The 72,089-nt window shown below is 43.6% G+C and overlaps 2 protein-coding genes across 3 annotated transcripts; one reads left to right on the top strand and one right to left on the bottom strand.

The window, feature by feature from the left end:
• Window positions 1-7,604: 7,604 nt before the first annotated feature.
• Window positions 7,605-9,846, top strand: LOC100383228 (uncharacterized). The gene has a single exon (NM_001175890.1). It carries the CDS (start codon window positions 7,644-7,646, stop codon window positions 9,432-9,434), a length of 1,791 nt encoding a protein of 596 aa, NP_001169361.1. The 5' UTR covers window positions 7,605-7,643; the 3' UTR covers window positions 9,435-9,846.
• Window positions 9,847-34,804: 24,958 nt separating this feature from the next.
• On the bottom strand, window positions 34,805-38,294 carry LOC100285333 (uncharacterized). Of its 2 annotated transcripts, none has more exons than NR_182204.1 (3): window positions 37,928-38,294; window positions 36,002-36,169; window positions 34,805-35,370 (listed from the first exon to the last, which is right to left on the bottom strand). NR_182204.1 is itself a non-coding variant. In NM_001158225.2 (3 exons), the coding sequence occupies exons 1-3, from the start codon at window positions 37,996-37,998 to the stop codon at window positions 35,315-35,317; spliced, it is 357 nt and encodes a 118-aa protein (NP_001151697.2). In that variant the 5' UTR covers window positions 37,999-38,294; the 3' UTR covers window positions 34,805-35,314. The 2 variants fall into 2 exon arrangements, 1 of the variants encoding a protein (NP_001151697.2); NM_001158225.2 differs by having other exon boundaries at window positions 37,866-38,294.
• Between the last annotated feature and the right edge of the window lie 33,795 nt (window positions 38,295-72,089).

Genomic DNA, 72,089 nt, shown 5'->3' on the forward strand with positions numbered 1-72,089 from the left:
TCCTTGTCACCTTACAAGTTTTGTCTTAATCCCACCCTTCGCTGTGTTTTTATTCACTATCACCATCACCTTGTCATCCATCGATCTTTCTTGGACACTCATCTTTATTCCTACTTCTTAAAAATCCCCTCTCTTCCACCTCAATTTGAGAGTGACAGTTTACCTATCTGGCCTTTGGACACACCCTCTTCTTTTCCATTTGTAGGTCCTGTCTTAACTCCATCTTTTATGGTACTTATAACTTTTGTCTTATGCCTATTTACCTCCTCTCCTACATCCTTTTCCGTTATTACCTTTAGAACCCTCGTGATATCTATGCCCTTGCCCTCATGCTTATCTTGAACCTACCCTTTAAAGCCTCCTATTTTTCATCGCTGTTTGAGGATAATGCCTCACCTACTTCACCATTGATTGCTTCCCCTTCTTTGATGCCTCACAAGTTTTGTCTAAAATACATCCTTGGTTGTGTTTGTCTGTTATCACCTTAACCCTTGTCATCCCTTGATCTTTACCATGACGCTTATCTCGCACCTGCATTTTAAAGCCTCCTCTCCCATTTCATTTCAAGAGTGATGTCTTACCTATCCCGCTCTTGTTCGTTCCCTTTTTCCTCTGTCGCGTTGCAAGTCTTGTCCTAACTCTATCTTTTGGTGTGTTTTTGCCTTTCACCTCCCTTACCCTTGTAATCTCTAGACCTTTCCATGATGTTATCTTATGCCTACCTTTTGAAATATCATCTTTTCTATCTCGATTTGAGAATGGTGTTTTACCTATCTTGACCTTGGTTGCATTCTCTCCCTTGTCGGTTACAATCATTGCTTTAGCTCCATCCTTTATTATGCTCATGCCCCTACCCTCCATGTCTTATTATTCCCCTTGCCTTTTGTTGGCCTTAGAGTAGTTTCCACTTTGTAATGAAATACCACCATCTAGTTAACATTAACGTGTAGCAACGAGATGTTTGTTGTTGTATGCTTGTGTTGTTTGTCCTTGTGTTGTGACTTAGTTGCTTCTTTGGAATGAGTGTTGATGTGTTGTGACCCTTGGTCCACAATGGCATATGTTTACTAGGTGAGTGCCATAGAGTTAAGTAGTTGGGTTCTCCCCCTGCTCTCTCTAATCCGTCTATACTTACCTTTTCTCGCTATTCTTTCCTTTTGCACCTGTCCATTTGGCAACCTCCAACTCCACCAAATCAGTCAAGATCAGAGTCGGTAGCATCTTCACCAAGTGCATATCAACGCTCCTGTTAAGGGGGTTAGCCGCTAACCCCAATGAAGACAATGCGATCAACATCAACCAACAAGATCAGAGTGGCACAACGAAAGCGTGTTTGGGTCCTAACCCACATGTCCAAGAGATCCTCAAGAATTGCATTGATCAGTCTCAAGCATCTGAAGGTCAAAGCAACCAGGCCACAAGTTAAAGTTGCCAGAGTCAAAGTTGAGTCAGGAAAAGCTATGAAAAACCAATAAACCAATCTCATTTTCTTGCTAGCCTCCCCATGAATCTCAAGGGCAAGATTCTATTAAGGGGGTTAGATTTGTAACACCCTGAATTTGGGATATAAATTTTTTTTCTAATATCCACCAAATTCAGGTGTTACCCTCTCCTTACTTTGTTTTAATTCTTTTTTCGTGAAATATTGAGGGGTTATTTTGTATTATATAAATATCAATCATAGGAAAGTAAAACCCTATGAGAATAATGATTGTTGTATCATGCTGGAATACATTTATATTTGTTCGATGGTTTGCTTGGGTGTGCATCCATTTAAATCCGTGACTCTTTCTTGTGAATAAATTAAATTAAAAAGAAAAGAAAAATAATAAATAAAAAAAAGAAGATAGAAAAAAGGGAGAAAGAAGCCCAACACCCCCGCGCGGCCCAGCCGCCGTTTGCCCCTCCCCACGGCCCACCTGGCGCGTGCAGCCCATTTTCCCCAAACCCTAGTGCGCGCTCTCAGCGTGTAGCGCTCGCCCAGCCGCCGCCACTGCCCGCGGGGCCCACGTGCCAGGCGGCGTCGTCTTCAACCGCCCGTCCGCTCCCTTCGGCGCCCACTCGCGCGCCCGCAGAGCCGCCTCCCCTCTCCATCCTCTCCCCACGACGCCCAGTTCATCTGCTCCCCCCGGCCCCCGGCGTGGCGGTTGTCGTTGCCTGCTCGCGGCGCGCGCGGAGGCCAGCCCCGGCGGCCAGTCGGCACGGCGACGCGACAGCCAGCCCGCGTAGCCTGCGCGGCGGCCAGCCCAGCCGAACCTCCCTGGCCAGGCACGCGTGGGCACAGGCCCGGCGCGGGTGTGGCCCCCAACAGCGGTGTAGATGCGGCCTCGACGAGCGAGGGCATGGCGCGAGGCGCAGCCAGCCAGCGCGGCGGCTCGTCGCGGCCAGCCAGCAGCGGCTCGGCGTGGCCTGCCTGCGCGCCCCCGGCCCAACGGCGTGCGGATGCGCCCCCCGGCGCGCGGGCAGCCCCGACGCGTAGGCTTGTGGCCCCCAGCGACTCGGCGTGGCCAGCCCACGCGGCCTCTGGCCTACGCGGTGGCCCAGTCGCGTCCTCCCCGGCCGGTTCGCCCCTGGTGCTCAGCATGGCCGAGCTCCCCTCGTGCGCCGCGTGACCTGCGTGCCCACGGCTCGCCCAGGAGCGACCCCGACATGGCTCACGTCGCCCTCGCGCAGCTAGCGTGGCTCGAGCAGCCCTGACACAGCCACTCGTGCCCTTGCACGTCGCGCAAGACTGGTTCGTGGGTGAGATGGATTGTGGCCACGTGAGATCCCATCGTATCGAATCGTGAACGAGTATGTATTCAATGTGTATGTATAGCAGATACATCTGATCATGTTCTAATTGTGATAACTTCATAATCATGCCGAATGCACGTTAATAATAGTATGTTGTCGCATCACAGGTTTTGGCTAACTAGTGTATTGTTTGCTTGTCTAATGGTTAATAAAATGACATTCTAATTTAATATGAATGCGGTATCGATTAGTGATTTTAGCATATCGTCGCGTTGTTAGCGTGAGTCGCTATTCACACACTTTAATAAAATCGTTATGTCACTTCGTTATTGTTAAATAAGTGATTTCCTATTTATTTGTCGGTCATTCAATTAACAACTCAATCGAATCAAATTTATAATGTTAATTATGTGTTTGTCACGCGCCTTTCGCGTGTGTCGCGCGTCTCGCCGTGTGTTGCTCGCGCATGTTGCGCGTGCTATTTCGCGCGTGTCGTTCGCGAGTGTCGCGTGTGCTGTCCGCACGCGTTGTCGCTCGACGTTCGCGCGTATCAGATGTTATCCGCGCGTGAGATTAAGTCGTTTGCTTATAATCACTCATGGCAGTTAATTAACTATTTAATCGTCCACTATTAAACTAGTAAGTTAGTCATAACTATATAGTAGTTTTAATCTACATTTGATGTCAATTAATGTGATTGCGTCGAATTAAATGTTCTAACTAATATTTTTTTAGCATAAACGTTATAACTTCTCGACCGTAGCTTCGACTATCGCGATTCTTTTCCTCGCGTAACTGTAGAAGCGCTCTCTATTTTATTATGCTTGTTTTGATAGTATTTTATCTTGTATGGTGTAATGTTCTTATGCAAGTATATGTTTGCTTGTGTCTATTTGTATTCGTTGCGTGTCGCGAATAGATCGTGAGTCGTTTCCGAGCTTCGAGGAATCGACAGTCAAGCTTCGGCGACCAAGAGACTGAACTCTCCGAGTTCTACAAGAATGAAGACCCTGAGCATCCGTTTGGTGAAGGCAAGTGTCCTTGACCCATTATGTCTCACTTACTTTATAATTCAGTGTCCCTCATACTATGAACAACCTAAGGATTGACTAGCTTTCTATTTACCTGGTCCTTGATTACCTTTTGGGCTACTATGGTTAGATTTATGCTATTGCTTTACTTTAATCAATGAACATGATGTGAACACTTATGATACGATGTTGTCATTATGATTATGATGTTGGCTGGTGATACTTTAGGGGACTCGAGCGGTTTCTCGAGTACCTCTCCGTAAGGACCTGTTTGTTGGATGACCGCCCAGGAAAACAGTGCAACCATGAGGGTGGAATGGGACGCCCTTAGCTTAATAATTAGAGGAACCGAGGTGTAGTTCGCTTTGCCGTCGTGCCGTTAATGGGGCTCGGTGTATGCGGCTCGCTCTGCCAAGGTTGGTTCGCCCCTTGGGGAGGAGTGCGGTGCATTTAGGAAACCTAACGGGGCGGCTATAGCCTCGGGGAATCTTTGTAAAGGCTACGTAGTGATACCCTGCTAGGCCACCTAGGTAGTGGTCAATGGGGAGTAGCTCTCTCCGGGCAGAAAGGGAATCACGACTTGTGGGTAAAGTGCGCAACCTCTGCAGAGTGTTATGAAACTGATATATCAGCCGTGCTCGCAGTTATGAGCGGCCAAGGGAGCTCCATTGATTAGAGACACATTGATTAGAGATGGTTGGTTTACAGGTGGTGATGAAGATGATGGTTTTGATTATGATTATGGTAATGGTAAGTGGTATTCTTTCCGTTTGGAAAGGGTACTTTTGGGTTAACAACTTGGGTTAATGTTAAAACCTGGCTCTCTACTAGTAATAATTACCTGATCAACTAAAAGCAACTGCTTGACTTAACCCCACATAAAGCTTGTCCACTTCAGCCAAACAGGACATTTGCTGAGTACGTTGATGTGTACTCACCCTTGCTTTCATAAAACACCAGGTTGCCTTTGATGCAATCCATGCTCAGGTAAAGAAAGAGAAGAAGGCGTCGAGGTGGATCTCCAGGAGTTCCAGGACGTCGATGAGTTCGAGGATTAGGCTAGCGACCTCCCCCAGTCAGTTGCCTGTGGTGGGTTGTTTACGTTGGCTACGTTTCGATTCTGTGTACTTTGATTTATATTATGTAAATGGCTCTATTATGTAATATTATTACTTACTCTTTATTGTAATTCGAAGCATTGTGCTATGATGAGTCATTTATGTAATCCCTGTGTACGTGAATTACTAATCCTGGTACGTACATGGTTCGCATTCGGTTTGCCTTCCAAAACCGGGTGTGACAGTTCGTTAGTTTGGGGATGACAAGTTGTAGAAAACAACATATTTATTCCATAAAGTACGCCAAAATTGACTCAAGAACTTTGCATCGTGATCTAAAGCAATAGTAGAAGGCATACCCTACATGTGAATGTTGCTTGAACGTATATGTCAATGATATGAACAAAATCATTACTTCTATGACAAACGAATAAAATATGTCATCTTAGAAAAATGATCAACCACCACAAAATACTATCCCTCCCACTATTAGTCCTTAGCAATCCTAAAACAAAGTTCATAGGTATATATTCTTAATGAATAGAAGGAGCAGGAAGAGGCATATATAAACCATGTGGGTTCATGTTTGACTAGCTTTTGACATGTGGCGCATCGAGCCATAAACCACTCTACATATTGTCTCATCCTTGGCCAAAAGAAGTGTGTGGCTAGAATCTCCTTTATATTCTTGGCACCAAAATATCCCATCAAGTCGTCTCTATGTGCCTTCTCCCTTCTACAATAACAAAAGATGAATGGAACCAACTAGAATGAATAGGCAGTTAGCTTTAAACAAAAACCCATCATGTATCACATATTTGCACTATGTGCGTTCATCATTACATTTTCCCTCACATCTTTAAATTCATCATCATTAACATATTATTCTTTAATTGATTCAAGACCAAATATATGACAACCAAGTTGGACTAGCATGGTATATTGTTTAGACAAAGCAACGATAAATATTATCCTTCCCTTTCTTGTGTTTGATTATATAAGTAAAAAAAATTGATAAATTCAACCCACTTAGCATGTCTATCATTTAGTTTTCCTTGACTCCAAATATATCTGAGTGGTTCATGATCAAAGTGAATACAAATTCTTTAGGCTATAAATAATGTCGACACATCTCTAACGAACGAACAATCGCATATGGTTCTTTGTCATACGTGGAATATTAAGAATAACCCCATTTAGGTTTACCTTCTTACAACAAAACACCACCAATGTCAATTTCACTAGCATCACATTCAAGCTCAAAAGTTTTAACACAATAAGGAAGTTATAACAATATTTCATTGGTAAGCTTGTCCTTTAAAATATAAAGGTTGCTTCTTATTTTTATCCCCAATGGAACATAACACCCTTCTTTGTTAATTCATTTAGTGAGAGTACAATGAAGTTGGCAATGATGGGTTTGCCTCGTGCCGATGACGACGACGACGAGTTGCAGCCCGCAATGCGTGCTTCGAGAGAGGAGAAACTCAGGAGGCATGCTCGTGCGAGTGGTGGCATGTATGAGACGGGTGGTGGCTCCTCCCATAGGCGGTGTTCATGGCATGTTTGGGAGAACTCCCTCTAGGAAGGAGAAGCCACACATGATCCAGCCAAGGATTGATAAGGGCCCGTTTTCGAAGGCAGGAAAGAATGTGGTCCATTTCATTGGTAAGCAATAGGCTAAGTAGTTTTATGTTGAGGCAATTACAGTGCATAAAGCTAACGATCCATATTTCATCAACACATTTAAAGATACAAAAACATGGTGAGTGTGAATCCATAGTTTATCATTTTCATTCCATTTCATACATTAGTGATTGATATCTAACCATACTTTCATAACTATGTAGGGGTATTATGTTGCTCTCACCGTGGGAGTATAATAGCACACGATTAGCGGAGTGCATACCCGTGGGAATGATCTTTAGCAAAGGGTGTATTACATCTTTGATGTTATTTCTAAATTATGAAATCATGGCATGTAATGTCTTTGAACCGCTAAATATTGTTATTGGACTTGTGATAACATTTGGATAGTTTTTGTTGAATTTTCATAAGTTTAATGGGTTTTATTTAACAAAAACAAGAGGCTGGGTTTCCCCTCTCTCCTAACGGTTATCTGATTTTGAACTGATTAAACGGTTGTATTGGCCGGTTAATCGACTGGAAGTACGCTAGTTCAAAATTTGCTTTAGATTCGAATTTGGCTGGTTTTTATCGGTTTTAGCTGATTAACCACGATTAATCGGTAATTGGTGGTGGCCGGTTTTTTTTAGGGTGACCAGTTTAGTGAATCCTGGTCACGTGTGTCTATAGCCTGTTAAAGTGAATTGTAATAAGAGAATTATCTTTTTGGCCATGAAGGAAGTTTATAGCTTACTTTCTTCTTCTTTTTATTTTTGAACTTATTTAACAACCATAAATTAAGGATGAAATGATGTTTTTGTTCCGGAGTGAAAGTGAATCAGTGCAGAGCTTAGTTTATCTCTGTTTAATTTTGTGAAATAATTTTAAACCATACAAAATATTCCTCAAAATTATCATAGATAAATTAAACTTCGTACTAAAATGACTTTTCACTCAAGGATAAAATCATCTGTAAGTACCAAAACTAACAAAAAGACGTGCAAGTAACTAAAGATATTTTTAAAGCTAATTAAGTAATTTTTTAAAAATAAAATATTAAACAAAATAAGCCCAACTTTTTTTCGAGCCCATGAAAAACATCATTACTTTATTCAACTACCCAAGTAGAGGGGGCTCTTGTAGAGGCGCCCATCCCACAGTCCGACACACTCCGGTAAAGATCGCCCACCCAATGCCATCGCCGCCGCCGTCCACGGCAGCGGCGGCGGCGCTGCAGCTGGAGCCCCTCCTCCCGCACTTGTCCACGCTTTCCCATTACAAGCAGTTCCACGCGCGCCTCCATGCCTTGGGCACGCTCCATTCCTACCCTTCCCTCCGCGCGCGCTTCCTCGACCGCCTAGCGCTCTTGCCGCACGCCGACGCGCTTCCGCACGCGCTACTCCTCCTCCGCTCCCTCCCGTCCCCCGCAACCAACGACTTCAACGCCGCCCTGCGCGGCCTAGCCGCCTCCCCGCACCCTGCGCGCTCTCTCCTCCTCCTTGCCGGCCGCCTCCTCCCTGCTCCCGCCCCGCCACGGCCTCGCCTCGATGCGCTCTCCCTCTCCTTCGCGCTGAAGGCCACAGCCCGATGCTCCGACGCGTTCGCCACACTCCAGCTCCACGCGACCCTTTTTCGCCTCGGTGTGGCTGCTGATGTCCGCCTGATGACCACGCTGCTGGACTCCTATGCCAAGTGCGGCGACGTCGCGTCCGCACGGAAGGTGTTTGACGAAATGCCCGTGCGCGACGTGGCCACATGGAACGCGCTGCTCGCAGGGCTGGCGCAGGGGACGGAGCCGAATCTCGCTCTATTGCTATTCCGCAGGCTGGCAGGGAGCTTTCGGGAGTTGCCGCCAAGGGAGGAGCCAAATGCGGTGACTGTTGTCGCTGCACTTTCTGCATGTGCACAACTTGGAACCTTAAAGGATGGATTGGCTGTGCATGAGTTTGCTCGTACAATAGGAGCTGTGGACAATGTTTGTGTCGGCAACGCACTTATTGACATGTACTCCAAGTGTGGCTCACTGAGCCGGGCTCTTGAAGTGTTCCATTCCATCAAGCTAGAAGACCGAACACTTGTGTCCTACAATGCTACAATTCAGGCGCTTTCCATCCATGGGCATGGGGAAGATGCACTGAAGCTGTTTGATGAAATGCCAGCTCGTATTGAACCGGACGAAATCACTTACCTTGCTGTGATGGGTGGGTGCAACCATGCTGGGCTTGTTGATGATGGGCGCAGGGTTTTTGATTCCATGCGGGTTCCTCCCAATATGAAGCACTACGGGACCATTGTGGACCTCCTTGGCCGTGCAGGCCGCCTTGCTGAGGCATATGACATGATTATGTCTATGCCATTTCCAGCGGATATTGTCCTCTGGCAGACATTGCTAGGTGCTGCCAAGATGCATGGTAATGTGGATCTAGCGGAGTTGGCTGCCACAAAGCTTGCTGATCTTGGCTCTAACGTTGATGGTGACTATGTGCTCCTGTCCAATGTATATGCATCCAAGTCCCGATGGGTGGATGTTGGTCGAGTCCGTGACACCATGCGAAGTAATGATGTGAAAAAAGTCCCTGGCTTCAGCTACACAGAAATAGATGGCGTAATGCATAAGTTCATAAATGGTGACAAAGAACACATGAGGTGGAGGGAAATATATAGAGCATTAGATGAAATTGGGTCAAGAATCTGTGCTCTGGGGTATGAGCCAGAAACGAGCAATGTGCTACATGACATTGGGGAGGAGGAGAAGCAGTATGCTTTAAGCTACCACAGCGAGAAGCTGGCTATTGCATTTGGGTTAATTTCTACACCACCTGGGGAGACTATTCGAGTGATCAAAAACCTCCGAACATGTGGAGACTGTCATGTGGTGGCAAAACTTATCTCTAAAGCCTATAATCGGGTGATCATTATTCGGGACAGGGCAAGATTCCACCGTTTCGAAGATGGACATTGTTCCTGCAGAGATTACTGGTAAAAATGCTGGCACACTGGTCACTTGCAGCCCTACTAAACACAACATGTGCTCCTTGAGGAGAGTTCAAGTGATGTGACTGCATTTCTAGTCAAAAGTACGGATGAAAGTGGATGACATACATACTCTTGACCACCATGTTACTGTCCAGAGGGCTCATCAAGTTAAAAAGTTCTTAGAAGATGCAAAGTTATCTTACTTGCATGAACTCCTGGGTTCGCATAACAATTCGAGAAGTGCCTTGGAAGCAGAACCAAAAAATTGTGATAACTGTGCAAGCTTTGAATTGAAATCGCTCCATGACTGTTATCATTCAATATTTTCACAATCTACAAGGTTTGTGACAAACTGACAATGAAACATATTTTGATATTGTTCATGTACAAATTCTAAGAGGTTACTGGACTATAGCTGCAAATATCATTGACATATTGCTTTTTTCGTGAACATGCTTTATGCATGTGTTTCTGTTATGACCGGCCGCCACTATAGGCGCCGGGCAACAGCATAAAGCATGCAGATAAGGATTAGAAGATAAGATTGCATGCAGATAAGGATTAGAAGATAAGATTGCATGCAGATAAGGATTAGAAGATAAGATTTGTTAGAGAGAAAAGAGGAGATCTATCTCATTAGATAAGGATTAGAAGGGAGTATAAATAATTGTAAGCACCACTCTATAGATCAAGCAGAAACAAGATTGTTCCGGCTTCCCAGAGGGAGCCGGGAGATTACTGTGACCTAGCCGCCCCTTTCCTCGCGCCTCTCTCCTCACGCACGGTGAACACGGCGACCCGCCGCTGTGCATCGCGCCCCAAACCCCGGCCACCAATCACCCACCACTACAACCTGCGATCAATCCGGGAATCAGCCCCGATTCCTATCAACCTGGTATCAGCAATTTCAGGTTCGATCACCATGTCCAGCCCCAACCCTCCACCTTCTCCCCACCACCCGCAGCCGCCACCATCTCCGGGGCTGTTCCAGCCGCCGGGTGCCCAGCTGTAGGCACCGGCATCCCAGGGGACGACCGCCCCCATGCTCGGCGATCACACGGCGGCCGCACTGGTGCCTACTGCGCCGCCAGCCGACGTCCTGGCAGGCTCTTCCCGCCTCCAGTCATTCACGCCTCATGAGATGACGGCGACCATCTTGGAGCTGGGCCAGGCGGTGGCCGGGATCCGCGCCTTCCTGGCAGGGCCCTATACGCCGCCACCGCAGCTACCTCCGCCGCAGCAACCGCCCGCGTCGGCGCCCTCGTACCAATACGGGATGCCGCCGGACTGGGCAGGTTCCGCTTCATCTTCTTCACCACAGGCGTCCCAGGGCCTCCCCATCCATATGGTCCGATTTCCGCCCTCGCCCTCACCACTGCCGGCGTGGGCGACCGTGACATCGGCGCCCGTCTTCGGATTGGCCGCCATACAACCACACGTACCGTTTCAGCCAGCCGCTGGGGGAGTTCCCTCTCACGGGGGCTCATCGGCGGCCGGTGTCCTCTACGGCGGGGTGGATGGGTCGCTGTTCCACGGCAGCAGCGTTCCGCCCCCGGGATCCAGGGGCCAGTGCTCGTCCCCGCCAGCAGCAGCACCGACGGCACCCGCGGCATCCAATCCCCTGCCTCCACGATTCTACAAACTGGAGTTCGCAACATACGACGACGCTGCTGACCCCATCAATTGGCTCAATCAATGTGAGCAGTTTTTTCGGGGCCAACGCACGCTCGCTTCCGACCGCACATGGCTGGCCTCATACCACTTGAGGGGTACGACCCAGACGTGGTACTACGCCCTCGAGCAGGACGAGGGCATGCCGACGTGGGAACGGTTCCGAGAACTCTGCCACCTGCGTTTCGGGCCGCCAATACAGGGCAGCCGACTTGCGGAGTTGGGTCGGCTTCCCTTTCAGTCCACGGTGCAGGAGTTCGCCGAGCGCTTCCAAGCGCTTGCGTGTCACGTCGACAGTGTATCCTCGGTTCAGCGGGCGGAACTCTTCGTCGGCGGCCTTCCCGACCACATACGGGTGCAAGTGCAGATGCACCATCCACGGGATCTTCAGACCGCCATGTACTATGCTCGCGCATTTGAGCTATGCACGGCGGCCGCACAGCCGGCTCCGACGTCCCGCCCCACGCGACACGCCCCTCGTCCGCCCCAGCAGCCACCGACGCGTGCGCAAGTGGGGGGGCAACCTCCTGCAGCGGCGCATACACCTCCAGGGGGGCGCCCCTTTCGTCGGCTCACACCGGCGGAGATGCAAGAGCGACGCCGTCAAGGGCTGTGCTACAACTGCGACGAGCCATATGTTCCGGGTCACGTATGCCAGCGCCTCTTCTATTTGGAGTGCGGGGACTACATCGTCGACGAGGGCGCGCCCGCGGCTACCGATGACGCAGGACTGCAGGCTGCGTCCGTCCAGGACCCTGAGGCCGCTATTGCTTTTGTGGTCTCCCTCCAGGCACTCGCAGGCATTCGCACAGAGAGCTCCATGGTGCTTCCGGTGATGGTCAAGGGGGAGCGACTTATGGCTCTGCTGGACACCGGCTCCACGCATAACTTCCTCCAGAGTGCCACCATGCGTCGTTTGGGGCTGGTACCCGCCGCAGGGGAGCACCTCAGGGTCACTGTCGCAAATGGTGACAACCTTCGCTGCGCCGGGGTGGCCCGCGATGTGCCCATCTCCATCGAGAACGAGCACTTCTCCATCACGTGCGTCGGCCTCGACTTGGGTTGCTTCGACTTCATCCTCGGCGTCGACTACCTGCGGACCTTAGGGCCCATCACTTGGGACCTCGAGGCCATGACGATGGCATTCCAGCGCGACGACCACCGTGTATTGTGGCGGGGCATCGGGGGTGCTGACCCTCCTGACCCTCGAGCCTCCGTAGCAGCGGTGGTAGCCGCAAGTGACCAGCAACCCATGCTGGACCGGCTTCTTCTTCAGCATGCCTCCACATTCGAGGAGCCCCGAGGCCTGCCGCCGGCCCGACCATACGACCACCGCATCCATCTGCTCCCGGGAACAGCACCGGTCGCCGTGCGACCATACCGATACCCCCAACTGCAGAAGGATGTGCTGGAGCGCCAGTGCGACGCCATGCTCACCCAGGGGATTATCCGCCCTAGCACTTCGCCATTCTCGGCGCCGGTACTCCTTGTTCGCAAGGCGGATAAGTCCTGGCGTTTCTGCATCGACTACCGCGCCCTCAACGCCAAGACTGCCAAGGACAAGTTTCCCATACCCGTCGTGGACGAGCTTCTCGACGAGCTCCATGGGGCTCGCTTCTTCACCAAGCTCGATTTGCGCTCGGGCTATCATCAGGTGCGGATGTGCGTCGACGACATCGCCAAGACGGCATTCCGCACTCATCATGGCCACTATGAGTTCCTAGTGATGCCGTTCGGGCTTTCCAATGCCCCGGCGACATTCCAGGCCTTGATGAACGACGTCCTATGGCCGTACCTAAGGAGGTTTGTGCTCGTCTTCTTCGACGACATTCTTATCTACAGCTCGTCATGGGCAGAGCATCTGCAGCAAGTCGCCATCGTCCTGAATGAGCTTCGGGCGCACCAGCTCCACCTAAAGCGCTCGAAGTGCTCATTCGGGGCGCCTTCGGTGGCCTATTTGGGCCACGTCATCTCCAAGGACGGTGTGGCCATGGATGTCGCCAAGGTGGCGGCAGTCACCTCGTGGCCAACACCGCGCTCCGCCCGGGGTCTCCGTGGTTTCCTGGGCTTGGCCGGTTACTACCGGAAATTCATCTGGGACTTCGGCCTCATCGCAGCGCCCCTGACACGTCTTCTGCGCCGAGACGCCTTCGCATGGGATGAGGAGGCCGCGGAGGCCTTCCAAGCGCTCAAGCGCGCCCTCACCACGGGACCGGTCCTCCAGATGCCCGACTTCGACAAGGAATTCATGGTGGACTGCGACGCCTCCGGCGTGGGGTTCGGCGCTGTCCTACACCAGGGCGCCGAGCCTCTCGCTTTCTTCAGCAGGCCGTTCGCCGTTCGCCACCTCAAGCTGGCGGCATATGAGCGCGAGCTGATTGGGCTGGTGCAGGCAGTACGCCATTGGCGCCCTTACTTGTGGGGGCGTCATTTTATTATTCGTACTGACCATTACAGCTTGAAGTTCTTGCTGGACCAGCGCTTGTCGACCGTGCCTCAGCACCAATGGATCAGCAAGCTCTTTGGCTACGACTTCGACGTCATGTACCGTCCAGGACGCCTCAACGTCGTAGCGGACGCCTTGTCCCGCCGCGACACTGAGGAGGGCAGCACCAGCTTCGGGTCGGCCTTATGCGTGCGCTCGGGGCCATCTTTCACCTTCATCGACGACATCCGCCACGCTACGTCGCACGCGGACGATGCTAAGGATGTGCGTCGGCGCTTCGAGGCGGGCGAGCTGCAAGGCCCATGGCGCATCGACGACGGGCTACTACTCCATGGTAACCGCATCTACGTGCCGGGCCATGCTGACCTGCGCCACCAGGCCCTCTCCCTGGCCCACTCCGCCGGCCATGAGGGCATCCAGAAGACTCTACATCGCCTACGAGCGGATTTCTACATCCCCGGCGACCGGGCATTGGTGCGGGACTTGGTGCGCACCTGTACCACATGCCAGCGCAATAAAACGACAACATCGCAGCCGGCAGGGCTGCTGCAACCGCTGGAAGTGCCCTCGCAAGTCTGGGCTGATATCTCCATCGACTTCATTGAAGGATTGCCCAAGGTGGGTGGCAAGTCGTTGATCCTAACGGTCGTCGATCGCTTCTCCAAATATGCACACTTCATCGCGCTCGGGCACCCCTACACTGCGACAACGGTCGCTCGAGCGTTCTTTGAGGGCATTGTTCGTCTACACGGCTTCCCCTCCTCCATCGTCAGCGACAGAGACCCCGTCTTTACGGGGCACGTCTGGCGCGACCTCTTCGGGATGGCAGGCGTGAAGCTGCGCATGAGCACCGCCTTCCATCCACAGACGGACGGCCAGTCCGAGGTGGTCAACAAGGTGCTCGCTATGTACCTACGCTACGTCACAGGCAATCGACCCCGTGCGTGGGTCGACTGGCTCGCGTGGGCGGAATACTGCTACAACACCTCCTTCCACACCGCTCTGCGAGCCATCCCCTTTGAGGTGGTCTACGGTCGTTCCCCGCCACCCATCCTGCCCTATACACCAGGGTCAGCGCGGACAGAGGCGACTGAGACTCTTCTACGCAGTCGGGACGAGATACTTGCTGAAGTCCGTCAACGTCTTCTTCAAGCCCAGCAGATGTCCAAGAAATACTACGACGCCAACCACCGCGACGTGGAGTATGTTGTGGGAGACTAGGTTTGGCTGCGCCTGCTGCACCGAACGGCGCAGTCCTTGGACCCCCGTGCCAAGCGCAAGCTTGGGCCGCGGTATGCGGGACCATTTCAAGTGGTGGAACGCATCGGCAGCGTCGCCTACCGTCTACAGCTTCCGGACGGGGCGCGCATCCACGACGTTTTCCACGTAGGGCTGCTGAAGCCTCACCATGGCGAACCTCCAGCAACTCCGGCCTCCCTTCCGCCGGTCATGGATGGACGCATCCTCCCGGGGTCGGAGCGCGCCCTTCAGGTGCAGCAGCGCCGGGGCGTTTGGCGCGTGCTGATCAAGTGGCACGGCCTCCCTGAAGACGACGCAACGTGGGAGACAGTCGACGAGTTCCAGGCGCATTACCTAGACTTCCAGCTCGAGGACGAGCTGTTTGCGCAGGCGGGGAGAGATGTTATGACCGGCCGCCACTATAGGCGCCGGGCAACAGCATAAAGCATGCAGATAAGGATTAGAAGATAAGATTGCATGCAGATAAGGATTAGAAGATAAGATTGCATGCAGATAAGGATTAGAAGATAAGATTGCATGCAGATAAGGATTAGAAGATAAAATTTGTTAGAGAGAAAAGAGGAGATCTATCTCATTAGATAAGGATTAGAAGGGAGTATAAATAATTGTAAGCACCACTCTATAGATCAAGCAGAAACAAGATTGTTCCGGCTTCCCAGAGGGAGCCGGGAGATTACTGTGACCTAGCTGCCCCTTTCCTCGCGCCTCTCTCCTCTCACGCGCGGTGAACACGGCGACCCGCCGCTGTGCATCGCGCCCCAAACCCCGGCCACCAATCACCCACCACTACAACCTGCGATCAATCCGGGAATCAGCCCCGATTCCTATCAGTTTCATTAAGAGGTTAGAAGGTGAGTACAGCCATGGTCAGCGCATCAAGGAACGTGAGGGGCAGGCCACAGGCAGATGCTTTCCATACTGTTACCCGAGCGCTACAAAGATTACATAATACCTATCATATGGTCTAGTGAAAAATTGCTTCATTACTCAAGTACAGAACTTGGAAGAATGTCGAGGTAAATGAATATAATTGTCTAACTGCTCAGCCACACACACCCAACACACACACACAAATCAAATGAGTTAACAGAGTTTTTGACATGTAGAGCGAGTTTTTCTACACTATTGCACCATTAGGGTTTTTGTCATGAATTGATTTTTTAGCTGTTTCCATTGACTTCATTTCAGATTCAGTTGTTTGAAATTTGGGTCAGAAAAAATGTGTCTTAGTAGTTGATACTTGCTTTTTTCTAGACTACTTGATCTTGTTGTAAGCCTATGTTACTAATGGAACCAAATCAATTTGGTACTGCTTTGAATATGTCCTTACGTGCTCTGTTCATCTGCTAGGATTATTGATGCATCTGTCTTGGTATTGTCATAAAGTTCTATAAAAATTTCATTGTCGTTCACTTATATTAGGAGAGGATGGGAGGGATGGGGCTGACACTTGACAACTTTCAGCAGTAAGTATGAAATCTATGTTTCTAAAATGGAGTCATCATTTGTAGTTTGGTGTTTTTATCTTTGAATCACCCTTTCTGAAATTTCAAGATTGACGTATTTATTCTCCATCTACTCTTTGACACTTACGTGTAAACATTCTGTTCTTTATTTCTTGCTCGCTCACTCACTAAGCAAATGTATCACTGGCACCAACTTTGTCAGCTTTGGAAAACCCAGGAGTTGAAATCCATGTAAATGATCTCAAAAAATCATCATTAAAATTAAACAAATCACTGAACCTGGAAGGGATCAGATCAATGGTGGAAAGTGCGACACAAAAGAACACAGAACTGTGTGTACCCTCATGCATATTGCTGTCGCATCTGTACAAAGTCACGTGCACATTTTCTCTGTTCCTTGAGTTGAGGTTCTGAAAGTTGTAATATGTAAGCCTTTCAATAAAAGGGTCTAGTTTTCTCTCTTTGTAAAATTGTATCTAGACTAGAGTGTGTGGGTTTGTGTGGAGTTGTATGAGATTTTCTTTTTACCTCATCTTTTCCTTCTTAATATAATGATACACAGCTCTCTTACGTTTTCGAAAAAAAAGGTGTGAAAGATGAGGACAGCAGTTAAGGAACTGATGCAACAGACAGAAAAATGACTAAAGTGTTAGAATACTTGAGGATACAAGTCATTTGAAGGTTTCTTCTAGGCAGGACAAGTCATCTGAAGGAAGGAGCAGGGCTGTAAGGTCAAAATGCATTTGGTGCACTTCTGAGGTGCCCAACCTTTCTTTAAATGTTGTCCAGAGCAGTTCTTTCTCATTATGAGCAAAATCAGGGTTGCCATCTTCGTTCTTAGATTATTTTTTCTATCCTTAATTGTTGCATTTGCATGAAAATATTCGATTCCCCTCATCTCTAAGTTTGAGTGTTTGACCCATTTAATTGTTTCTTTTCTGCTGATTAGTAGAGTGAGGAGCTTGCCATTTAGTATTTCCTTGAAATTCCATTCTGGTAAACACAAACCTCTGTCAAGTATTTCTAGAAAACACTGGATTAGCTTGACATTAGAAATATTTGAAGCTAGATTTGAAAGATCAGCTTCCCAATGATTACCTTAGACCAATGATTGTCATATTATAATTCATTGTACTGATCAAGAGTCGATGTTTCATTGTTTATATTTGTTCAAATCAAAACATGAATTGCATTCTAATTATATTCTAATTGTTCATGATGGTTGACTGAAAATAGAATGTCCCAAACATCACGCTCAAAGTACCTTTTTTTAAGTAATAGTATAACACATGTCCAATCTCGAATTATTGTGATTTTTTTTCTTTGGAACACATGATCCTAGTATAAATTAGAAAGAGGAAAATACGTGGGTGGTCCTTAAATTTGCTCGTGGTGTTATTCAGGTTCCAGCACTCTCAAAATGCATTTGAGCTGGACTTATCATGGGTGTTATCTATGTCCAAACAAGCTTCGGTCATTCCAGATTTTGGTCTATCTGTCTCCCTCCATAGTCCCATTATCTCCCTCTCTCCCAGTCTCCCTCATCGATGCCCCTTCCTCCTCTCTCGCTCTCCCTCTCTCTGTCTCCAGTTCTCCACGTTCCAATCTGTTGTGGTATCCCGTTGTAGTTGCCAACCCAGCAATCCGTACTCGTGCATTCATCCTCCACATATCAAAAGTTTGTATCATCATCAATAGCGGCGGCGGTAAGGATAAAATTAGTAATCCTTAGAGCAATTTTAGGTGTTTTCGACAATTTACTTGCTAAATCAATAAATATAGGTGCCGTTTGGTAAACAAAATGTAATGTAAATGGTAATGATAATGATTCACACTCGAATACTGGTGGTAACAAGTTTGAATAAGCCGATATCCATTTCTAGCATGGTATCAATTACGGTTGGACTTAAACAAACATAATTTAACGTTATCGATTACTCATTACGATATCAATATGTGAACCAAACGACACCTTAGTGAATTGTATGGGGACCAGAGCAGCAGATACCATCCGACAACATAAAGTCCTATCTAGCCTCACTACCAGTATTGGCACCACCAGCACCACAACCCAATATGACGTTCTTGGTTTACCTGTCGACCGAAGCAACCTCTATCAGTGATGATTCAAGATTTCGAAGGTAGGGAAAGGGTGGTCTTCTACATTAGCAGTCTATAAGGAAAATAGACCCCGGGCCTTTTGGCTAATTGAGTTTTGGTGTTTGATGAACAACACAATCCGTGGACTAATATGTTTGCTAGTGTTTATAATTATAGTTCACAGGATGCGAAGAGAATTGGACCAAGGCAATGAGGATGCAACACCTCAAAAGAAGACATAAAAAGATGCATAGGAGTCCAGTACTCAAGAACAAAAGAAGCCCGAAGAAATCAGCGAAGAAATCCAAGATGAGGGCTGTCAGCCAGCGCCTGGTGGCGCACCGGACATTGATGTCCGGTGTGCACCGGACAGTCTGCGCAGAGAGGCCGCAGACAGGCGCTCTCTGGCTATAGCACCGGACTGTCCCGTGTGCACCGGACTGTCCGGTGTGCCATGGGCAGACGACAACGGTCGGATCCAACGGTCGACTGCTACAGGCGCCAACGGTCGGCTGACGTGGCGTGCACCGGACATCCACTGTGCAGTGTCCGGTGGTGCACCGGACTGTCCGGTGCACCCGACGACAGAAAGCTACTGCTTTCTGTCCAACGGCTAGTTTGGGGTGTGGAGGCTATAAATACCACCCCAACCGGCCACTCTCAAGCGTGGGAGCCCAAGCAACATACCAAGGCATATTTTAGACATTTCCAAGTGCTCAAACACCCAAGTGCTTAATAGAATCACTCGGTGATTAGCGTAGGTGCTTTGCGAAGTGCTTAGGTTAGTTAGACCGCTTTAGCGCTTGCTCTAGGTGAACCCTAGATTGTTGAGTGAGTTTAGATAAACCTCACAACCCCTCGGCTCTTGCGTGAGCCATTGTAATTGTACCGAGTGGGGCGAGAGTCTTGCGAGACCGTGACAACCGCGTTTGTGTCACGGCCGCCACCGTGTACCGGAGGGAACGAGGCCCGCGGCGTTTCGGCCGGAAGCTCGATAGTGGAGACGGCGGGGAGCGTCCGAGAGGAGCCAGAAGCGGAGCACCACTTGCGTGTGGAGAAGGCCCGCGGCTCTCTACGGAGTTACTCGACCGAGGTGCTTGGCCCTCGCGTGGGCTTCCCTTCGCGTAGGGGCACCAACGAGGATTAGTCGGGACCTTGCACGGTTCCGGATACCTCGGTAAAAATACCGGCGTCATCTACGAGAGTTTGCTTCTCTACTTTGCTCTTTAAGTTTCCGCATTAATATTAAGCATTTAAGTTTCAATCTTGTATTCATACATATCTAGTGTAGATTGAAACTTAGCCTTTGCGGTAGAGATAGCAACACTTAGACAAAACCTAGTTTGCACATTCTAGTTTGACTATTTGCATAGGTTTTGCTCTAGGGATTTAATTGTGGCCTAGTTTAGCGAAAGTTTTAGAAGTCCTAATTCACCCCCCCCCCTCTTAGGCGTCACCCGTTTCCTACAAGTGGTATCAGAGCCGGTTTGGCTCATTTGAAACGCTTTAGCTTCACCGCTAAAAGAGCCGACGCTTTTTAGAGGAAGGTATGGATACCCATAGGCCACCACACTTCGACGACACTAACTTCCCATATTATAGTGCTAGAATGGCTTGTTACCTAGAGGCCGTTGATCTAGGTGTTTGGAGAGTCACTCGTGACGGGATGAAACCCCTCAAGAATCCCGAGAAACCCACCACGAGTGAGGAAAAAGAAATCCATTTAAATGCTAGAGCCAAAAATTGCTTGTATGAATCTCTTAGCATGGATATTTTCAATCAAGTATTTACCTTAAAAACTGCTAATGAGATTTGGCTAAAATTGCATGAGCTCCATGACGGCACATCCAATGTCCGTGAGCAAAAACATTGCCTAGTCTTAAATGAGTATAATTCTTTTGCTATGAAAGATGATGAGCTTGTTAGAGACATGTATTCTCGTCTGAATCTAATTATCAATGAGCTCAATTCTATTGGCATTAATAAGCTAGGTGATGCGGACATTGTGAGGAAGATTATCTCCCTGCTACCACAAAAAAGATATGGGAGCATCATCACCATCCTTCACAACATGGAGGACTTGAGCAACATGACCCCGACCACTGTGATTGGGAAAATCGCGGCCTTTGAGATGTCGCGTAAAATGAGTCGGGGAGAGGAGCCAACTTCCTCAAGACCATATGCTTTTGCATGTGATGAAAGGAAGGGCAAAAAGAAGGCTCCCACTCCAAGTTCCTCAAGTGAAGAAGAGGAAGAAGAAGAAAGTAATGATGATGAAGATAATCAACAATGCACATCATCCTCCGAGGACGAAGAGACAATCCGACGCGTCGGAAAGGTAATGGGGATGATCCGCAAGATTAATCTAATGGGTGTGCCCCTGCAGGTCGAGGATCTTCTCTTTAACATTGACAGGAAAAAGCAAAGGAAGAGAGGATGCTTCGCATGTGGGGAGAAGGGCCACTTCAGGGACAACTGTCCAAATATGGCCAAGCCCAAAAAGGAGAGGAGCAAAGGCAAGGCACTAACAAGTGTTAGAACTTGGGATGATTCTTCAAGTGAAGATGAACCTCCAAGGACGCGCAGCCACCGGTCCTCGTCACGATCATCACGGTCATCACACAAATGCCTTATGGCAAGAGGTAACAAAAGCATTCCATCCTCTAGTGATGAAAGTAGTAGTGATGATGAAGGTGAGGGAAAGCCCTCTCTAGATGAGCTTGCGGAAGCCGTAGATTTTTTCCAGGATGTTTGCACTAAGCAAAAAGCTCAACTTAAAACTTTGAAAAATAAGTTGGTTAGCTCCCAAAATGATTACAAAGGCTTGCTAGAAAAATTTGAAACTTTTGCAAACTTAAATAGTGAGCTATCAACTAAAATTGAGCTATTAGAATCTAGTGCTCCATCCACTGCTACCGATGATAGCCTTATTAAAAAGAATGAAAAACTTAAGGCTAAGTTAGCTAGCTCCCAAGAAGCTATTGAAAATTTGCTAGAGAAAATGGAAATTCTTAGCATACACAATAATGAGCTAACTACTAAGCTAGAAAACATTGGTAGCACCCCAGCAGCATCTTTAGTTGAAATACCTGAAATAATTAAGAAAGATGCTTCTACTTCCTGCTTTGATTTAATTGATGATTCTAACCCCTGCAACCAAGTCGTTGTTGAGAATATTGTTGTAGAGACATGTTCGGATGAGGTTGCAAAGGAAAATGAACAATTAAAGCAAGAAGTGGCTCGCCTTGGCAAGGCCTTGTATGACAAGAAAGGCAAAGCCAAACAAATCCGACCTTCACAGGATAACACCACTGCGGGAGTGAACAAGCCTGTAGAGGGAGAAACTGTGATTTGCAGGCTATGCCACATGGAAGGCCACAAGTCTTTCCAATGCAAGGCGATGACCGGGGATAAACAAAGGCAAAAGCTCAAGCAAAAGACATCAAGCAAAATCTCCAACACCTACATCAAAAAGGTAAACAAAAAGGATGCTACACCATATTTGATCAAGAAGAAAAAGAACGGAAAGATGATAGCAATCAAGGCCAACAAGCAAGCCAACAAAGGAAAGGGGGCCAAACGTATCTGGGTGCCAAAGGAGATAATTTCAACCATGAAAAGCACCAAGAAGGTTTGGATCCCGAAAGGGAAGTGAGTGGACCGAAGGACTGCGGGAAATTTGGAGACTTGGCAAGTTTGGGATGTATATCATGGGATACATCATATTGGATCAAGTTTATTGCCAAGTGGGTTAGTGAAAATTTTGGACCCAAATTTCCCACCCATGACTAAGGTAACTAGTTTTATTGTATTCTTTGTTTTTAGATATGTGTATCTATTTACTTTTTATCTAGTTTACCTTTCTTGCCTAGTATTACATTTGTTATGTACTTTTGTTTAAAATCATGCATACTGGGTAAATCATATGGTAGGATTGCTTGTTTTTAATTCATATTCTTAAGCAAACCTACATGGCTTAAAATGTTTATTTAAGCACGGCACATAGCTTCTATATCACTCCATAGTAAATGATGCATCAATTGAAAATTTTGATTTCTACAAAGTGTATCATTTAACTTATATGTGCCAAAGTTTGGATTATGGATAATTTGCCCCTCTTGATATCAAATCAAAGTGCATGTCTCCTACAAGTATTCAAAACTTGTATGCACACCTTTAGGGGGAGGTTACTCTATAATCTAACACTTTGAGACTAACACCTTTTCAAGTCTATTTCATGTGATAGTCTCATTGTAAGGAAAATGAAGTCCCCGGAGAAAGACAACAATCTTCCACTGCAAAATCTCCAAGAACTCTCTTGTCTCTCAAGCTCGCCATTGATTTTCATTGGTAGCTTTTGAGACTACATTCAGTATCATTTACATGTCTTCTCCAATATTTGATTAGACTATATTTCATATCATATGCTTCCATGTTGCTAAAAATGCATAAGTAGTTAACTCATATTCTGTTACCTATGCATAAGGGAAGTTAGTCTTTTCAAACCTTGTCTTGCTCCTCTAATTTTTCACATGCTTTTTCCTAAGTAGAGGATCTCTGTCAGGGGAAGTATTTCTTCATCTCTAAAAAGGGGGAGAAACTTCTTTCTAAAGAGAACACTCATTTAGGGGGAGTAATCCTTTCAACTGATATCATTCATATGGTTATTTTAATATCCTTCTAGTGATATCATTTGATACAATTCTTGTTGAGGGCAAGCTTTTATTTACTTTCTACATGCTTTTAATGTCTTCCTTTTCGGTGGTTGATGCCAAAGGGGGAGAAGTTTAGGGACCAAAGCAATGAAAACTATATAAAACACCAAACACCACCAATTTAAAATTTTATATCTCCAAATGGTTTTTCCAGTGGTTTTGGTTATTTGGTCCAAAAATAGGAAGTAAGTGAATTATGGAGTTAGGGGGAGGCTTAAGTCCATAATATCACATTGTGGGGACAATCATGCATCTTAGCAAGTAGATTGCATATTTTCATTCAAATACTTGTATTATTTGCTTGCTTTGGTTGTGTTGTCATCAATCACCAAAAAGGGGGAGATTGTAAGGAAAATAGACCCCGGGCCTTTTGGCTAATTGAGTTTTGGTGTTTGATGAACAACACAATCCGTGGACTAATATGTTTGCTAGTGTTTATAATTATAGTTCACAGGATGCGAAGAGAATTGGACCAAGGCAATGAGGATGCAACACCTCAAAAGAAGACATAAAAAGATGCATAGGAGTCCAGTACTCAAGAACAAAAGAAGCCCGAAGAAATCAGCGAAGAAATCCAAGATGAGGGCTGTCAGCCAGCGCCTGGTGGCGCACCGGACATTGATGTCTGGTGTGCACCGGACAGTCTGCGCAGAGAGGCCGCAGACAGGCGCTCTCTGGCTATAGCACCGGACTGTCCGGTGTGCACCGGACTGTCCGGTGTGCCATGGGCAGACGGCAACGGTCGGATCCAACGGTCGACTGCTACAGGCGCCAACGGTCGGCTGACGTGGCGTGCACCGGACATCCACTGTGCAGTGTCCGGTGGTGCACCGGACTGTCCGGTGCACCCGACGACAGAAAGCTGCTGCTTTCTGTCCAACGGCTAGTTTGGGGTGTGGAGGCTATAAATACCACCCCAACCGGCCACTCTCAAGCGTGGGAGCCCAAGCAACATACCAAGGCATATTATAGACATTTCCAAGTGCTCAAACACCCAAGTGCTTAATAGAATCACTCGGTGATTAGCGTAGGTGCTTTGCGAAGTGCTTAGGTTAGTTAGACCGCTTTAGCGCTTGCTCTAGGTGAACCCTAGATTGTTGAGTGAGTTTAGATAAACCTCACAACCCCTCGGCTCTTGCGTGAGCCATTGTAATTGTACCGAGTGGGGCGAGAGTCTTGCGAGACCGTGACAACCGCGTTTGTGTCACGGCCGCCACCGTGTACCGGAGGGAACGAGGCCCGCGGCGTTTCGGCCGGAAGCTCGATAGTGGAGACGGCGGGGAGCGTCCGAGAGGAGCCGGAAGCGGAGCACCACTTGCGTGTGGAGAAGGCCCGCGGCTCTCTACGGAGTTACTCGACCGAGGTGCTTGGCCCTCGCGTGGGCTTCCCTTCGCGTAGGGGCACCAACGAGGATTAGTCGGGACCTTGCACGGTTCCGGATACCTCGGTAAAAATACCGGCGTCATCTACGAGAGTTTGCTTCTCTACTTTGCTCTTTAAGTTTCCGCATTAATATTAAGCATTTAAGTTTCAATCTTGTATTCATACATATCTAGTGTAGATTGAAACTTAGCCTTTGCGGTAGAGATAGCAACACTTAGACAAAACCTAGTTTGCACATTCTAGTTTGACTATTTGCATAGGTTTTGCTCTAGGGATTTAATTGTGGCCTAGTTTAGCGAAAGTTTTAGAAGTCCTAATTCACCCCCCCCCCTCTTAGGCGTCACCCGTTTCCTACACAGTCGTCTCCTCGACACCAAAATAAGGTACACCAAGTTGGAGAGACTATGTTCATGCCTATACTTTACATGCACCAAGCTTTGATATTACTCGATCAACACTAAAGCCAGAATCTTATGCAAGGCTGATGTCATCAAACATATGCTCTCAGGCCCAATTCTGAAAGGTCGTCTAGGGAAATTAAATGGATGTATGCCTTATCACAATTTGATCTACGGTATAAACTAGCAAAGGTTGTCAAGGGGCAGGCCCTAGTATATCTTATCACCAAAAGAGCACCTACATCAACATTGATAGTTAGCCTCAAAACACGAGTACTCTTCTTTGATGGGTCGACTTGCAACATAGGCATAGTATTGGCGTGTAGGTGGTCTCCCCTCGAGGGGCAATATTCAATTTTGCACTATCGCTTGAAGCATGATGTACCAACAATCAGGCAGAGTATGAAGCTATTTAGAAAGGGATGGAGCTCATTCTAGAAGTCGGAGTATGGTTGTAGAAATATTTGGAGACTCAAAAGTGGTAATCATTCAACTCATAGGGGATTTCAACTCTGCCAGTGACACTATATAGTCATACTTAAGCAACTACTGAGAGTTGTTGACAAAATTCTGATTCATCACGCTGACATGGCTGCCATAGGAACATAACTTATAAGCCAACAGATTGTCCTAGATGGCATTCATATACATGCCTATCAACCAGGATGATAAAGTGAAAATCCTATAGGTCGATGGAGCCGACTGGAGAACTGATATCTTCAATTACTTGAAGGATCCAACTCGGGGGGATAAGTAGGGGGTAAGGTACAAAGCCTTAAGGTATATACTCATTGGGAATGAAATATATTATCATACCCTTGAAGGACTACTTTTGAAATTCCTGGCCCTACCCAAACGTTGGAGCTGATGCTTGACGTGCATGAAGGCACGCGTGGCACACACCAGTTGGCTCATAAACTAAAGTGGTTAATTAGAAGGTCTAGCTACTATTAGTCGACACTCCTAAAAGATTGTTTCAAATACTACATGTGTTGTCAATAGTGTAAAAAATTGGGATCGTTCAAATTTCTCTATCTAGTGCTTTGAATTCCATCATCAAGCCATGGCCATTTAGGGGTTGGGGCATGGATATGATCAGCCAAATCAATCTATCCACCAGTAAGGGACACAAATGAATACTAGCATGCACTGACTATTTCACCAAGTGGATAGAAGCCATTCCGATGAAGAATGCCATGATCAAGGATGTGATTAGGTTTGTGAAAAACAATTCATATACAAATTTAGGATACTTCAAACGATCAATATGGATCAAGGGTTTGTATTTATCATAGATAAATTCAAGAAGTTCGCATAAGGGATGGGGATCATCCTGAGCCAGTCATTGTCATATTATGCTTAGTCAAATGGGCAGGTCGAGACCTCAAATAAAATACTAATAAAGCTAATCAAATGGAAGATTGATGAATACTCAAGGCAATGGCACGGTAGGTTGACAGAGGCATTATGGGTATATCGGATGTCTTATCATGGAGCAACAAAAAAATGCCTTACCAGCTAGTATACAACTAAGAGGTTGTAATGCCATGGGAAATCAGGATCCACTCGAGAAGAGTAACATTCTAGAATGATTTATCAGATGATGAGTATACGACTATGATGAACATCAACGCCGAGGACTTGGCAGAGTTGAGGTTATGGTCTCTAGAAAAGATCAAGGATAACAAGGCCAAATTCGCTCGAGCCTACAACAAAAAGTTCAAGCCCAAGTCATTTCAAACTGACAACCTTGTCTAGGAGTTGTATTGTCGGTTGGGACTAAACATCCGACCTATGGAAAGTGGTCATCCAATTGGCATGACCCCTAACGCATCATGGAAACCACTCCAAGCAACTCCCATCACTTGGAAACTTTTGAGGGTGTTAGGTTTGATAGAAATGTCAATGGAAAGTATGTGAAGAAATGTTATCCAAGCTTATGGATCGAATCCTGAGAACCAATAGTCCATGCGACATCATCAGTTGAAGATAGCGGTCAGCCAATGTGTTACCATCGGCCAAAAGAAGCCGCTAAGCCGATGTTTCACCATAGGATTTAGAATTAAATAATAAAAATAACAATATCAATAAGTTGGTGAATGACTATCATCCCATGGAAGTGTGGGCATTGCAATCAACTACTCGAGGGGCATGACCAGTCAAACATCACCCTTCTTGGAAAGTTTGTCAATTTCAACTTTGGGAGTTGACATGAGTCAGCTAGAACTTTGCCAATGAACAAGAATCGAAGAGGATGAAGTTTTCTCATCTGCTAACAAAATGCTACAAAATTGATACAACAACACTGCAAACAAGGAAGAAATCGATGATCTTGGTAATATAGGAAAGAAAGAAGACACATTTGAAGCAGATTTAACTCATCAAAGCATATATTTACAACAAAAATTGATGAGCATTACAATGTAATGCCATTACAAAAGTTGAAGGGGATCAACCCCTATGGTCCTATGATGCTACCTACAATCCTCTATGCTTTGCTGGTGGCTGCTCGTCCTCATCATTGTCGCTTCTGTCATTTTTATCGTCGTCGTCATTGTTGTCATCGTCTTCACTAGGGTAGAGCTGGTCACCTGTTAAGATTCTTGAAGAGAACCAAAACAAGGCAACACAATTAAAGTTATAGGGCCTTCTTTCCTTTAATCTGCGCTTGAAGATGGAATAGATTAAAGGGAGAAGGTTGAAACAACCACAAATATGTAATTAAAACAAGAGACAACTGTGAACTTATTTATTTATTTACCCTTTGCTGACTATAATTGATTACAAGTGTACCTTTGAAGAATTTGAAGAGTACATGAAGGTCCAAATGCTTTGGAGCTTCAGACACGGAACGATTCAAGATTGCTTGGGCGTATTCACCATTCGAAAAGAGGAATGTCCTTATGCATTGGAACATTTCACCTATTTGTAGGTATAGCAAAACTATGACCTTAGATCCTACACCTATGAACTATAAGGTGCATTAAGGGTGTCACCGTCTTTTCCCCTTGTAAATGTGGTGCACACGCATCTCAATTCCTCCTTCATTTCCCCGTTGCTTGGTTCCTGTGCCATGAGATGCTTCGGCTAGACACTAATGTCAAAGCTTCCTTCTCTCTTTAACCTATATTAGCGACTTTGGCAAACGTGAATTGGTTATTCCTAAAACAAATCAGAAAGTGGTTAAAATGGTTAGTTTTGAGGACCTTCGGTTAAGGCTCACCCCCAAAAATAGCCCCTCGCAAGATTAGTTCATTTTTTCATAACGTGCTCAGATCCACGGAACAAATGAAGGCCTTGTGTTGAAGGTCAAAAAAACATGTTCCTTGAGCACGTCTTTAAAAACAGAATCGCATAAACATGTCTTGCACAGCTGGCGACGTGGCGAGGACCTGCATCGGTGGTCCACAAGACAACGAGCAAAACTAGTGTGGCTCCTCGACTTCTATGCCTCTTTAACTATATAGCCTGGTCGGGCCTAGTTTGACCGCACTGCATTTACTACTGGTACCAAACTGCTGATAAATTCTCTACCTCCTAAGCTCATTCACCCCTCTGGCTTTTCTATGAGCTGTGGGAACTCGAGCATTTTAAAGACATTCATATGGCAAGAATCAGGACAACTGCTAAGCTAAAAACACCAACATCATTAGAGACACTATAGAGAGATGAAGAGGTTCCAGACACCGAAGTTATGTAGGGGTCTGCATGCGGAGCTCCTATGACAAAGGCGACAGTTGTGCCGAACAAGAGGAAAGCAGGTGAAGTAGCCAAAGAAGGTGAATGGTTAGAGGAGAATGCTTCTGATGCCGAGGGTGATGCTATTGTGGAAGATGAGTATGATCTTTGGTCGTCCAAGCCTAGCTACATTGACATGGGACGGTCTCTCATAAACCCAGTGAATTAAAGGTTTTGAAAATGCTTGGATGCATTGATGACAAAAAATTAATGTGGAGACTATCCCTGAGTCACAGGAAGATGAAATCGTGGTGTTTAAGAGCTTTTTCCAGGCAGGCCTTCAGCTGCCGATACACACAATGGCTGCTGAAGTGTTGAAGAAGTACGAAATCTACATGTAAGAGTTGACACCAAATGCAATAGTAAGGCTTGGTGTCATTATATGGACTGTACAAAACCAGGGTGCACGAGCCGACACCAAGTGCTTCTGTAGAGTGCATAAATTGCACTATGAGACAAAGGCGAGACCTTCAGATAATTTGCACAACAACTTTAGATGCTACAACTTTGCTTACCAAAAGGATTCAAAGTTTCATGTATTGGCCTACTAGACCAAATGGCCAAGTGAGTGGGCTAAGGAATGGTTCTATGCTAAGGTAGACACGAAGAAGAGGAAGGAGTTTAAAGATATAGTGAAGAGGCCATTGAAGATAGGCTTTGGCTTAAAGAGACCCATCTACAACAAGGGCAAAACCGTCCAAACGACTATTATTGTGTTCAACAATGTGGTAGACAGGATTGACACTCGAGATTTAGTGCAAGAATTTCTTGCAAACATGGTGTTCCCTGTAAGATCCGGTTGGGGTATGCAAAGCCTAAGAAAGGTGATGAAGAGGTAAAATCGAGAGTTTTGATTACTCTTCCATATCGCTTCAAGCAATAACCTTTGTTCAAACACATGTGCCCCGAGTGGGTAAAGTCCATTGAGATGGTATGCAACAAAATCCCCGGGAACCACATAATCAAAGAAGACTAGTTGGTGGCAACATCCTTTGGGACCTAGGGAAGCAAAGATTGAATGAAGTAATGGATGCACTGGAATATGAATTCGTGGACTATCCTAACTTAGCCCAAGAGGCCAAAGCTAGAGTAAAGAGAAAGATGATAGCTAGTATTATGGAACAAGAAGCCATTATAATGATTGAGGCAAAAAAGGCAAAACAAAAACTAAAGGTGACCAAGAAACCGAAGGTAACAATAGGTGATGATGAAGGGTCCTCTCACTCAGATATGAGGACCTCACCCTCATTGAGAGGAAGGAAAGGAAGGCCACTGGCAACAAAGCAGAGGAAATGCCTATAAAAGGGGATAAAATGGAAAGAAGAGAAAATATGGGGGAAGTGCTTCAACTTCATCACTATGGGTCACACAAATATTAGAGGTAATGACAAAACCCCTATCTGTTACTTCTTTAAGTCTGCTAGTATCAGACCTGATCAGCATGTTGCTCGTTGTTAAGGATAAGAAGAATGATGAAGGAGTGGTAGTCCAAGCTTCAGGTGTTATAACGCAGAAGGAAAAACTTCTATGAAAGATACTATAGAAGAAGTGGCACCAAAATTGTGCAAGAAAGGTCATCATATGCAATCTATTATGAAGGCTGTGTTTGGGACCCCTTCTATCGAAGGGGGTAGCAAAAGCCCAAATCCAAGATAGGACGTTGAAGTTGTTGTTGCTACTTGAAAGGGAAATGTGTCATATGGCCAATTCTACCTGTTTTGGTGATTAAGTTCTCAACAGACCATCTTGAACTAAATATCTTCATATGAGTATGAGCATAGGTTGAATTAAAGGCAAGTTGCAGAGACAAAGTCCAAATGAGCCAAAATAGAGGGCCCAAAGTGCAACTTTGGGTAAAACGATACAAACATGAGGTTTGAGTGTCTAAATAAGTTGCACATGTCTATTACTATGTTTCTTTCGTCTTGATTTGGCTACTAAGTCATTTTTTCCAAGAAAAGTGCTTTTTGGACTTGATTTAAGCTAAATTGCAAATCCCGGTGAAACCAAGGAGAAAATATATGTTTCCCACACTTAGTCAATTGGATTAAGTGCTAATTATCTTTGTCCAAGTCGTAGGGAAGCTACCAAGGAAAGCCGAAATTTTTTGGAGAAGTTATGCTCAAAAGAGTTGAACTTGCGATCGAGCCAAACTTGACGCTCTCAGGATTTTTTCTTTAAAATCATCGGACCGTGAGAAGTGTCGGTCTAGTGCAACGGACTGCCTTTGCAATGGCTTTGTAGTGATCAACGACTAGCTGACATCACCAAGGTCTAGTGACGCACCAGACCAGTCCGGTTCCCGTCAGTTAAGGAAGGTGGCCAATCAGGATCCCAGACCGGTGTGCACCAGACTGGTGCAGTGCATCGGAGACAGAAAATTGTTTGGGCTTCCATATGAATGAGACAACGACTCTAGGGCCCTTGGGCTATAAAAGGGACCCCTAGGCACCTCCAACCTGCACCCATGCACTCCAAGATCTATACAACACTCCGACACCCTACGACCACACCTACTAGTGGTTTTAGTGAGATCTGAGCGTGAGTATGTGTTGTTTCTGTGATCTTGTGTTCTTGCACTCGTTTCTTTGTGATTCTTGTGTGTGTTGCTACATTATGCTCTTGTGTGTGTACTCTATGTCCCTCCCTTACTCTAAGTTGTGATTGTGATCATTTTTGTAAGGCTATGAGGGACTCCAAGTTCTATAGATTCCTCACAAACGGGAATACTAATATAAGGAAGAAACTGTGGCACTCAAGTTGATCTAGGGTATCACTTGAGAGGGGTTGATTGCAACCCTTATCTAAAGGAGGACACCACAAATTGCAGGTAGGCTTTAGCCAAACCACATGATAAAAATCGTCGTGTCTCTTGTCTCATTTACTTTATTCAATTTTTTCTTCTTCCTAAGTTCTTTTTTCTCACTTCTAATATTGCTCTTAGAATCTTTCATATCTTGGAAGAGCAATCAAGTGAAGGGAACTTTTCTATCGTCTTCTCCACTCAAACTTGGTTTTAGTCTTCTCTAACTCAATTGTTACACCAAGTTTGTGTTGTTTTTAACTATTTTTGTCGGATCACCTATTCACCCCCTCTAGGTTCTCTCACTGCTTTTATAGAAGAAGCAGCGAAGACCCCCAAAGCCGAGAAGGAATCTGAAGCAATATCCCTGCCCGAAGAAGGGGTGAAAGGAAAATCAACTTTTTATGTCAAACACATTATCGACAAAGAGCTTGACATAGAAGGATCAAATGAGTTAGAGGAGTATGTTGAAGCACTTGGTTATCCTACACGGGCTACTAGAGGTGTAATCGGATCGAATACGGACGGATATCAATCAAATCATATTTGTTTTCATATTTTTATTCGGATTCAAATTCGAATACGGATAGCTTAGAATACGAATACAAATACGGATGTTCTCGAATACAAATACGGATAGTCGTGGATCGAATACAGAGCTAATCGGACATAGATAGCGTCGGTAACGAATATTTTTGTTGGATATCGTTACGGGTTTCACAAATAAGTGGAAATAAAATGAAATAATTGATGACATCTTGTGGATTTTATGGTTCAAACATTTTTGAGGATGCTATATGGACATATGCAAATAAGTTACCAGGACCAATAAACATTCTATGAAAGATAATATGAAGTCCCTATGTGAAAATGATAAAGTGAAATATTGATTATGTTGAAACTTGGATACCTATGGTGATTTTACATGTAACTCACGCAATAAGTGGAAGTGAAATGAAAGAATCCCTGGCACATTATGAAATTTATGGTCCAAACATTTTTTTAGAATTCAATGTGTACATATGTTACCCCTCCATCAAATTTCATGATTTTTAGGCTATTTGTGTATTATTATTTTCTTTCTATAGAAAATCATTAAAATGCAATTAAATCCATAAAATATTATAATGTCGACCGAGCATCCGATATAAAGAAACCATCTGGTGACACGTTTAATGTGGCTAGTCGGTTTTTACCCGTATTTGGGCCAAGAGTGGAAATGTGTTAGTGGTAGCTAAAGGTAAAGCCTATATGGAGAAGGTTATATAAACATATTGTGCCTACTCTAGGACAAGGGAGCCGCCAAGGATGTCGAATCTGAAAGGCAAGCTTCAAGACCTATTGAAAGATGAGGGACATTCGTTCCTAGGCATAGGATATTCAAGTATATTGTAATTATTAATATAACACTGTATTCTAGTTGAAGGAATTGACGAACGTTGAAATGTAGATTTGGCTTGAATGTATGATTTTTTATGACTATTGTGCCTTTCTCATGTTGTGCTTTGTTACGAGTGAAACCCGAAAGTACCTTTTTGAGCTGAAGGCGAAAAACACCTTCCATTCTTTTCACGCAGAACAAAGTGATGCAAAAGCAAATCTTACCACTATTACCTACTCATTTTCACTGAAGTTGATGACAATTTTCCCTTTGTTTCGTCAAACAATATAGCTATAAAAAATCATGAATAATATAGTTTATTATGCCGAAGGTGTCAAAATAATGAGGGTAAAATAACTAAACAATAGTCGTTTTCAAACGCACAATTGTAAACTTGACATAAATCTTTTCAATGATTTGACTCTGCCATCCATCCGAAGGTCTTTAGAGCCTTATCATAATTACTAGGTGATTTGTCCCGTCTTCATACGAAGGTCTTTAGGATCTTTTTTATTCTGACTTTGCCTTCCACTTGAAGAACTTTAGAGGTTTGTCACTATTACTGGGTGACCGATCATGCCTTCATACGATGGTCTTTGGGATCTTTTTCTATTGTGACTCTGTCTTCCGCATGAAGGACTTCATAGTCCTTTTATTTTCCATTTTTTACACTTGAAGGTGCAACCTTAGAGTAAATTACATGAGTGGGGGTATTCCCTTATAAGTGATGGGCAAAGTTACATGTGTTACAAAGGCAGTCCAATAAAAAAACTTACAATAAATTTACTTTATCAAACGAAAATCCCCTTGTAAGGAAAAAGGGTACTAGCCTTGAAAACACAAAAAAATACATATATATAATACATAATGCCTACGAAGCTCGTCAGCATTCCATGACCTTGGGATTGCATTTCCCTCCATGTCCTTTAATCTGTATGACCCTGGTCAATTCGAAGCAACAACTAGGAGAGAACCTTCCCACTTTGACTGAAGCTTGCCTGCTGTGTCAGGGTTGACCACACTTCGAATCATAAGATGTCATAGCATTATATTTTTCAACTTAACTTTTATGTATCTCCACTTTGTTGTTTCAGCTTGATATTTACTAATCTTCTCAATTGCTTCGAGTCTGACTTCTTCTATGGTATCTTTGAAAAAAAAACTCTGTTGGTATATTCGGCTGCAGCAATGACCCTTGCTAATCCTCTTTTTAGTTCTTCTAGAGAAACGGCTTCGTCCTCGAAGAGAAACTTGAAGGAGTGAAGCCAGTGGATCGAGACACCAAAGTGTTGTGACTCCAAACTAAGTTAATTTATCAGACAATTTACCCTTCGACAATCCAACCAAGAGCTTTGAAATTCCCAATAAGATGATGCCATTAGCACTTTCTACTAACCCGTTAGATTCTGGGTGTCTAACTGATGCAAAATGTATAGTTGTACCTACTTTACTACAAAAACATCTGAACGTTTTGGAATCAAATTGTGTTTCATTATCTATAGTTAAAGATCTTGGAACCCCAAAACGACATATCATATTCTGCCAATAGAATTTCTACATAGTAGCCGAAGTTATAGTTGCTAGCGCCTTCGCTTCAATCCATTTGGAGAATTATTATATTGCGACTAATATTGTTCAACATATTAGTATAATTTCTCTAAGACAAGCCATTCCATTAAAAAAATAATAAGATCAGTAAGAACTCGATCCTTTGATCCAAAAAGCTTCATAGGGAATTTTCTATAGAAGTCTAACTATTATAGTTTCTCTTTTACTTTGTTTCAAAAGAGGGTATATTCTAATTCTCTTGAATTTCTCTATTTTCCTTTGTTCGCGAGGTCGACGGATGGAGACCAGGCCTGAGTGTCCCACAATAGTCAAGATATATATATAGGGTTCGATTTTTCGAGCGAGATCGAGAAACCAGTAAATTTACCGATGCCCGTCGAGTACGGGATGTATTTTTCGGTTTGGTTTTCTGTATATTTTGGTTCCAAATTTTAAAATATGAAAAGTCCACATTGCTAGCCAAAACGAAATTTTGGTACAGTAAAAAACGAAAAGGTGAACCAGAATGGTACTCATTATTCACTTTCATCTTCCCATGTCAAACCACAGCATTCCTTAGGGGACCCCCATTCCTTACCACTTTATGCCAACAATAGCCGGTCAACCTTTTTCTATTACAAAACAGAAATACTGATACACGCAACCGAGTTACGAAAAAAGAATTGTCTCCGATGTAACTATGCAGCAACTCACTTCTGGTATCACTGTCTCCACACATTACAGAATAGCAAACATCCAATTCCTTGAGTCCACACCGATTTCAGGGTTTTACCAGGACCCTGTGAACTCCTTGCACACTCGAACACGACCGCAAGCATCAATTTCTCAAGCCAGATGTGACTGGCCGTAACACCAACTCTAGGCTTAGGTTGTGAAGAATAGATTGAATCAATTGCTAAATGAACTTGTGATTGATCTCTGTGGACACCGATATACACATTGCTACTTGCATCAACGTCACAATATCGTGCATCCACATCTGTTTGGCTTCGGAGAGTTTGACTGTTGCTTCTCTGAAAAGGGGAGGTACAACATTTTAAGGACACACCAATATAGATACAAGACCGATCAGCAGATATTGCAAGCTAGCTAGCTAACACGCCTTCATATAATGGGCAAACAAATCAATCAACTGAAAAATATAACTTCTGTTATGCCTTCCATGTCAACCCAGCTCCATACCTGATCAGATTTTCTATGGTTTTGACTAGGCATGTTTTTGACCAGCAACTTATTCTAGTCAGTGATCAACAAAAGCAGAAAATACAAAAGAAGCTATACAGAACAGCACTAAGGATAGAAGAACTAAATTCAATCCAATGCCTAAGTCACAAGTTGCACAAAGAATTAAGGGCCCAAAATATTTGACTAACAAACCAACCTAAAGTGGAGTACGGCCTAGAAATTAACAATGATGACCTGCATAAATACACCTAAATAAGCATTCCACATTCTTTCTATTTTGGGGTGAGATTGCAAACATAGCTCAGCAGAAGCATTTAACGGATTGTATCTAGATGGTGATGGTCAAACTTTCAATTACAGTAGCACAAGAAATTTCAAGCATCTCGAGCTTAGAACAGGGAAAACATCAAACAGACTAGGAAATTAACACGAACAATTTCGAGGACAAAAGAATATTACCACTGTTTTTAGATTGGGGAGGCCGCACAACAACATGCATTGTAATCACACTTCCAGGAACTTCTCCAACTGGGACACGAGATTCAGCAAGAGTTCTGCTATTCTCCAGTATCCTTCCAACATTGATGAGCTTCACATCATTGACAGTTTTTGGAGCTATTTCTTTATCTGTGAACATATATGGAAAATAGTATCAACACAGATATAGTTCACCGAGGTTCTGGAGGACTGAAATATGCCAGTAGCTACATAAAAATATTCTGAGGAAATGTCAAAAAGGCAAGTGTTTAAAATATTTTAAAAAAAGACGATAAGATGACTAAAAAATGTTAACTCTCAGATTTAGACAGATTATCAATCATCACGGAAAAACCCTGAAATATGATTAATTGTGTTATCATTGTTTCCTTAATAATGTAAACTTTTCATATTGTGGTATTATTGTTTTCTTATTACTGTGAACTTTCCATTGCTATTAATCACTCGCTAATAAGACCTGAAGCTTCTTGCCACCTATGAATTCTTTCAGTTTAAGCCCGCTAGAATTTGTCAACTTCACCAAACATAAACAGCAGCACAGCTTCACAAAATCAATAGCGTTTACTTGTGGAACTATCACACAGATATGGTAGACAAAGCTCATACTGCATATAATGTTGTTTCTTCTAGTACTTTCATGCAGTTACAAGCTTAATCCAGTCATATCTGTCTTAATAACAAACGAAAACATTCTGATGGCTGGCTTCAACAAAGTACTACTAAGAGGAGGATCCCCTAGTTGTTCAGAATAAAGTAAAAAAAAAAAACACAAAATATTTTGATGCCCATCTATGGACATGACGAGGTAAGAAAACTGGCAGTCACATTGAGCCACAGAATATCAGGAAACGGCCCTACCATCACATCTTTGCAAAGGACCATTACCAAATATGTACTAAGAGTTCTAGCAGGTAGAAAAAAAATTCAGGTCATACAATCAGGAACAAAAATCCTCTGCGCATCCCTATACGCCATGCAATAAAGAGGAAAACCAAGCACAGGCATATCTATCCATCTCAAATACAAGAAAATAATTTCTATATCTATACTCTGGCATGGAAGGTAGCAGTGTTGCTACTATAGGTAAGGGTGCTTTAAAAAACATCACCTGGACAAGGGTCTGAATAACCGACTACCCCAAGAACAGAACAAACAGCGCACTGAATTCGGGCATGTTTGGTTTCAATTAGTTCTAGGACTAAACTTTAGTCCTAGGACTAAACTTTAGTCCCTATATGTTTGGTTTTAGGGACTAAATAGATTCTAAAGTCATTAAATACATTGTCCAAAGACTCAAATACCCTTAGAATATACTCATAATATTAGTTATCTATAAAAAGGTAAGGGCAACATGATAATTATGAGCTTTTAGTCTCTTTTAGCACCTATGTGAAGGACTAAAGACTAAATCATTTTAGTCCATATTTTAGTCCTAGTGTTTGGCAAAAAAGGGACTAAAAGGGACTAAAAACTAGAGACTAATCTTTAGTCCCTCTAACCAAACACCCCCTTCATCATACGACTATCACACACATCCCATTAGATGCAGCAACATAGCCAGTGGGTCTTCGATAGAAAGCAAATCCCATCACGAAAACTAACAGCTCCAACCCCACAACCCACTAGAACCATGGTCCAAAATGGCGTTTCTTGTTCCCAAACGGCCGAACGGGTAAAGACAGGACAGCGGAACAAGCAACCTCCCAAAACAGCAAGCGTCAACATAGCAGAGCTGTATATATACGCAACGCAACTGAAGCGAGCGCATAGTATAGATAGAGAAGAAGAGGGGGCAGGGCAGTCGACACTCGACAGGTCTCCCCACCCTGCGGCCACCGGGCGAGGACGAACTCCTTGAGCGCGGCGACGGTGGTGTTGGGATCGTACTTGCTGGGCCCGATGTCGGTGCCGTCGGACAGCCGGAACTTCACCTCGATCGGCTCCTTCACGCCAGCCATCTCCACGGGCCGGGTCACGAGCGCCTTCCACCCCACCAACCCCTCCTCTTCTCTCAAGTTCCCACCAGGCAACAGGAGCAACCGCCAGGGCAGGGGAGGGAATCCGCACAGGAATTCAGGGGGTAGGAAAGGGCTGCCAGAAATCCGAGCAGGGAGGGCAAGCACCGATCCGGATCCGACGGAGGATCCGATCTTCTGCGCGAGGATTTAGAATTGCTTCGTGGGGAGCAAAGCGGGGAGGAGACGGCCGTATCGAGGCGGAGCCGCGGAGGACAGGGAATTGTGGGCGATTTAATACATACACCCTCTACGATCTTGATATTTAGTACTTCTTAACACATATTCAAAGGGGTTTTTTTAAAACTGATGACACATAATCAAAAGTTGATGAGAATTAAGACAAATCTATTAAACATAATTAGTTCATAATTTGACCCTATGATGCTATAGTAGATATTTGTTAATCATGCATTGATTAGATTTAATAAATTTGTCTCGTCTTTTAATCTCAGCTATGTAATTTAAACATCCTATGTGTCACGTAGTAAACTTTAATATCCGTAACATTGGACTTTATTGTGGTCTTCCTTTGACTAATATTTTTCTTATCTTATAATATATAATTCATAGAAATAAAAGTTTGATATTAAAAAGTACTTCTAAATAAAAATCTAATACAACTCCTTTTGTATTATAAGATTTTTATATGATTAGGTTAATTATTAGTTAAAGTAATACGATTTCAATTTAAAATCTGTGCAGGTATTACATTTTAGAACAAGGGAAATACTATTATGTTCTTTTTATTTGTCGCATTTTAGTTCAAAAGTAATTTAAGGGTGATAAATATTTGAGAATGAAGGTAGTATGTTATAATGGAAAATACAATTAGTTGTTAAACGTTGTGACTACAAAATTTATTTAACAATTGTCGGTGTTTTGTACCTCGCTCCGACAAGTAAATTTATTGTAGCGTTTCGAGCTCCGGAGCGTGTGCGTGGAGAGCATGAGGTTTATAATGGTTCGGGTAGAACATCCCTACTTTCAGTCATCGATGGCTTCTACCAGCACCATTGATGATCAAACTCGTAGTAGGGATTAAAGCGGTCGAGTGAGGGAGGAGACGCTCCTAAGTCTCTTTATCGAGGTCAAAGTGGAGCTTAGAAGCTGAAGGGTGGAGTTCTAGCTAAGTCTTGGCTTGGCTGGGCTCTGGCCTCCTGGTCTCTCCTTTGGACTGATCGATCCCCTTGTCTGGAGGCTAGCCTCTCCCTTTTATAGGATGAGAGGGGGGTCGACCAGCGGTGGCTTCCCTAGGAAGAAGTCGTAAAGCAAGGGTAAAACCAACATTTTACCTCGTGTGGAGCCACACGTACTCGTGGGGCCTAGGGCGATAGGGTTGCCTAGTTGTCTCATGTTTCCTGTGGCGAATGATGTGGGGGCGGCGATGGCCTCAGGCATCATCATTTTGACTATACCAATCCCTAGCCTTCGTAGCCTGGGGCTCGATGTAGCCCGTCGTATAGTGCCCTGTGGGAGGTCTACGTACTCAGGCCTAGTTCAATAGGCCATAAGTGTGTCGTAGGGCGAGGGGTGCATGGGCCATCAATGTGCCGCGGTTCGAGAGGCTCGTAGGTCATGAGTGCTATGCGACCCGAAGTGCTCGAAGGTCATGAGCGGGAAGTGGACCGGCGCCGCGTTGTGGCTCGGTGCCATGCGTGGTTGAATGCGATCGACTATTTATGGCGAGTAAGTCTTGGGCCGGGCGCGGGATCCATTCGAGTAGTTCCCTTCCGACACACCCGGTCTCTCCTGTCAGGTTCCGCCACGCTCGACCCTAGGCTCGGTGCCGCGAGATTCGACCTGAGTGGGTCCTTTCAAGGTTGACGTATCTATCTCTCCCAACTCACCGGCATGTCGTAGCGACCAGAGATCCTTTCCCCCAGTGTGCTTGCTGATCGGTGGGTCACAGAGACCGAGGATCATTTCCCCGACAACAATCATATCGTTTGTTTTTATACATCTTGCAATGGGGCTCTATAATGTCACTCGAAGTGTCTTGAAGTTACACCCAATATTGTCACTAGTCGTGCATTATTCCAACTCATATAAATACATGCGGTAGTCCAACCTAGATACATACAGGACACATGCTTTAGCATCAGTGGACACGCTCATACATACGGGCCAAGCTATATACAGTTTAGGGGTGCATCCGCAACCCTTAAAATACAAAAATAGTTATATTGAGTAAATTTTCACCTTACATGTATCTCCAATATTTGATATCTATGCACCCATAAGACAGTCATACCTATAAGTTTGCCTCTAGCTTCCCAATTGCTCACACGTCTTTGAATAAGACTTCACACATCGCTAGATTAGATGCATATTGTTCTGCATTGGGTCATGAGTCTAAATTATAGGCAAAACAAGAAAAATAGATGGAAGAATCAATGTAGTAAAAGTGTGTATACATTACCACAGTTAATAAAACATTTTTATTAATATTAATAATAGATGGTATACAAACATTTGTAATGTAATTAGAAAAGCTCGAAACATTTTTTGCACGAATAACATAATTTGAATCTTGATCAAGAGCAAAGCCCTATGCAGGGTTGTACCGCTTGGGTTTCAACGAAATCCGGGATTTTTTCCCGTTCCCGCTGTTAGACGAGATCGAAATCTCAACATATTTTTAGAATTTTTCGTTCTGAATTTTTGGATTTCAAAGAATCACAAAAAATATGGGAAAATAAAATTCTATAAAAAAACTAGATGTTCTCATAAGCGCAACAATATATTCTTTATTCAAAAATTCATGTTTTAGTATCACAAATAAAATTAATTTGCTATAGAACCCTAAACCCTTCCCAGCCCCATATCCTTTGTCTCTCTACATCTAACGATGAGATATTTTTCTTCTCACTCTCTCTACTCCTCCCCTAACTCGTGTCGTCGACGACTAAACCCACCCTGAAGATGTCAGGATCAGCTCGAGATACACCCTTTGTTGACGAGATCCTTTGCAGCAACATCTGCGACAGCTAGCCGGCTAACGACCGACTGTGGCCTAGCCCAACACGACAGCTATTGGACATTACAATAGAGGAACTGTTCGCATCAGGGGAGAAGCTAGGTAATTCTTAATGGGTGCAAATGCACCATTCAAAATGTAAATCTTATAAATTTAGTTAAATTTTTATTATATATGCACCCCTTAAAAAATCTTATACATCCACAAAGCTAAATACAGCCTCCTCGATTTTGCTCTGTCTTCACCTCGGATCACCTTGCACATATTCAGCCTATCCTTACAACCGCCTCTCTATCTCGGAGCATGCGCAAGGACACATCCTCCTCTCCTACTGCAGCACGACCTCCTCTCCTGGTGGCGGTGTAGCCACCCCCGACGTCCAAGGCGGACCTCGCGATGGTTGTGGATCTTGTGGTTGTGGGTCTCGTTGTCCGCGATGACGGGGGCACCCACAGTGGCGGATCTCATTGTCTGCGGCGGTGGCGGTTCCAAAGGCGATGCGGGCAGACTGAGATCTGGTGCAAGTGCTTGACGAGATGAAGATATGGTGGCGAGCGCATGCAGATGCAGAGGTGGAGATCCATCGAGCACGCGCGATGGTAGGGCGTGTCTCTCTCTGGCGGCGGTGGTGCGAGACCGCGGGTCAACTTTGATGCCCGCTCGTGCCCAAGAGCAGCGGAGACAGGCCCCACGGGGCGGGACACATGTGGTGCAACAACAGCAAAAGAGAGTGCGGTGCTCCACGCCGTATGGTACGGCGTGGGCCACTGGTTCGACCATTGATGTCGTGATGGTAAGGGTGACAATAAGTTCTAAATTGTACACTATAAAATTTAAGGATCAGATCAGATTATGATCAGACTCGATTTTTATTTATTTTTTTGAACTAAAATTTATTTAGGAATATAAGGAATTATGAAGAACATTTAAATTGCGATCCATTATCACCTATTCGTGGCGGTGGTTGCACTTGCACTAATAATCGCCCACGTACAGATACCAACAGTTCGGGCACCTGCCCGGGTGACATGGGAATCTGTGATGAATACAAATCAGTGGGATGAGGATGCACGGGGACGACGGGACGGGACGGCAACGTCGCTCTTCAGGTCGGCTCGGTGGAACATCTTGAGTCGAATTTGCTGTGGAGGAAAGACAACATCGTATTTCTCGAGGTCGTGGCAACCTGTTGCTATCGCCGTTGAGTTGCGCGGCGGCGGTTCCGTTTGTGTGGCCGTCACGAGAATAGGTAGTGTGTCCTCCTCCTGTAGTCCTATCTACGGTAGTTCCGGCAGTTGCAGTTCCGTTTATCTATGGTACTAGTAGGAGCTAGGAGGACACAGATACGGACACGAAGACGGGTATGGCCGAGTGCTAGCTATAGCTGTTAGGTTAGCTGAAAAAAGGAATTTGAAAGAGTACTTCCTCGGATCTCTATCTTAGGGTGTGTTTGGTTGGAGAGTCAAATAGAATAGAGTGGCTCCATTCCGGTATTTGAGAATGGAGCCGTTTTATTCTGCTTTTGGTAAAAAGAACAGAATCGTTCCATTTTTTGTTTGGTTGAAGAGTAAAATAGAGCGGAGCCGTTCCATTTTTTTTTGGTTCAAGAGCCATATAGGTGTAGAGGGGAGGAGATGAAGGAGAGCGCTCGCATCCGATCGTTTTTATGGAGCGGGAGCGTTCCAACTACTTATAGTAAATTTCCATGGAGATCCAGGAGCCGCTCCACTCTTATTTCATTGGAAACCAAACATCCAAAAAATTGGAATGGAGTCATTCTATTCTTCCCCATTCCTCAACCAAACGCACCCTTAAAGATCACCAAAGTTTGTCATATAAGTCAATGTTTTAAAACTTTGATTGTTAATAACAAAATATTCATAAATATTGACTAAATAAAAATAAAACTATTGCATTTATTATTAAAACATCTAGCACAATATATAATTTCTTTAATTTAAAAATAATTATTTTTATAGATACTATAGATTAAAGTTTCAAAACTTTGATTTAAAATAAACCTTCGTAACATTCAGATAGGGAACGAAGGGAGTAGCTCCTAGCCAAGCTACGCCATCATGGACAGTCGGTGCCATGTGTTGTTTCCATGCTCGTGTGACCTCACTTGTGGCTGTGGGTGCTCTTTCCTGGCTATACAGTCAGTCATATGTGGATGTTCACGCAAATTAATTTAAAAGTACGTAACTGTTGAGAAACTACCCTTGATTTGAACTGACCTGAGCGAGCGAATGAGTATAGTATACTATCACATATCTTACTCTTTATTTCAAACTCTATTATATATACAGTATAATTTATAGTGCAAATACCCTATTTTATAGGGTCTGCGGACAGCCTAATGGCAAGTGCATCGCCATCCAGCAGTTAGGGCTCACGGCTTATGCGAACACACGCACTAAAATATGGGGGGTAGTAAGCAGTTAATTACTGGTTCTCCATCTCCAAGAATGGGTTAGTTATAGCATCTCCAACAATACCTTAAATCGGTGCCTTAAATTGAAATATAAGGCTATACGTAGAAAAAACACTCCAGCAATATCTTATTTTATAAAATTTGGTCAAAAAAATTATAGGGTACAATCTCAAGTATCTCAAATATATAGTGGGTTTCCCTATAATCTAAATTTGAGACTTTATTGTTGGAGCGTGATTTTTTGATGGTATTCTAAATTCTATAAAATATACTTATTTTTAAATTATTGAGTATTTTTATATATCTTGGAGATGCTCTTACCGCCGGGTCACCGTGTCCTGGGCGGGTGGGCCTGGCCGTGTCCCGCCGTCTCATTCACCCAAAGAACGCCGTCGCCACCGGCGGCTGCGCCGTCTACATCAGTTCACCATCCGGAGAAAAACGATCCCCGCGCGCAAGCTAAAAGCTTCGTCTTGCGTGAACGAAACCTCTCTGTCTCCAAACCATTCCCGTGTTAGGAGAGAGGAAAAAAAAAGAAAGGTAAGTAGCTAGGGCAAGAATAGAGACCTAGTCAGTCACCCATGACCCACCCAGTTGTCAACGAGAATATCATCTCTTATAGCTTATATATATATATATATATATGAGTATATGACAGGACTATCAGGTTATCAGCTGTGGTAGTTCAGATGCCACTGTTCCTTCTCTTGGAGCTATCCTTTGGGAGGGTTATACTAACAACCTGACAAAGCTTAACCAACTTGAAAGCTTAATAATAATCAATAATTCAGTGATCCTCGTGCACATGGCCACGCCGAGCTGGGGTGCAGTGCCTAGCTAGGGCTGCACTGTCTTTTCGCTCGGAGGCATGGTCCAGCGCCCTGACCTACTGATTAGGCAATTCCCCGGCATAATAAAAAGAAAGGAAAAGGGCGAGGGATCCTCATCAGACGGAGGATCTAGCATGTTATCAGCTTCAGACTGTCAGAGTGATGTTCGACGAATCATGATTCATGGACATGCCTTTTCCCATGTTTCATGCTCTGTCCGATACAATTTTCATTACGGGATTGTATCGTTGGCTACTCCCCTCCATTCTAAACTACTCTTTCCTTCTGTTCTAAAATAGTTGACGTTGTAAATTTAGACACGGGTAATTTAGAAGAAGTAAAAAAGATGTACTACCTCGGTCCGTTATCTCCATTCGTTATTGAATATTTGTCGTCCGCTAGTTCATTTTTGAACTAAACAGCGACAAATAAAAAAACGAAAGGAGTAGTACGTATAATAGAAAGATAGAGAAATAACAGAGGTAGAGATGCATCGTGAAAAAGAAAATGTATTTTGAGAACATAATGTTATATTCGTGTCGTCGCAGGGTCGCCTTGGCAGCCAACGTACGAGGATCCGGGAGGTGCGTTACTGCGGTCATACCTTCTTAACACGACTGCTGAACGCCAAATTTGGCAGTACTAGTTTTGCCGGACGATCCACGTGTAAGCTCGAACGATCTGGCCCTGCGACAGTCTAGCTTGTTATCCCGGCCCGTTCTGGATTAGATCAGTTCAAGCGACTGATTTGTTGCGAGACCTTCCTTGTTTCTTGTGATATTTTTGTTGGACTTCGCTTAGGATAAGGTCCAGACCTCCTCCCCTATAAGTATGAAAGGCTACGACCGATTGCAAACACACAATCCAATTGAACCAATCTATCTACATTATTTGTTTTCATGTCTTAGGTTTAGATGCAGCGTAGCTCTAGTTGTAGTTCCCTAATCTCAATCTTCACCTCTATTCAGCTCTACGTCGTCTAGAGGTGCTTTGGCTGGCCTGCCGACACCAAAGCAACCCAATATCCTTCCTCCCGATGAGGTCCCTACCGAAAAGCGAGATCTTGGTTTTACCAGAGTTCTTTATGCCATCGCGAAAGGTTCGCCACTCATATGCAGACGGTCCACGCGCCTGCAGAGGAGGAGCACATCTCTCTACATAGTCACGGACGATCTGATTACATATCGCGGATGGTCCACACTCCTACAAAGAGGAACCCAAGGTCATGCATGACGTGCATGGGCCCTAGGCTTCATTTAGTGTTTGGCCCAAAAAGGTGCCAACACACTTTTTGGTGACTCCACTAGGGACGAGTGTGTTTCAGATCTATTAGATCGACCACGATGGTCAGTTCTAATGTCTCTAGATAATATCCTTAGGTCGACTATGGAGAGTATGTCAACCGATGAGCAGCGACGATTTAAAGACCTCATGAATCAATAGGATGATGAGGCACTACTACAACGTGCCTGAGTGTGCGAAGATCACAGCGAAGAAAAAGTTCTTGTCACATTTCACGGTGGATCGACATCAGAAGATTATCAAGCAAGGGGAGATCAGGCTTGGCTCCCTCACAACTTCGCTCTAAAACAACAATGTAAGTAATTCTAATGACAATTAATCTATCTCTACTAACTATTAAGAAGGTAACATAGACCAAGACCTGCCCCCGCGCACCTTATGTGTGTGGCATGCACCTAGGGGTGAAAACGGTCGGAAACGATCGGTAAACACTAAAATCATTTTCGTTTTCATATTTTTCCTCGGAAACGAGATCGGAAACGGTAACTCCGGAAACGAAAACGACATCGGTAATTCGGAAACATCGGAAACGAAAGTTCGGTACGAAAATTACACCAGTTACGATCGGAATCTAAAATTCGATCGGTAAAAACTTTAACATGTACCCTCAATTGACTTCAAAAAATCACGCAAGTCATACATTTATATAAAATTAGTAATAATATATAAGGTAGGAGATCACAATAAATATATAAGGTAAGAAGTATACAATAATAAAATCATTATTATGCATTTAAATAAAGTAGAATCAAGATATGTATAATGATATGACACTAACATTCTATTTGTACCCCTACTACTTGGCATAGTCAATATAATTAGTGTCCTCTTAGTCCTTCTTAAGTTCTCGTGTAAATTATAAATATATGTATCAAGAGTAATAATAGATAAGAAAAGATAAATAAGATTTATAAAAGTTTCAAACGATTCTAAACTATATATCATTAGATAGATCTTGATTTTAGAAAAATAATAAAATTAGTTTCACATTTTTCTAAGCTAAGATGAATTTATTATGAATTTATAAAGGTCATCTCAGATTTAATATTTTTCTGAAAAATACCGAATTCATTACCGACGGTAAAATACCGGATGAAAACGGTAATTTCCGGAAACGGTCGGAAAAAGCCTAAACTGTTTCGGTTTCCGATTCCGATTTTTTCTACCGATTTCATTTCCGTATTTTCGGTAACTGTTTCCGTTTCCGTTTCCGTTTAGATCTAAATTTCGGTAAAATTTCGAAAACAATTCCCGGTATCCAAAAATTACCGTTTCCGTTTTCATCCCTACATGCACCTGCTCTCCCACTCACGTTGCATGCAAGCATGCAACTATGCAAGCTATGGGTGCCCCCCTCATCCACTCATGCTGCATGCAATCGCCGAAGCTAGGCCGCGTGGCTCCCTCCGCTCAGGCTTCATGCGTTCTTGTCGAGACAAATTTTTGCATGTGTTCTTAATTAAAATGAAAATCTGAAAAATCTGAATGTAGCTTAGTTGGTCGACAGTATGCATATACGCCCAGACCCGACCCCTCAAGTCCAAGTCATCGTCGAGGCAATTTTTTACATGTGTTCTTAATTAAAAACCCTTTTATGTTGGTCAAGTTTTTTTAATAGTTATACCCAGTTTCTTAGGCATACTTCTCTTTGTGCACAATATATAGAAAATGGTGACTAACTATCAACTACTGTCAAATTTACTCAATCATTTCCACAACAATTTTACAACATACTGCTTATAACTAGCAGATATGAATGCTCATATGTGAAAAGTAAGGATATGAAACTTATACCAAATGTCGTGTTAGCTACTCACAAGAGTACATTATTTATCTCCCATATTGTTTGATCTATTTTAACCTACTTATCAATGCATACAGTTATGCTATACTAGCTTTTATGGATGTTCAATTCGGAAGGATGAACTGAACCGTGTGCATTTGGTTCTTTCTCGTCCTTCCAAATTGGGTTCTTGTTGTGTTCTCAGTTGCATCTGGGCAATGAATGATTAATCAAGTTTTCCCAGTTAAATCTTCGACTGTGAATAGATACCAAAGCATTCGGTATATACTTAGAGTATAATATTAGTGTTAAGGTGATATTTTGCTACACGGTTTTTTCATATCATAGTGACAGTTGTCATTACATATCTATGTTTTATACAGTTTTTTAACTCTCGTAACAACGCACGGGCACATATCTAGTTAACCATTATATAGATAAGCAAAGGGATCAATTAGAACACCGTATAGGAGGGTGAAAGAATCACTCAAGAGACTCACACGTGTGTTTGAAAAATCTACTATCCCTAGTTTTCCATCTCATGAGATCACAGTAGAGGCGAAATCGCTAGACACATCGGTGACAAATGGGCCTCTGTAGTCCCAGCCATTATATGATATGCCAATGAACTCATATCTAGGGCAACCACTGCCCCACAACCCCTATGCAGATGACAACACCCCTGAACACGGACAAATCGTCTGAGTATAGTCTCGAACCATTCGTCCCTAGACCAAACCGTCCGATAACCCACCACGGACCGTTTGGCGCCCCGTGTGGAGCATTCGATGACCTAGCATGGATCGTCTAGTGTACAACACTCAGATTGGTACAATATTCATAATGTACAGCCACACTCTACACCATAGCAGCACTACCATCCTCCACCTTCAGTCCACCAAAGCCGAAGCTTTCCCACACCCAGGGTCGAGTATCACCCAACGCATAAAGAGTTAGAGGGGTTCACACCACCACACACAGATTATTCTCATACGGGTAACCGACATAACAATGCCCAGCCACCTAAGCCTCATGTCTCAGGATCCAGACCTATACCACTGGCTAGCATGGATAAAATTAGAGAAGAAATAGCGGAATTATTCTGAGACAAGCTAGATATAAGTATGTCCAATTTAGGGTCATCATATTAGAAACCATATGATCACTGATTTGACGTTATACCACACCCACAAGGGATTAGGATACTAGATTTCTCTAATTTTTTTGGTGAGTGTGGTAAAAGCACACATGAGCACATAGGCTAGTTTTTAGCACGATTGGGAGAACTGGTTGATAAAGAAGCCTTTTGTGTCCGCATATTTTCTTTGTCCCTTACCAGTATTGCTTTTGTATGGTATGTTGCTTTGGCTCCTAACTAAATTAATTCCTAGGGGGGTTTAGAACATAAATCTCATGAGCACTTTTCTCCGAGGAATATGAATTAGAGTTGGTTGATCTAGTATCACACCGACAAGGACATGAAGAATCGGTTAATGATTATACCTAGAGATTCTGGGACACTATAAACCGATGCTTCTAGATCTATGTCGCAAATAAACAGTTAGCTAGTTTAGCTATTAATAGGTTATGTTCATACTTAAAATAAAAAGTGGATGGCACCCAATTCTTTTCACTAGCTCAACTGCATCAGTGGGCTTTGGCTTGTGAAAGCCGAAGCAAAGAAATTCTAGAAATGGCTGATCATAATGTACATCATGATAGCTTAGATGATGAGTCTAAGTATGTATATGCCATTGAACTTGTTTGGCATGCTAAGGCCAAACTTCTAGCGTGCTCTTTTTTACAGCCAGTTCAAAAGAATCGGCAAGAAGAAGTTAAATTTACATTTAATGTTGCCAAGTGTGACAAGATATTTGACGAGTTACTTAAAAGTGACAACATTAAGATAACTCATACCATTCCATCGATGGATGAGTTGAAAAGACATGCTTTATTGTAAGTGGTATACCTCTTTTTCTCATATAGATTGATAGGGAACCATGTCAACACACTAGAGCTAACATCCAAGAAGGTCTTGGTTTGGCTAGATGGTCGATAAAGGCAAAGGCAAGAGTATTGTCATCGGTGAGCCTCACACACTCGACAAGGCAACTCACATTCTTTGCAAGGAAGTAATTGCCCAAAAGGACAACTCCTAGCAGAAATTGCCCAAAGGACGACTCCAAGGAAGTAATTGGCCATTAGATCTAAGGGTGCCGGCAAGCAAGCACGATCAAACATTAGACCAAAAGTATTCTGCCCAGTGCCCACTGGACGGTCTAGGCCCTAAGATCGAAAAGTCCAGACTCCACGAGGACAGTCCGACTACCTACCGCAGATGATCTAAAGACGATAGAGGCACCAGTAACCCTAAACATTTAGACCGTGACATCTAGAAATAAGAACATGGAAGCAAAATACATCCATTAGTGTCGGTCCTACTTTTGACCTGCTTCTCTCTAAATATATAAACAAGAAGGCCATTCTACACAATTGTCTAGCAAAACAATCAAAGTCATTTGAAGGAAAGAAGTGATCTATGCGGGGAAAAGCTAACTAAATCGGCCTAGGAAGTGGCACGACAAATGTCATCCACTCATGGCTCGTCTATCTCTAGGGATGTCATGGTACTTTCCACATGCATACTTGTTGGGGGTCTGCTTCATAGCCGAAGGTCCTGTAAGAAGAAACACCTTCGGTAGATCAGCACTGAAATAATGTCGAAGCTACCTTCCAGGGAACTTCGGCATAACGACATGCTTTGAGACGAAGGGTTGCACCGACTTAAAGATGAAAAGACATATTGACCCATGATAGTTTGTGTCATGATTGTAATTGATTGTAAAGGGTATAAATGTAATTTCATACAGGTTGCACCCTGTGCCTATAAATAGATGAACAGTACCCCCGTACTGTTCACGCTGACTTGTACTCGCTCGTGCGTCACGCTTGTACTTTCTCCTTCTGTCAAGCCGAAGGTACAAATGTAATTCTATATTATTTCTGTTTACCCATGATAATATAATAAAGTTGAATTAATAATGTTATATGATTATTCATGTTGTCTCTTATATTTCACATGCTTCTTCTTTCATTAACATATACTGCGATCATGAAGGTACGTCCTTCATGACCTTCGTCTGAAGATCATTATATCCTAAAGGAAATAATGCTTCGAAGGACGACAGGCATTAACCTTTAACATTTTGTGTTGCCTTGTTCTTAATTCATAGCATTTGAGAACAAGTCCCCAACATTGGCGCCCACCTCTGGTGAACTCACTTCCACTTTTGAGCTGATGGCTTCGTTCAACAACCAAGCCAAAGCATCTTTGGCTACGAAGCTGGTGTTTCCGATAACATGCAGCTTAGGTTCAGAGTCGGCTAACAAAAAGCAGAAGAAGGAAGCACAGAGAAGGGTGCAGCATGTTGGGGTACAGGGACCCTTCATCAAGTCAAAATGGTCCCACATCCCAATCACCTTCTCCCAGGAGGACCTTCAGCTCAAAGATTACCCTTATAATGATGCTATGGTCATATCTTGTGTCATTAAGGGATTTCTGGTCCATAATGTTCTGGTTGATACAGGCAGTGCAACAGATATCATATTTGCTAAGGCCTTTAGACAGATGCAAGAACCAGAGGATAAGATTCATGATGCTACACATCCTCTATGTGGCTTCGGAGGAAGGCAGATTGTAGCACTCGGCAAAATCACAATGCCAGTGACCTTCGGCTTTGTTCATAACACAAGGACTGAATAGGTTGTCTTTGACATTGTTGACATGGAGTATCCCTACAATGCAATCATTGGTCGTGGGACACTTAATGCTTTCGAAGCGATACTTCATCCAGCATATCTATGCATGAAGATACCTTTGGAACAAGGGCCAATTGCTGTTCATGAGAGTCAAGAAGCTGCCAGGAAGGCCGAAGGAAACTGGACAGATTCAAAGGCAATCCATAACATAGATGGAGCCAAAGCATGTGAGCAGTATCGATACAAAAGAGAGAAGGTTGCTTCGGTGGATCAGCTGAAGCCTATGCTTCTATGTGAAGATATAGCAGAACAAAAGGTACTGCTGGGGTCTTAGTTATCTGAAGAGCAGGAAAAGAATTTGCTAAGATTTCTATTCAACAACAAAGATGTCTTTGCTTGGTCAGCTAATGATCTTTGCGGTGTCAACAGAGATGTCATTGAGCATTCACTCAATGTGGATCCATCTTTAAGGCCAAGATAACAAAGGCTTCAGAAAATGTCCGATGACAAAGCTGAAGGTGCTCGGAACGAAGTGAAGAGGCTTCTTAGCGTTGGCGTTATCAGAGAGGTCAAATACCCAGAGTGGCTAGCTAACATAGTTATGGTGAAGAAGGCCAATGGTAAATGGAGAATGTGCATTGATTTTACAGATCTTAACAAGGCTTGTCCAAAGGATGAGTTCCCATTGTCAAGAATAGATTCTCTAGTAGATGCAGCAGCTTCGTCAGAGCTTATGAGTCTACTAGATTGTTACTCAGGCTACCACCAAATCTGGATGTAGAAGGAAGAAGAGCCGAAGACTAGCTTCATAACCCCCAGTGGCACATATTGCTATCTTCGGATGCCCGAGGGGCTTAAAAATGCTGGAGGAAGCTTCAGCAGAATGACAACCAGAGTCCTTCATTCTCAAATAGGCAGGAATGTGCTGACCTATGTTGATGATATTATAGTTAAAAGCACAAAGCAAGAAAATCACATTGCTGATTTGCAAGAGACATTTGCCAACTTCAGGCAAGCTAGTTTGAAGTTAAATCCAGAAAAATGTGTTTTTGGGGTAAAGAAGGGTAAGTTCCTTGGCTGTCTAGTATCAACGAAGGGAATTGAAGCCAACCCAAGCAAGATTGAAGCTATCCTTCGGATGGAACCGCCAAGCACAAAGAAAGGAGCTCAACGGCTGGCAGGTAGATTAGCATCATTAAACAGATTCATATCCAGATCAGCAGAAAGAAATCTCCCATTTTTTGAAATACTGAAGTCAGTCGAAGTCTTTCAATGGGGCCTAGCTCAGCAAAAAACCTTCGAAGAGTTGAAGCAATATTTGATTGATTTAACAACATTAACTCCACCTTCGCCAGGGGCTCCATTGTTCTTATATGTTGCAGCTTCGCATTCTGCAGTGAGTGCGGCACTTGTATAGGAGAAGCTAGATGGCTAAGTCAAAAAGCAAGCTCCAGTGTACTTTGTCTCCGAAGTTTTAAGCCTATCAAAGAAAAATTATACAAAATTGGAGAAGGTGCTATATGCTGTGTTAATGGCTTCCAGAAAACTTCGGCGTTACTTTCAAGCATATCGCATAATTGTTCCTTCATCACAGCCTCTGAAGGACATTATGAGGAGCAGAGAAACTACTGGAAGGATTGGGAAATGGGCTACAGAACTTAATAAATTCACCATTGACTATGTGCATAGATCTTCAATTCAGTCCCAGGCGTTGGCAGACTTCATCGCTGATTGGACGCCAGGGGCTCAGGAAGAAGAAATAAACAAAGACGCCAAAGCTTGGAAGGTGTTCTGTGATGGATCCTGGGGAACCTTCGGTGCAGGAGCGCCTGCTGTCCTAGTGGCACCTTCAAAAGCTAGAACATGTTATGCAGCCAAGCTTGACTTCAGTTGCACAAATAATATTGCTGAGTATGAAGCACTTCTGTTGGAGCTTCAGAAGTTAAGGGCAATGGGAATAAGAAGGGTCATCCTGAAAACTGATTCTCAAGTCATTTCTGGCCATGTAGACAAAAGTAGCAAGGCAAGAGATCCGAAGTTTGAAAAATATCTGGATACAGTTCGAAGGATGGAGGCTTCTTTCGAAGGTTTTTCTGTCAAGAATATTCCAAGAGGTGAAAATGAGCATGCAGATTTGCTAGGCAAATCAGCGGCTCAAGGGATCCCTCTACCTTCGGAAGTATTTTTTGAAACAATAAAGGCACCTTCGGTTGAACTCATGGAGAGAGCAGTGCTTACTATTTATCCAGTACATAGTGAAGATTGGAGGACTGAAATTATATTTTTCCTCCAAGGTAATTGTCTTTCAGATAACGAAGCTTATAATAAGAGAATGGAGGCAAGGACAAGACCATATGTGATAATAGAAGGGGAATTGTATAAACATGGAGTCTGTTCTCCACTTCTCAAGTGTTTATCAAGAGCTGAAGGTATTGAATTAATGAAAGAGATACACGTAGGTCTGTGTGGATCTCACATTGGGTCTAGGCCCTTGCTGGGAAAAGTGTTTCGATAAAGATTTTACTGGTCGAAGGTAGTTTCGGATGTAGCAGAGCTAGTCCAAAAATGTGAAAATTATCAAAAATGTGCAAGAGACCAGAAACAACCTTCATCTCTCACTCAGCTAATACAGCCCACCTGGCCGTTGCAAAGATGGGGCCTCGATTTGCTCGGCCCACTTCCACCAGCACAAGGCAATTTAAGATATGTTGTGGTGGCTATAGAATATTTTTCTAAGTGGATTGAAGTGAAGTCTTTGGCCACAATAACTTCGGTCACAGTCCAGAAATTCTTCTGGCAAAACATTGTTTGTCGCTTTGGCGTGCCGAAGGCTATAAGTGTGGACAATGGAACACAGTTTGATGTCGAAACTTTTAAGGAATTCTATGATCAAATTGGCACGAAGATTCATTTTGCATTAGTCAGGCATCCGGAGTCAAACGGACTTGTCGAAAGAGCAAATGGCATTATAATGACGGGAATAATGAAGTTAATATTCAATCAGCCCAGAGGAAAGTGGCTAGATGAGTTGATTAAAGTGGTGTGGGGCCACAATACAACCATATCAAGATCAACAGGTTTTACGACGTTCAAGTTATTATTTGGTGACGAAGCTATAACTCCAGAAGAAGCTAAAGCGGGGTCAATAAGAATAGTAGCTTCTGCAGAAGACGAAGCTGATTATCACGTGGCAAAAGATACTATAGAAGGGACCAGACTTCAGGCTATGGAGAATATCAATAAATATCAAGCTGAAACAATAAAATGGCGCGATAGAAAAGTTCGGTTGAAAAATATTAAACCATGGCATTTGGCGCTTCGGAGCGTGGCTAATCCGGACACAGTAGGCAAACTACATCTGAAGTGGGAAGGACCTTTTCTGGTGGTATCTTCGTCAAGGTCCGGTTCTTACAGATTGAAGGATATGGACGGCAACGACATTCCTAGATCTTAGAATGCGGATGAGCTTCAACGATATTATGTGTAATTTGATGTAATCTTTTTTTCATTTTTTCCTATGGCACCCTTTTCCTTTCCAAAGGGGGAGAAAGGTTTTTAATGGGGCCATAGCTTGTAATTTTTCTTTTCTTATTCATCTCTACGAGAGCAAAATTCCCCAAAAGAATGTAAAATGTAACATCTGAGCACGCACCATCGAGTGCAGAAAAAAGGAAAAAAAACCAGGGAGAAGCTCAAAAGTCGTCCCTAAGGGGATGTAGAGCACGATGAAGCTACAAAAAGTCGTTCCTAAAGGAGCACAACGTAAGTTTTCTTCTCAAAAGTCGTTCCTAAGGGAATGCAGAGCCAAATACCGATGAAATATAAGGCGAAGAAGTTCAAAAGACGTTCCTAAGGGGATGCAGAACTTATGCCGCCGAAATAGAAGGCGAAGAAGTTCAAAAGACGTTCCTAAGGGGATGCAGAACTTACACCGAAAAATAAGCGGTGAAGCCGAAAAATAAATGGCAAAAAGATTTCAGTCGTTCCTAAAGGAATGCAGAGTCTGGATGTGGCTTCGTAAGCGTTTGTATGGACATTCATTTGCACAATACATCACATCATTCATTGCATTCATATACATTCATTTAGACATTCGTAGGATCATCATCATATCATAGAAGTACAGACAGTTGCTTCGGCTCTAATGACAAGGCTTCAGCGAGAGCAAAAAGAAGCATATTTATGCTTCGTTGTGTACGAAAAGAAGGGAAGGTGTTTTTCGCCTTCGGCTCAAAAAATACAAGTTTCGTCCACATCAAAGCAGTTCATACATGGATGGAAAGGTAAAAATATATTATAAGATATAGACAAATTTAGAGAGTAATATCTGATTCCTAAATTACAATATTTTTTACAAGATTAATTCAAGAATTTCTCTAGAGCTTTTTCATAGCATTGTCTTCAGCTTCATCACTTCATCATTATCCGCCAAACTTCGGATCATTGCTCTTCGACTTCGTCATCCTGTACATAACAAAGCGTTATAAGGTAAACTCAAGTTTCAAGGAGAAGGTAAGCACCAGGTATGAGTTTATTACCGGCTTGAGGTGACTTCGAGCTTCGTCACCAACTAAGCTTCGCCCACCCTTCGTCCAGATTTGTGTTATGAATCTATTTCCTATGCTTCAGGCCAGGCTGGGGATATCAGTTAAATCTGCTGGTGATAAGCTGAAGTTAGGTCTATTGACGATCTTCCCATGTGTGCAACCAGTTTTCATGAAAGCAACAGCTGTGCCCCGAGAAGCTAGAAGAGCACAGAAGTCACCATGCCCAGCTATAACTTCGTCAAGTGCATCAACTTTGCCCTCAATATGTTCGAAGGTGCCTGGCAGGTCTTCAACTGAAGGTTCAAATTTCTCAGAACTGGCTCCAACTGAGTTGAAGACCTGCTTCAGCCGTTACACGCATCGGTTACCGAAGTCTAGGCATTTATCCTGAAGCTCCTTCAATGATTTCTGCAAATTTGAACTCTTTTCGACTTAGGCTTTAAGCTTCGTATCAAGATTCTTCTTTTCTTGCTCAAAATTTTCTGATTTCAGGAGGCGTTCACTGTTTAATAGCGATCTCGGCTTGGGCTTCTGTCAGTGAACCCTCCATCGTCTAAAGAACAAAATCTTTCTTCTCAAGAGCAGCTTCATGATCTTTAATTTTTCTTTCCAAGCCTTTAATTATAACCTCAGTTTTCTTATCCTCGAGGTCTTATTGCATCCTCAAGGCTTTACTTAATAGCATACTCTGTGCAAAATAACCTTCATCAGCAATTACCTTCATCGTAAAACAATGAAAAGCCGAAGGTAAATATTTTACCTTGAAATTAGAATAGAATAAACTACCAACGATATGCTGTCGTCGGTAGCGACTGATGTCAGCTTCGAGCTTCGGGAAACCAACACTCTTTGACAGAGTACTGATAACCTTCGCTCCAGTTCGGTCTTGGAGACATCCTAAGATTTCTTCATCAATACCGAAGAGCAACGCTCCTAGCTGGTAGCCACAAGATATAGCATAATCTCTTAGCACCTCTTTCTCAGTCTTAGATAACTTTTGACCAATTATATTTTGAAAATTGAAATCCTTTTCATCCGAAATATCTTCGGCGATCTCCTTCCCTTTTCCAGGCACTGTGGCTAGGGTTTCTTTGGCAGCTGAAGCAGCTTCTTCCGTGGCCATATTCAACAACATTTTATCAATATCAGAAAATGTGCTCTCCAGATTTGTATCTTCGACCGTTGCAGCTTCGGCAGTTGTAGCTTCGGCGGGAGCAGCTTCGGTAGCTGTAGCAACTTAGGAAGCAGGTGTTATCTTTGATGCTGAGGCCGGCGGTGGTGTTTCTTCAATAGCTTCAATTACAGTAATAATCCTCCACCTTTTTGGCCTAGCAGACTTCTTGGCTGCCGAAGGCTCCTTCTTCTTCTGTAAAAGCTTCGTCAGATGCGGCCCTAGTGGACTTAGCTTGATAGGTAAGGATTCAGTCATTACCTTTAGAATTTCTTCTACGTCAGCAGCAGAAGGTGTTGAAGGAGTCTCTTCCTCTATCTCAGTTGTCTTTGGCTTCGGAGCTGTAGCTTTCCTCTTCTTTGGAGCAGCCACCTTCGGCTCAGGGCTAGATTTTCTCTTTTTTATAATTTCTTCATCTTCTTTCACCATTCTAGCAGCTTGCCTGCTCCGAACACTAACAATCCTCTTTCTCTTTTGGCCTTCGGCACCCTTGTTCAATCGCTCATAGTTAGGATATTCAAAATTCAATGCATCCATCACCCGATTCAACCTTCGCTTCGGTCGGGTGCCGAAGGCCACAGTCATCAACTGATCTTCTTTTTTAGTGTAATTACCCAAAGTTTCATTGCACATGGTTTCTATCATTTCTAACCATTCTTGGCATGGCCCTTTAAACTGTTTCTCAAATTTGAACCGATAAGGCAGTCGCACAAGTTCATTCTTCTCCTTTGTCCCCTTTAGCTTCGTCATGTTCCATTCACTCAACATCGGGAACACCTTATAGGCCAAATATTCTTGGACTAGATCTCTGGTGCTGATCTGCTCGGCTACCACCCGAAATTCTGCCACAACTTCTTGGCACGGTGACCCCGTCGACATGCGACATAGGGGCCTAGTCAACCCGAAGCTTAAGCTCAGCGGGCTCAGTACTAGTGTCTTGAGCTTCTCCCTCTTCTTCTCATCGGCCTTAACATAAAACCACTCATTTTCCAACCGGTTGGCCACTTGGTGCGATAGCTAACCACCGGAGACTTCATATCTTTGCGGTAAGCGAAGTTGCAACAACCAAAATTTTCATGAAGTCCATCTTCTCTAGCCTTCGTCTGATAATGAAGCTCATGCACTCGGCAAAAAGCTTCGGCATTCGGGTCCATTCCTTGGCTTCAGAGTGCCCAGATGTAGACGCTGAGCCTAACAATAGCGTTAGGAGTCAGCTGATGAAGATAGATTTCGTAATTTTCCAAAACTTCCTCAATCATTTCGTTCAAAGGAAACCTCAATCCTGCTCTGAAGAAACTCCTGAAGACTACCACCTCATCATTTTCCGGTGTTGGAGTGGTTTCTTCCCCGGCGAAGCAAATTAGCTTCTTCTCAGCTTCTTCGAAGTAGCCTAGCTTTATCATCATGGGCATATTAGCCTCAGAAACGGTAGATTTTCCAAAGTCCAAGTGGCTAGGTTTGGCTGGCATAAGAGTGTTATAATCTTCCCCTTCTTCATCAACAACATCTTCTTCGAGGTCAACATATTCAGCTTTGGCAGCAGATGCACCTTCGTCAATAGCTCCCTCTGTCACAACCAGTCCCGATTGTTTCATCACTTCAGAGATCGGGGCAGTCTCTGTGGCTTCGACCTCCTCTCCGTCACGGGTCACTCTAGCAGTTGAACATACTCTGGCCATCAGGTGTTGAATTCCTTGCAGTTCTTACAAATGTTGATGATTTTTATAGTTTTGACGAAGCTCCCTCTTATGACAAAGCTAGATCAAAATGATGCTTTGCTTGAGAATGCGATGAGAAAGCTTCGGCTATGGTTAAATTTTTCAGCAGCACAACAGTGCAATGGCAATGAATGTTGTGGTAACTTCATACCTACCCGTCTATTTATATAGTGCTGCAGGTGTGAAGGTGAATCGTCAAGTTGCCCGTACCCGCTCAACAGTCACCCGCACCCACTGAACGGTGGACCACGGTGCGTGGGAGATGAATCGCTAGATCGCGCGTACCCGCTGCATGGCGGGGCCACCTCACGCTCAGATTATTTTAATCGTTTCTCGGCAACGAGCTCAGGGAAGGTGTTTTTCGGACCTTCGGCATTCCGAAGCCTAGGACAATTTTTCACAGATCAAGCTCGTTACGAAAAACGATCTTGCACCGCGAAGGGGCTACTGTTGGGGGTCTGCTTTGTAGCCGAAGGTCCTGTAAGAAGAAACACCTTCGGAAGATCAGCACAAAAATAACGTCGAAGCTACCTTCCAGGGAACTTCGGCATAACGACATGCCTTGAGACGAAGGGCTGCACCGACTTAAAGATGAAAAGACAGATGGACCCATGATAGTTTGTGTCATGATTGTAATCGATTGTAAAGGGTATAAATGTAATTTCATACAGGCTGCGCCCTGTGCCTATAAATAGATGAACAGTACCCCCGTACTGTTCACGCTGACTTGTACTCGCTCGTGCGTCACGCTTGTACTTTCTCCTTCTGTCAAGCCGAAGGTACGAATGTAATTCTATATTATTTCTGTTTACCCATGATAATATAATAAAGTTGAATTAATAATGTTATATGATTATTCACGTTGTCTCTTATATTTCACATGCTTCTTCTTTCATTAACATATACTGCGATCATGAAGGTACGTCCTTCATGACCTTCGTCTGAAGATCATTATATCCTAAGGGAAATAATGCTTCGAAGGATGAAGGGCATTAACCTTTAACATTTTGTGTTGCCTTGTTCTTAATTCATAGCATTTGAGAACAAGTCCCCAACAATACTCATTACAGATGTTTTGTCATGCTCATGTGTGGGTTAGTACGATGATGAATTTGTATTATATGCATAGTCCATTTGCTTATTTGGGCTAAGGGAACCACAATTTTGTTCTTTTTGACATATTGATTAGATAGTCATGGCCAAAGAAAACGCAATCCTAAATGGCCTTTATGCATTATAATTTTATTAAATGGCTATATTGTTTGGTTGAAAGAGCCAGTGACTACACCACGCTAGTAGTATATGTGTTTTTAGTTTGTGACATCCACCAAAAAGGAGGGGCATATGTTGAACACCAAATTTGGTAGCAATGGTACCACTGGATGGTCTGCGGGTAAGCCTGGATGCTCCAGCTTGTTATATCGGACCGTCTAGGATTAGATTAGTTCGAGCAGGAGTCCTGATTTGTTGTGAGATCTTCCCTGTTTCTTATGTTATCTTATTGGACTTTGCTTAGGATAAGGTCCATACCTCCTTCCCTATAAATATGAAGGAGTATAGCCGATTGCAAACACACAATCGAATCAAACCAGTCTATCTACATTATTTATCTTCATGCCTTAGGTTTAGATGTAGTGTAGGTATAATTCTAGTTCTCCAATCTTAATCTTTACCTCTATTTGGTTCTATGTCATCTAGAGACGCTTTGGGTGTCCTGCCAGCGCTAAAGCAACCCTAAGATCCTTCCTCTCCGATGGGGTCCCTCCCAGGAGGCAAGATCTTGTTTTTTACCACAGTTTTCTACACATCACGGATGGTCCGCCACTCATACGCGGATGATCTCCATTCCTGTAGAGGAGGTGCACATCTCTTTGTGTAGTCATGGATGGTCTGGCTGCCAATCGCGAATGGTCCACTCTTTCGTAGAGAGGACCCTAAGTTCCTGCACGGCGCGCATGGGCCCTAGGGTTCATTTAGTGTTTGGCCTGCAATGGTGACAATAATAACTCCGTGTATCTAGCTTGACTTGCAGCTAGGAAGAAGGGAGTTGGTGTTGATGTACCACTCTGCAGATGCAGAAGAATCAATCAAATGTTAAATTCTGGGCAAATCGTGCAGATCAGCCTGTGCTGGTTGCACCAATTGGCTCATTGAGGCAATTGTCATCCTTTTTTGAGTCAGCTATTATCATAAAATAAATGTGATCATGTAATGAAAGTGACTAACGAAGAAAGTAAATATGTCTAAAACATGGTTGAACCCGACTGTTTACTTTAGAGCGATGCAGGCTACGTGCATGACCAAGAAGGGAGTGGTAGGCCAAAGGACCATCATTATTACACACACCATTAACCAAATATAGGGCCAAATAAATAGTAAACCATCTATAGAAACATTCTAGATTTGATCTACTACATGTATCATACCGATAAACCTAGGAATGCCCATTACTAAGAACTGATGACCATGCACATGAACATGGATTGGGACTTCAAAGAAGTTTAGTCAGACTAAACAATAAGACTAAGCATGTAATACAGGGTGTCATGGACTTTCGAGATGCCATGTGGACATGTACAACTTGCATGTTATGAAATGTGGTGACTGATCAAGGAATACACATGCGGTGGTATAAAATCAATGTATTAACATAAAGCATAAAGGAAAATATAGATTGAAACTACATATGATAACCAATAGATCTTGCCAATAAAATACATCTTAGTACAAGTTCTACCGGGGGTGGTGACACCATGCCCCACTGACACGATTAGACACTGCATTAGTGTAGCATGGTGCTTAGCTTGGAAAAACCCTTAGAGAAGGGGTGGCGATGCACTGAGAGGATGGGAAGCACCTGCTGCTTGCTGAACGAATGGCTTTCAGTTTATTCATGATCATATCCATTACAATATATAGCCCTGTGGGATTGAAGTATTAAGAACTTCATAAGTTACATTTTCATCTAATCTATTTCTTTTTTGGTACAAAAGCCTATTTTTAAATTACATGTTTATTTCCCTTATGGTCAAATACTTCTTCGTGGAACCCTTCAGCCAACCACAGTAGTGTGAGCCTGGTTGAGATTTGGCCCAAAAGGCATCCTAGACTTAGCTAGAATTTGTGCCAACACATGCCCCTAGTTTTGATAGAATCTTTTATGACGACACTAAATCTATGCATTATGGAGGATTGACACCTCTATCAGCAATCAAGTCATTTCAACCGATTATTCAGTACACAACTCTACCTTGGGATTCATTTCGACGCTTCCACTTCAAGTCGTTCGTCACCTTATACTAGTGTTAGTATGCATAGGAACTCTCCAAATAGCACTAACCCATCATAAGTAATGGTGCCCCTTCTCCCACCTACAACAGTGACTTTTCCTACTCCTATCCATATGGTTCTCTCATCACCCCTCCCTATGAACCTACTCCACCACCCTTGCTTCATGTAGTCAAGGAATATTAGTACTTCCATCAATACACTAATCCCTTCTCAATCAATTATGCTTCAATGGACGTCAGCAAGTTTGAAGCAGACTCGTCGGCTGTTGCGCGAGCTGGCCACCTCATAACTGCTCCCCTTATCCTCTTGTCCTTAGACAATGGTTGGGACTACAACAAGGCATACATCGACATGACTAAGGAGGAAGTCTCCTCTAAGGTGTTAGAGGGGGTGGAGATGTGGCCATGCAGCGGCGGTTCCACTAGCGAGGAGCCCGAGGAGGACCTCAGTTGGGATTTTAGCAATGATCCCACCAAGGAGAGCTTCCCTAGTGATGACGATGACAACAACGATGGCAAGGAGGAGCCAAAGCAGAAGCATAGGAGGTCAACTAGATATCTTTGCCTTTTATAGATATGGTTTTCAACTCCTTCTCGATGAAATAAATAAAAAATTTGGTCAATCTGTTTTTATTTATGCTTCATTGTGCTTGGTACATTTTGGTCAATCCAATCTACTATGTTCATGTTCCTTGTTCTTTATGCATTTGAATGACCTCCTTGTCATTCCCATTGTTGCTAGATTGTCTCCACATCATCCTATTAGCTGATAGAAAATCCTATCTTTGTTGGCTCTTCCTAGGACAATGGTGTTCCTAACTAACTGCCATTGGGGCTTGCAAATGACATCAACTAGCTTTCCTCAAATGGCGTGTTGACTCATGATGCCTCCTGAGGAGCCCATGGAACCTCTAAAACCTTCTACAATCTTCTATCCATTTATCGGCTTTACTATACTTTGTTTATTACATATTTTTATCTAGAGGCAATGACAATGCATTGACTATTCCGCTTTTTTAGTTTTTAGTTGATAATGATGTACTGACTTTTGCTAGCAGGTTCTAATCCACAAACTTGGATAATATTTATTTAGATACTACCCATTGACATTCCTGCTAATTGGACACCTTCCAATGTTTCCATATGATATGAGTTACCTAGAGCAATTTCTTTGATATAATATGGGCAATGCCAATTTGGGGACCATTTTCCATAAACCAGGTCCTTAGTATCAACTAGCAAAACTGAAAGTCGCCTAGAGGGGGGTGAATAGGCGAAACCTGAAAATTATAAACTTTGAATACGCACTATGTCCGGGGTTAGTGTTAGAAATAATTCGGAGTGTGGAAGATAGTTCTCCTTGCTATGAGTTGCTCAATCAATGCAGATAACTTTTGGGAGCCAACTCAAAACAATATGAGCAAGAGAACTTTTTAGAGAGAGGAGAGGGGAGAAAAAAATCGAGTGAAGATCAACACAAATGAACACAGTGATTTGTTTACCGAGGTTCGGTTCCAAAGAACCTAGTCCCCGTTGAGGAGGCCACAAAGGCCGTGTCTATTCCAACCCTTTCCCTCTCTCAATCGGTCACTTAGACCGGTTGAGTGCTTCTCCTTAATCACACGGGTCACTAAGACACCACAAGGATCACCACACACTTAGGTGTCTCTTGCTAGCTTTACAAAGCACTTAAGAAGTTTAGAGTGAGAAGAAGAGAACAATCCAAGCAATAAGAGCAACAAAAGAAACACAAATGAACCTCTCTCAAGTCTCTAAGCAATTGAGTTGATTTTGGAACTTGGAGGGGATTGAATGCTTTGATTGTGTCTTTGGAGTGTTTTCCTTTGCTCTAATATTGAATGTGAAGTTCTGAAAACTTGGATGGCTTGAATGGTGGTGGTTGGGGGTATTTATAGCCCCAATCACTATTCCAGCCATTGCTGTCGATGGACACACCGGACAGAAAGGTGGTGCACTGAACACTGCACTATTCACTGTCCGGTGCGTGCCACGTCAGCTGATTATTGGGGTTTGGAGCGGTTGACCGTTGAAGTCCTTTGTCCTCTTGCGACACCGGACAGTCCGGTGCGTTCTGACTTTGTAGTTCTGACTTCTACTCTGTCCATTGTTCATTGTTCACTGTTCATCACAGTCAACCATTGGCCGTAGTTGACCGTTGCTTCGTTGGCTAACCGGACAGTCTGGTGAATTATAGCGGATTGACTCTCAAAAACCCGAAAGCGGCTAGTTCGTGAGGTGCCTCGGCACCGGACAGTGTCCGGTGCGCCAATGACTGCACCTATACTTGTTTTTGCTCCAAACTTTGTAGAGTACCCCAACTCATTTTCTTTGTTAGTTTATATTGAACTTTATGCACCTGAGATAAATGACAACTAGGCAAACTAGTTAGTCCACGTGATTTGTGATGGACTTCAAACACCAAAATCGATTATAGGAATTGTTTAAGCTCATTTCCCTTTTAGTCTCCCCTTTTTGGTTATAGATGCCCACACAAACCAAAGCAAATATAAAGTGTAGAAATATAACTAGTTTGCAATTTGACAGTTGTGCATAAGTTACTTTGAATTTAAACTAATTGAAAGTATTTTTAAGTATACATGATTGCTTTCTTCTAGTTTGATATTTTGGATCACATTTGCATCACTTAGGTTGTTTTTGCAAATCATTTGTAAAGTCTTTTCAAATTCTTTTGCAAATAGCCAATGGTATGAGAATCTGATTTCAAAAAGCATTTTCGAGATTTTGAAAATTCTCCCCCTATTTCAAATGCTTTTCCTTTGGCTAAATAAAAGCTCCCTCTGAAGAAAGTTCTCCCCTTAGCTGTCAAGAGGGTTTTATTTTGTAATTGAAATATGTTCTCCCCCTTTGTGAAATAGTTTTTGAAAAATAGGGTGGTGGTGCAGTCCTTTTGCTTTGGGACTTATTAATTTCACCCCCTTTGGCATTAAGCGCCAAAAATGAAGAAACTTGATAGGCCTATTAATTTCTCTCCTTTGTGTAAAATGATATGAATGAAAGTTTATGAGATGAGCAAATGATAAATGATACCGATAGAGTCGTAGTGGAAGCCTTGCCTTTGCCGAGTTCGCCATTTCCCTTTCAATCTAGGACTAAACATAGATATACTCATGGAAGCACATTAGTCTTAGCCTTGGCACAAGAAGAAATATGCATTTGTACCAAATGAAAGAGACATGATCAAAGGTATATAAATTAGCAATGTGTGCAATGTTTCAATCAAAGTTCCGAGAATCAAGGATGTTTAGCTCATTCCTAAGCTTGCTAAAAGACTTTTCATCTAAGGGCTCGGTAAAGATATCAGATAATTGGTTGTGGGTGCTAACATAAGCAATTTCGATATCCCCTTTTGTGGGTGATCTCTCAAAAAGTGATACCGGATGTCTATGTGCTTAGTGCGTCTGTGTTCAATGGGATTATCCGCCATGCAGATTGCACTCTCATTATCACATAGGAGAGGGACTTTGCTCAACTTGTAGCCATAGTCCCTAAGGGTTTGCCTCATCCAGAGTAATTGTGCACAACAATGTCCTGCAACAATATATTCGGCTTTGGCGGTGGATAGAGCTACTCAGTTTTGTTTCTTTGAAGCCCAAGACACCATGGATCTCCCCAGAAACTGACAAGTCCCTCATATGCTCTTCCTATCAATTTTACATCCGGTATAGTCGGCATCGGAATACCCAATTAGATCAAAGGTAGATCCCTTGGGGTACCATAGCCCAAACTTAGGAGTGTAAACTAAATATGTAACACCCCCTCTGGTCCCACACATTGGATGTTACCAAATACCCTTCCCACTAAACTTATGCAACACAAGAAATGGAATAGAGAGAGAAAGTATTACAAAATCCGGCAGCACCTCCCTTGATAGAAGCATAACAGGGGGAAAACATAGAGTTCATACATGATATAAAAGAGATAATTCACGTAGTAGAATCTAAAAGCAAAAGTGGTGAAACACATTCATGACCAAATAAAAGGATAGGTAACTCAGCCCACCCCAAAAACAGCTCAACCACCATGAAAAGCTAGAACATATCAATTCCCTAGACTTGACCCTCCCTGATTAACAACATTATTAAGCAGTGGTTCCTTTATTAAAGGTGTAGTGGTCGTGCTACTACATCCCTCTTTTCCCAAAGCAGAAATCAGGTGCCTGCATTAAACAATGCAAGAGTGAGATGACACATCTCAGCAAGTAAACATAGCAAACCACAATTGGACAATGTAAACCAACTGTGCTTAAACAACCACGTAGTTCAAAACTTCTTTCTTGAATAGTAATTTGCAGCAAGTAAGAAAGTAACTAATTACTTAACGCCAAGAAGAATCACAATGTAAAAATCCACACTATTCACATCCACATAATAAATTCCACACCTCTCCCATGAATGCACATGGCTACAGATGCAGTAATGACTTCTGCCTTCATATCTCTGAGGATATGAAGCTGCATCATACCCCTTCTCGGGCAACATATGATGCTCAATGTACCAGTACGGTCGGACCATAAGATCACGATGAACTTCCATGCAGTGAATAATGAATGCATTATGCATGACAACAACATGAGTTCTTCCCAAATAAAATGTGCTAGACATATACTTCCACCCATTCCACATAATAACCACTTGAGTAACATGGTCAAACCACAAACTCAACATATGTAATCAATAAAACACGAATATCTTCAAATGATGGTACTCAATTAAAAATATGAATACGAACACAATAGCACAACATAATCAAGTATAAGACTCTTCATTCGACAGACGGAATAACCATCACTGTTTTACTTGCCTTCATCAGAAGTTTGGGCAAATCCCTAAGTACGATCTGGAAGTCCACCACCTGTTTTTGATACCCAACTTAGTGCACCAAATTCACATAATAAGCCTAAAAACAATGCCGCACCTACGTGCAGTCTCAAACCCCGCCGCGGGTAACAATTCTCCCCACACCCACCAAACTGCAGCGGCGCTGCTTAACAATTCCATAACTTTAAAATTAAGGCAGCAGTGATGACAAACAAAAACTCCAGAGACAACTACATAAAATTCCCCATAAGTTTTGTATACAATTTATGATTAAATTCCAACATCTAACTACCCCAAAACGGTCCACAAGATAAACCCTGTAATCTATTTTTTTCTCTTTTAGGCAGCGACATACTCGGATTCAAACAGCGATAACATTTAAAATATAATTCCGAATCAAGCGCATAAGTACTTGTTGGAAAGGTAAGAAAAAGACCTACATGATTCTCATACTGATTAACACTAATTACTCACGAAAAATCCCCAGAAACTGATAATACTGCTGCTGTTCGTCCACCTGAAAATCTGTTTTTTGGACAGCCACATACCCGGATCCAAACGGTGATACCTTTTAATTTATAACTCCAAATTGAGCGCATAAATACTCGTTGGAAAGGTATGCCAAAGTTCTACATGATTCCCAAACTGATTCCCATTAATTTCCCACGAAAAATGCCCAGAAACCACTAATACTGCTGCTGTTCGTCCACCTGAATATCTGTTTTTTTGGACAGCCACATACCCGGATTCAAACGGTGATATCTTTTAATTTATAACTCCAAATTGAGCGCATAAATACTCGTTGGAAAGGTATACCAAAGTTCTACATTATTCCTAAACTGAGTCCCATTAATTTCCCACGAAAAATGCCCAGAAACCACTAATACTGCTGCTGTTCGTCCACCCCCTAAAATTCTGGACAGCCCTTCTACCAAATCGCATACGCAACATCTAATCAATTGGATTGCAGCACAAATGAACAAGAGATCAACACAAAAATCACCTTGAATTCTCCCCCTTTCCTTCCTCCACCGAAAACAATTGAAGATTTGCACCACGCGACGTAGATCCGAGCGGCAAGGAATGGCACCTTGGGAGGAGGAGATGGGGGGGCTAGGGTTAGGTGGTGTGGCTGCAAGGGTTTGAGGGAGGAGGAGATGGGAGGGGGGCGGGGGCCAAAGGTTAGGGGAATGGGGGGGCGGCTGCACAAAGGAAGGGGGGTTAGGGGGAGGGTGGCTAGGGTTAGGGGAGGTTAGTGGGCCGAATCAAGATTCGCGGCCCAACTCGCCCACGCGACAGCTCCCGACCCCGTTGCAAGCGCCTAACCAAAGAAATTCTACTGCCTTACTGGTGAATGTTTTCCACAAATTCCAAATCCCCAAAATGCATCAACCGAATGGGAAAAAACAAAACAAAAAAAGAATAACCTCCAACTTCTCTTCTTTGCAAACCGGGTATCACAAAATATCTCATGATTCTTTTCACGACTTTAAGGTGAATTTTCTTAGGATTTGCCTGGAACCTTGCACACATGCATACATAAAGCATAATATCCGATCATGAAGCACATAAATAGAGTAAAGATCTTATCATCAACATGTATACCTTTTGATATATGGATTTACCTCCTATGTCGAGGTCAAGATGCCCATTTGTTCTCATGGGTGTCTTGATGGGTTTGGCATTCTTCATTCCAAACTTCTTGAGTATGTCTTGAATGTACTTAGTTTGGCAGATGAAGGTGCCCTCTTGGAGTTGCTTAATTTGAAATCCAAGGAAATACTTCAACTCCCCCATCATAGACATCTCGAATTTCTGTATCATAATCCTACTAAACTCTTCATAAGATGACTTGTTAATAGACCCCAAATATAATATCATCAACATAAATTTGGCATATCAACAAGTCTTTAGCAATAGTTTTAGTGAAGAGAGCAGGGTCAGCTTTACCAACTTTGAAGCCATTAGTGATAAGAAAGTCTCTCAGGCATTCATACCATGCTCTTGGGGCTTGCTTGAGCCCATAAAGCGCCTTTGAGAGCTTATAAACATGTGTAGGATAATCACTATCTTCAAAGCTGGGAGGTTGCTCAACATATACCTCTTCCTTGATAGGGCCATTGAGGAAGGCGCTCTTCACGTCCATTTGATATAACTTAAACCCATGGTAAGTAGCATAGGCAAGTAATATACGAATTGACTCAAGCCAAGCTACGGGTGCATAGGTTTCACCGAAATCCAAACCTTGACTTGTGAATATCCCTTGGCAATAAGTCAAGCTTTGTTCCTAGTCACCACACCATGCTCATCTTGCTTGTTGCGGAATACCCACTTGGTACCTACAACATTTTGGTTAGGACGTGGAACTAAATGTCATACCTCATTCCTCATGAAGTTGTTGAGCTCCTCTTTCATTTCCACCACCCAGTCTGGATCTCTAAGTGTATCCTCTACCCTGTATGGATCACTAGAAGACACAAAAGAGTAATGTTCACAAAAATGAGCAACTCGAGATTGAGTGGTTACCCCCTTGTGAATGTCACCAAGTATGGAGTTGATGGGGTGATCTCTTTGAATTGATTGGTGGACTCTTGGGTGTGGTGGTCTTTGACTTTGAATTTCTTGGTCATCTTCATCTCCCCCTTGACCAATGTCCTCCTCTTGAGGTGGCTCATCGTCTTGATCTTCATTCTCTTCTTCTTGAGCTAATTCCTCATCTTGAGTTGGTGGAGTTGCTTGTATGGAAGATGATGGTTGATCTTGTGCTTGTGAACACTCTTCGGATTCTTTTGGACACACATCCCCAATGGACATGTTCCTTAGCGCAATGCATGGAGCCTCTTCATCTTCATCAAGATCAACTTGCTCCACTTGGGAGCCATTAGTCTCATCAAACAAGGTCACAAGAAACTTCAACTAATCCAGTGGACTTGTTGAAGGCTCTATATGCCCTTGTGTTTGAGTCATAACCAAGTGAAAAGCCTTCTACCGCTTTAGGAGCAAATTTACAGTTTCTACTTTTCTTAATAAGAATAAAGCATTTGCATCCAAAAACTCTAAAATAAGAAACATTGGACTTTTTACCAGTGAGGAGTTCATATGATGTTTTCTTGACGATTCGGTGAAGGTAGAGTCGGTTGATGGAGTAGCAAGCGGTGTTAGTCGCCTCTGCCTAAAACCGATCTGGTGTCTTGTACTCATCAAACATGGTCCTTGCCATGTCCAATAGAGTTCTATTCTTCTTCTCCACAACACCGTTTTGTTGAGGTGTGTATCGAGAAGAGAACTCATGCTTGATGCCCTCCTCCTCAAGAAATCCTTCAATTTGGGAGTTCTTGAACTCTGTATGAGGAAAGTGCAATCTAGGAGTAGGAAAGCTATATGTATGAGGAAGAATAGATAAGGACCCTAGGGTCAGTAACTAGGTAAAGTTGTCTGGGAGAACAACAAGCGAGATAGAGGTCCAAACTATATTTCTACTACTATACAAAGGATTATTTTCTATTAACCTATTGATAAACAAACACAAGCTATGGTCTTACTTTGAGCAAAATTCTGAGGTGTCGAGGTGGCCTAGGGATAGATAAGCGGTACATCGAACAAATGTCGTAGTCTTCTGGTCCTTAATGTGCCATCCAGGTGGCTACACCTTGAAGTTGCATTGAATTTTATCGTGTCAAGCATGCATGACCAACATGGGGTGTACTTGGTTTGGTAAGGTGGCTAGGCAGCCAGTGGGTGGGAGGCTGACCATGGTCGTTGATCGGTCATCATCCCTCCAAAACTTGGCCATTTTCCACTTATATTTGCTAGTTTCTATAACCTGGACTCAAATATTCCAAACATAACTTATGGAACTCAATTAGTATAAAGGTTAGTTACTTTGTCCATGAAAATCTCCATCATCCTATGTATAGTTGATGGTAAAAAACATGGAATAATATACGTCAACAATAGTGCAGACATCATAGCTAAGGTTCATCTATTTTTAGTTAGCTTCGTCCTTGCTCTAGTTCACTCGTCTTTTCGCTACTCTAGGATTAGGGAAGCTACCTAGCATAGTACAACTCACCAGTAGACTCCAGCTGTTCAGACCATGTTGATTCAAACCACACACTTGGTCTTAGCCAATTTGTGTATGTCTATCACCTTCAGTGGGATCACTAGCGACCTGTTTGGATTGACAAATGAACTCGTCCGGAATCATCCGAACCTAAATCCGAACATGCATGTTCTGTTTGGTTTGTGTCACGAGGTAAACCCATCCGTCATCAAGCCATCCTTCATAGCTTTCTCCATAGGTATAAGTTGACGGTCGAGCTGGTTCCTTGAAAAAGCAGCGGATGACCTCGTCCTTCTGATCTCTAACCCATGACGGATGATTTAACTCCGGGCTACATGATGCTGCAATCCAAACACGTCATAGATACCCCACTCCTCCATTACTAGTGTCATTGACTACAACAGATGAGCATATAGTGCATACAAAGTGACTCCCATCTTCTATCGCCTCGTTAAAGTGAGCGCATCCAATAAGTCAACTTCCTACAGTGCTAATCATGACTACTCCAGAGACTGTAGTGGTAGCATCAATGATATCTGAGAGCACCTAGAGGGGGGTGAATAGGTGATCCTACAAAATTCAACACTAATAGCACAAACTTGGTTTATAAAATGTTAGTTAGATTAAACCAAGTTGCTATAGAGCGAGCTCTTGCGAAGAAATCAATCACAGAGAAAGCAACACAAGAGACACGGTGTTTTATCTCGTGGTTCGGCCATGTAACACTTGCCTACTTCCACGTTGTGGCGTCCCAATGGACAAGGGTTGCACTCAACCCCTTTCAAGTGATCCAGTGATCAACTTGAATACCACAGTCCTTTTCTTTAGAGTTTTTTTCCCGTTTGCGAGGAATCTCCACAAGTTGGAGCCTCTCGCCCTTACAATGTTGATCACAAGAGAAGCACAAGAGTAAGGGAGGGAAAGCAACACACGCAAGACTCAATTCGCAGCAAACACATGCACACAAGCCAAGATGTGAGCACAAAACACGTCGCAGGGAGTTTACAACTCAAACGGTGCTCAAATCTCTAACACGATGAATCGATTACGTGATTGCGGAGTCTAGGCGTCTTAGGATGTTTAGTGAATGCTTGGTGTAGTGCTCCATGTGCCTAGGGGTCCCTTTTATAGCCCTAAGGCAGCTAGGAGCCATTGGAGATCCAATTGGAAGGCAATTCTTGCCTTCTGTCGGGTGGCGCACCGGACAGTCCGGTGCAAAGAACCGGAACCGAACCAAAATAACTGAGAACCGAAACCAAAGGAACCGTTATGAAATTCGGTTTTGGTTTTTTGAGAAC

The sequence above is a fragment of the Zea mays genome, chromosome 9, assembly GCF_902167145.1.
Source record: "Zea mays cultivar B73 chromosome 9, Zm-B73-REFERENCE-NAM-5.0, whole genome shotgun sequence".
NCBI classification, from domain to species: domain Eukaryota; kingdom Viridiplantae; phylum Streptophyta; class Magnoliopsida; order Poales; family Poaceae; genus Zea; species Zea mays.

Excerpts from the sequence above, each read along its gene's own strand:
- LOC100383228 (NM_001175890.1), top strand. The coding sequence starts at position 7,644 with ATGCCATCGCCGCCGCCGTCCACGGCAGCGGCGGCGGCGCTGCAGCTG.
- LOC100285333 (NM_001158225.2), bottom strand. The coding sequence starts at position 37,998 with ATGGCTGGCGTGAAGGAGCCGATCGAGGTGAAGTTCCGGCTGTCCGAC. Across the intron at positions 36,170-37,865 it reads CCTCGCCCGGTGGCCGCAGG|ATAAAGAAATAGCTCCAAAA; the intron begins GTGGGGAGACCT and ends ATATGTTCACAG. Across the intron at positions 35,371-36,001 it reads TCCCCAATCTAAAAACAGTG|AGAAGCAACAGTCAAACTCT; the intron begins GTAATATTCTTT and ends TCCCCTTTTCAG.